The sequence below is a fragment of the Falco punctatus genome (genome assembly GCF_963210335.1).
Source record: "Falco punctatus genome assembly, chromosome: 10".
Taxonomy (NCBI): domain Eukaryota; kingdom Metazoa; phylum Chordata; class Aves; order Falconiformes; family Falconidae; genus Falco; species Falco punctatus.
In genome coordinates this window covers 42,440,534-42,509,920 of record NC_137590.1, presented here as the reverse complement: position 1 = coordinate 42,509,920, position 69,387 = coordinate 42,440,534, and the positions used below count along the sequence as shown (strand labels likewise).

The window sequence follows — 69,387 nt, the reverse complement described above, 5'->3', positions numbered from 1 at the left end:
TTGTATTCATTTAATTGTATTTGTATAGTGAAGAAACAGAAGAAAGAACAATCTAACACAAAGTCCTGCCTTCAGTCACCAGAGTAATATTTGCAGTCAAACTGTGGCTCTTAGATCACAACAGATTTCTTTGGGTTTTGTCAGGAAAAAAATACCTGATTGCAGTGTGTTCCTGTGTATTGTTCAAGGAAGAACGATACCTGAGCCTTTTTTATGTGTTAGGAAACAGAAATCCTCGTGAACAGCTGCTGATAGTCAAAGGTTCTCAGCTGAGAAAGATGACGAGAGGTCATCATCCATGCAGATGCCTGCTGCTGGCAGGCAAAATTTCATACTTTTGGGTTCAATCTAGACAGGTCTAATTGTATAATAAAATAAGTTAAAGGCGTATTTCATGTTCTTAGAACTTTCTTCATGCTAATTTAACTGTTTTGTTAGGGCATGTTTGGACAACTGCAGCAGGAGCTTGCTGATGCACCTAAAAAGCAATCTATGCCAGAAGCTTCACTTGAAGTTACTACACGCTACCACAGTGACCTGGAGAGAGACAAGCTGCGCTTGCAAAAGGAGTTGGAAAGAAAGTTGAAAACTAAGGTACTTAATGTCTGTAACTATATGAATAAATCTGAGTGTAGCTGTTGAAAGTAGGAGCGAATGTTGTCCTTTTGCACCACCTTTTGCAGTGTTCTTACGAAAACTGAAGTATAGAGGGAACCAGAGGAGCTTTGCAGGAAAGCTGTAGGGTGATTTTGTGTGTGTGTGTGCATGTCATCTTATCCCCCAAAGTTGTAACCTCATCCTGTCGCTTCTAGAGTATTCCTTCTTCCCACCAGCTCCAGCTGCTGTTCTTGGTTATGGTTCCTAAGGTGTGTTTTACACTCCACATCAACCTTGGCCATAGGTCTTGGATGGGTGGAGGAGAGCTTAGGCCTGTTTCTGTGTAAGTTACTGCATTCTCCTGCGCTCTTGTCTTTTCCGGCCACCTTACTTTTTCTTCTGCCACTGTTGCCTTCACAGACGCAGAAGCAGAACATGCTGGCTCTGACATCCAAGGACTTGCACAGCACGTGGGAGGAGCACTTGAAGTCAAGATCCCACCTTGAAGAGCGCGTTGCTCAGCTGGACGAGGAGAAGGCTGAACTGTTGCAACAGGTGAGCCCAGAAAATTCTCCGGGCACCGAGGCAATACCCAGGAGAACCACATGCACCTTCTGGTCAGGTTCTTACATATCATTGCTTTCTGTTATCCCTGCCATTCAGGCTGCGAGTACCTTATCGTTTGGGGGTCACGGAGGAAGCAAATAAAAGCTAGATGGGTATCTTTGTGTAAGTTCTGGAGTGGCTCTGTTGGGAAGAGTTCCCAGTGTGGTTTGCTATCAGTTGAGCACATCGAGCAAGGCCACAGTTCCCAGTTCTTCCTTGGATTTTGTGTGGTCATCTTCTGACCCCTTGGTTTCTAGGCAGGTTTATGTTTCCAGTGCGTGTATGGAGGAGCTGCTGTATGTTTTCAGCGTAGCGGGAGCTTAAAAGCCTTGCAGAAAAACATACTGAAGGAATGCTGGGTAAATGAACGAGTGCTTGGGAAACAAGCAGCGCCTGCCAGTTGCCAAGGGGCAGCCTTCCCCTTTTCTCCTTTTCTGTAGAGGGAAAATGGAAGAACAAAGTCAAAACAGCTGCCAGCTCTCCTCTGGTGTGGCTGAGAAAACACCAAGAGGAGGAAAACCATCATGTGGCTAAGTAAATGCCCACACAGAAGAGGTGGAGGTAATGGCCGAGGGGAATAAAATGTTGAAGAACTCCAAAAGATCAGATTCCTCCACAAGCCCCTGCCTGCTGGTTGGTGGAAGATCCCATGAAAGCTTTGGATGGATTGATGTTCTCCCATGAAGTGCATACCTACATAATCCCTACTATGAGCAGAGGCACTGCCAAAAGTGTTCTCCAGCATCTTTTCCACCTGTTATGTCTAGAAGAGGATGGCCTTTGCTTCAGGCGAGGGCATCTGTTTCTGTAGTTACATATTGGTCTGTTTGATGTGAAACCTGAAGTGATGGATGGAATAGCCTCGGGAATTCCGTCCCATGGCATTCTGTGGAACGTGGCTAACGGATAGAGATGTCCAGCAGCTTCTCTGTGGAGAGCGCTAGATGCACAGACTGTACGTAGGTATTTTTCCTGTGCTCTGTGTGCGTGATACATCTTTCTTTTCTCTTTTGAAAGTGCGAGAGTGAAAGAAAGGAAGTGAAGAAGCTGGTAGAGTTGAAACGCCCAGTTGAACTACGTCTGGCCCAAGTAATGAAAAGAAACCTCGATCTGCAGAAAGACTGTAAGAGGTACGGCTTTTTAGCGTGGTGAAGAGGTATCCCTGCGTAGGAGTCATGTTTTATTAAACTTTAGTGTAAAAATAGGTGTACCTAACTGTGAGCAGATGCCAGCCTCGTGTTAGTTCTTGCAAGGTACTTCTGTACACCAGCCCCTGGTTTTCAATAGCTGCCAAAACAACTGCAGATGCAGGTTGCCCTGCAGTTCTCCTGGGAAAAAGGGAGTCTTTCATTCCTCTTTTCAGGTGAAATCTGGACTCTCCAAGTGTATGTGGCACAGGAATACTGTTTTTTCCTGGTAATTCCTGGTGCGTCAAGTACATTAAAGATAAAGCAAGCTGTGTCTGTGCTGTTTACATGAGAGTATGTGAAAAAGTCCAGTTTTGTTTCTTTTTGCTTCATTGTTTTCATGACTAGTTTGCTGTGCAGGTTGAAGAGGCTGCTGAGCAGAGCTACGAAGGAACTAAGGGTGTATGAGGCGAGAGGGGGACTGTCCCAGCTTAATTTGCAGGGAGAAGTGAAGAAAATGGTCAATGAAATTGGCAGATTAAGAACAAAGGTGAGCTTTATTTTGTTTGGGTTATTGTGGTGGTTTTTCTTTTGTAACCTTTGTTCTTTCTTTATACTTCTTTTCATGTTGTTGATTTTGACTACTTTTTTCTTGGCTGTATTTCTGAAATTATTTGGCTGGTTTTTGATGTTCCTTCTATGGTCACAGTAGTAGGCGACTGTAATACTGATGTAGCTCTTAGGGGTAAAGATGGAAGTGTTACGTACACAGCAGTATCTGCGAGGGCGCATCAGGGGTAGGCTGTCCTGCAGAGGAAGGGCAAAGCAAGAGCCACAGCAAGGCTGGCAGGGTCTGTGACCACACAGGCCAGGGATCAGCCCCACAGGCCCTCACCAAGAAGAGCAGAAGAGTTCTGGGGACAGTTCTGGGGACAGTTCTGGGGACAGTAAGCAGAGTCCTCCAAGAGTGCAGATCACCAGGCCGGTCCATAGGGATGGGCAGGTCTGCAGTCCTACTGGGACGTCACGTCCATGGGTGAGGGCCAGGGCTGAGAGCAGTGAAGGCCCAGCACAGGCCTGGCTGCAGCTTGAGGCCGTGGCAGCATCGTCGGGCTCCGACGGATGCATTCCCTCTCGGAAGAGAGGGGAGTAACGCCACCATCACTCGGAACAACTCTGTGCAGTTGGCCTTGCCCAAGGTCACCCCCTGAAGCCTGTCTCAGGCACGAGTTGAGCAGGAGGCAGGTGGGGGTTTGCTTTTCGGAATGGTGTCTTTGCTTCCCAGGGCACGATGCAGTGTGAGGTGATGCGGAAAAAACCCTGTAACTTGTTGCTTACTAGTAGCTGACTCAGTCCGTCTTTCCCTTGTCATGGAGACCCAGAAGTAGAGTTCCCAGAAGTGGTTCTGAGGTTGCTCTGCGTAATAGATTCTAGTTTTTAATTTTGCATCCTTTCTGTCTAATAATAAACAAACAGTTCCTGTTGTGCCCATAACACTATATCCACAGGACCCATCAGCACTCTCTTACCTTCCAAGCCTGAAACTGAATTTCAGCCCAGCCAGCTACCAAAGTCCCTACCAACTAAAACTGGGTAATCACAGGGGGGTTTAATACCATTCTGAAACATTTGACATTGCACAGGAACTGTAGGGTCTCCTGGTCTTGGCTGGGGAGTGACCTGTAAAAAACCCAAGTTTTTGTGGCTGAGCATGCGTGCACTTGGAAAAGGACTGGAGAAGAAATACTTCCTCCTGGAAAGAGCACAGAGATGGATTGTGTTTACTCTGTATTGCCACCTTGTATATAAATTCCTGCCTTTCTTCTAATGTTTGGAAGAAAACAAATACACCCAATTAAAAAGTGCATTTTGCTCTCCATTCCCCCATTAAATGGTCAGACTGATTACAGAAGTGCTCTTGAAATGGCTGCTGCTCATAGCCATTTCCCAAAACTCATACAATTCAGGTTTTGCAACCTGAATTTACTTGGCTGTGTTTTCAACAAAAGTCTTTTTTCTGTCTTTTTAAAATTATTATTATTATTTATTATAGCTTTTCCTTCTAGAGATCACGTCTACAATAACAGATCGCTGCTAATACATTGAGGATCAGCTAAGGAAAGTGACTGTACATCAGCCACTTTGGTCGGGAGAACACTGCCAGAGTGAACAGGCTTGATAAAGCTGTGAAGGCTCATTCCAGAAAGGAAAATGAAGGTTTTAGGAGCTGTACCATTATTAGCAATGAAGAAAAAGAAGGTATTTCAAAGGGCTGAATCTTCTCCCTAAAAAGTGGTACCAGATTCCTGTCCTGTTGTAATCAATATTTTCAGCGCTAATCACAGTGAAGTGTGTCCCTCTCTCTGATTTAGGATTTCTTTCCCATCTCTCTGTTTTTCACAAACTCATTGGCAAGAGACAGTTTCTAAGAGGAAGTAGTGTGCTGGCAAGGTGTTCCATCAGTCAAACCATCTAGGGTATACTGGACTGTGACATCACCCCAAAACCTTATGGTACTTATAATAAGGTTTCACCACGCTGAACTACCTAGCGGCATCACCGCAGCAGTACAAAAGTTGGGAACCATCCTCCTAATCTATACCAAAGGCACGACCTGTCTTTTGATTTCTGGACCACGTTTCCATACCCTCAGTGCGCGTTTGTGTTCTTTTGTGGCAGTGCCAGCTCAGCCACATTTACTGGAAAGTAACTTTCTGACCCTGTCCTGGCAAGGCAGGTAACTAGATGATGCCTACAGCCCCCCCCCAGCCCCCCTCCCGCTATATTAACCCTTGCTGTTCGTTCCTTTGGCATCCATTTGCCCAGGGCTAACGATGGCACACAAGCAGGACTGCTCAACAAACTAGGAGGCGAATTGCTCGCAGAGCTGTTTTGGCCATAACTCCCTGACGAGATGCCCTTGCCCTGAACGACAAGCGCTTTCCCAGTTTGAGCCATTTTCTTTTAAAACCAACTAGACCGAGCCCCCCAGCGTGCTCGCAGCGCGGGCCCCGCCGGGGGCCAGCGGGGAGCTGCTGCTGCCCGGTACGCCGGCACCCCCCCGGGCTTCCCGACAGCGGCCCGAGTGCTCTGCGGGGGGCGCAGCGCCGCCGCCACCCGCCGGGCCTCTCGCTGCCCCCGGCCCCGCTCGGCAGCGCCGCGGCCGGGCACCGCGGGGCAGGAAGTGACGTCACTCGCGCTGGACTCGCGCTGGACACGCGCCGGAGCAGACCCCGCCCCCGCCAGCAGAGCCCGCCGGCCGTTTAACCGCCGCGCTCGCCGCTGAGGGAGGCGCTGTCCGCCGCTGCCGCGCTGAGGAGCAGCCTGTGCGCTCGGCTTCCCGCCCTCTGGTGGTTCGCTCTGTAGACAGCCGTACCGGGCCGCTGCCCGGGGCCCCGATCCCCCTGCCCCGGGGGCCCCCCGATCCCCCGTCCCTGCCCCGGGGGCCCCCCGATCCCCCGTCCCTGCCCCGGGGCCCCCCGATCCCCCGTCCCTGCCCCGGGGCCCCCCGATCCCCCCCATCCCCCGTCCCTGCCCCGGGGGTCCCCCGATCCCCCGTCCCTGCCCCGGGGGTCCCCCGATCCCCCGTCCCTGCCCCGGGGGTCCCCCGATCCCCCGTCCCTGCCCCGGGGCCCCCCGATCCCCCGTCCCTGCCCCGGGGCCCCCCGATCCCCCGTCCCTGCCCCGGGGCCCCCCGATCCCCCCATCCCCCGTCCCTGCCCCGGGGCCCCCCCGATCCCCCGTCCCTGCCCCGGGGCCCCCCCGATCCCCCGTCCCTGCCCCGGGGCCCCCCCGATCCCCCGTCCCTGCCCCGGGGCCCCCCCGATCCCCCGTCCCTGCCCCGGGGCCCCCCGATCCCCCGTCCCTGCCCCGGCCCACCGGCTGCCTCCCGCCGTCGCTTCGCTGAGGCGGGACCGTGCCGCGGGATGAAGAGGTTTTTCAGGTTCTGGAGGAAGAAGAAGGGGCGGCCGGCAGCGTCCGGCAGCTCCGCCAAGCCCTTCCCCACCGGTGCCTACGAGCTCCGGCTGAAGGACCTGGGCAAGCTGCACCGTGCGGCCGCCCGTGGCGACCTGGGTCAGGTGCGGCAGAGACTGAAGAAATACGGCATCGACGAGCGGGACACGGCGGAGCGGTAAGCGGCGGGGGGCAGCAGCGCCGGGCGGTGCTGGGGCGGGGTGTGGGGGGGTTGCGGGCAGCGCCGGCACCCTCAGGTGCAGCTGCAGCCACCGGCAGCTCAAGGGCACTGGGAGCGAACGGCAGCATCGCTGCGGGGAGCCTCAGCCTGGGCGGGGAGCCAGGGCTGTGCTGCCAGGAGCCCTTGGAGTCGGCCGAGCATCCCCCGTCTTGTCCCGGTCTTGCCCCGGCCCCCTCCGTGCCCTCGTTCCCGGGGGTGTTGCCTTGCCTGGGGGCGCAGGAGCTGCAGGGGGCCGGCAGCAGCCTGGCCAGGGCGGGTTGCAGAAGGAGCCTCACGGCCATTCTCCAGGCACACTTGGAAGGCAGAGTGCAATTGCATTACCCCTCTGAGGCCTCAGCATGGGGGGTTAGTAGTTGAGCTGAGCAAGCTGCACTGCCTCAGCTGGGAGTAAAAGAGGGGTAAGCACTGCGTTTAGGAAAGGGTAAATGTGCTGTGTATTGGTGCTGTGTGGACGGTTGCCCGATGTGCCTTTTGTGACTCTGATGTTGCAGCCAAAGCAACATCAGTCTGATTTTAGGTGGCAGTTACTTTGCTGTTTGCTCTGTGGCCTTGGTACAGCTAATTAGTGCCTTGGTTTGGAAGATCTGGGCAGTGCCATGCAGAGGAAGCTGCTGCTTCTGGCAGGTGTTAGGATATGTGCTTTTGAGTCGAGCACAGCAAGTACTTGGCAGTTGTATCTTAAGGAGAAGCCCTGGGCTGCAGCATAGCTCCTCATGATCCACCGTAAGCCTAAGGGAATCAGCTGAAGGTTTTGGGTCTTGTATGTGTTGAGCTGTTAATGCCTTTTCTGAAAAGACTGAGTCAAAACATCCATGACATTCAGAGGAGATGCTGGTTTAATCAGAGTACTTCAGCATCCTGGGCTGTCTTTTCTGAAGACTGGACTTTTGCCAGCCAGCTAGCTTATTGCCCTGAAAACACCTGGAACTGTCTAGATTTGTAGGAAAAGCAATGAAGAATGCAGTCCGTCAGCACGTGGGCTGTGTGCCTGAGTGTTGCCAGCCAGTATTAGTTTATGCAGCTGGAGGGTGGGTGATGCTGGCTAAGGTGGCTCGAGTGCACTTTTGTGCATACTTAAGCTGCCAGAGTCAAGGTGCTCGATGGCATTTATGGAAATAGTTCTGAAAGTCTCTCTCTTTTTCTTCTTACTGCCTTCCCATTCACTGTGGCTGATTCAGTCATCAGTCAGTCACCAGCTCTTAGCAGACCCTGGTATGAAATTGAGCTAGTTTTTGTGTTTCAAGCTCATCTTGTCTAGAAAGCTTTGTTTCCTCTGGAAAGGTTTCCTTCTGTGTGCCAGGCTATTGTCAGTGTTATAACAGGACAAATAAAGTCACAAACGGTAAAAAAAAACAAGCCAGGGCCGGGGGGGGGGGGGGGGGGGGGGAGGGGAGAAAAGGCAGTGTACTATGATGAGCACTGTGGTGGTTTTGCCATGATAATGCCCAGTGCTGAAAAGCTGCTGAAAAGCGCGGCTGAGAGCAATTCAGTGGACAGAGCCTGCCTGCTTGCTGCAGCCACTGCCCTCTGTACCAGCCATGGGGGTTGCAAGGCCACCTGTGCCCTCTTAGTGCTTGTGGGTGTGATGTGTGTTGTGAGTGACCACTGGATACAGCTGCATTTCAGGGCTTCATCGTGTTGGAAGACTTGATATCATTGGAAGTAGAGGTGAAGAATAGGAAATAATGCAAAGTAACGGCAAAAATGTGTGCATTGGTTGTATGACTATCTCAGGTTTGCTCCTCAGGATTTCCAAAAGCAAAATCTTGCACCAGGAACATGGCAAGTATCACACATACAAGTTCCTTCCATAAAGTGGGTCCTGTAGCCCATAAGACCTCCCGAAAGTGTGCTTGATGCAGCATCAGTTAGGAGCAGGCAGCTTTCAGAGGTGGTCTAGCAAAACCTTCAGCCTCACTGACAAAGATGGGCAAAAGTCAGCACAGAGCTGGAAGCACTGCAGGCACAATGCCAGCTAGTCATGGATCCTGGGTCAGAGCTCATCGCTAAGGGAGATTTACCCTGTCAGCTGCCTGTCAGACTGAACTCCAGCGCTTTCATTGCTTGGCTTGTAGCTGCTGGGTTGTCGGCTCAAGGGCCATTCAAAGTGTGTACTGCCAACCTGCTGTTTCCCAGTGGGGTTGTTTCGTGGCTGCTCAGCATCAGCAGTTCTCTTCTACTCTGTAGGTGATCAGCATAGCAGCAGCAGGAGCAGGAACAGAATCTGGGCAGTGTCCCCAGGGTTGGGTGGCAAAAGAAGTTCGGTGTTACTGGAGGCCTCTTGCAGGGACAGGCAACCCTGAACACCGGTGTTCTCTGCCAGCCTGTTCCCTGAAGTGGATCTTCTGTGGAGCACAGCAGGCCTTGCTCCAAGCAGAGCCGTCTCCTGTTGACAGACTGAGAGGCTTGGTTGAGGAGGACAGCAACAAGTCCACAAGTTTTCTGAAGGCTTTTCTGTTTGCAGAGCTGATAGTGACTACTTCACGTCTGTCATGCTTCCTAGTGGTTGGTAGTAGCAGCTTTCAGATGATTGTGGACTCCTTCATAACCAGTCCTGGTTAGCTTTCAGATAATCTCAGCCATTCATTTCTTCAGAGATGAAGGATCCTGCATGTTTACATGGGAATTTCTCAAAAGTGGTGGTAGTTGCTCTTGAGCTACTCCTCTGTCAGTGCTCCAGTCTGTTCCCTGTCTGTAGCAAGACATTACAAGTGCTTTGAAGTTTTATGTATTTCTCTCATCCTCATCTTTGTTGCAGTGGAGGAGGCTTTTCAGCTGCCCTGTAACAAGTATCTGTGTTACAGATTACTGTGTTTCTGCATCACCTGCCACTGCATTTGTGTACCTCTCCCTTTCCATTCCCCCGTAGCCAGGGAGCTGTTGTGCTTCTGCCTCAGCAAGGTTGGTTGAGCTTTCCTAAATACAAGAAGGACCTACCCACAGTGATGTGGTTCAGAGCCAGTGCTGGTGTTCCCCTCAGTTCTTGAGGAACTACTGCATCACCTTCAAGGGAGGAAGGTCCCAGCTGTTTTCTAGCTTGTCTTCTGCTCTGTTGGGACAGGTGTCCTGCAGAGCAGCAGGTGCTTTGCCTTTGCACAGAGTGAAGCTTGTGCTGATTTGTGCCTCTGACTTAGGGGGAAACACATGCAAGGACTTTCTGGGCAATTTCTTTCAATATAAGTAGGCTGGTTAATTGACATCAGACCCAAGGTGTTCTGTGGTTTGAAGGAGTCCTTTTCTTTCTGGCAAGGCTTTAACTTGAAGAAAAGAGTTTCATTTTCTTATGCTGGTCATGTATTATGGAAACACAGTATTCCCTCCCTGGAGAGGACTTCCTCTGTAGTAGGCTTATTATGACTATTGTAGTTATACATATCTGAAGGATCAGGTATTACTTTCCTGTACTCAGGATTACAGTGTTCTGTCTGGTTTGCTGCATGTTATGGGGGGCACTTTGGTGCAAGTGAGTACTTGGTTTTGTTGCAGTAGTAAGCAAGCTAGAGAAAAAGCAGAAATTCTTGAAGTGCAGGGAAACGCTAATACTCTTTATATAAAGCCCATCTACATCTCTGATACTTCTGGCACATGAATAATTACAGAACTTAGAGGGTTGCTTGCCATAGTTCTCAGATTCCCAAACTTTGGTCTTTTTTGCTGCACCACAGGTGTAGTCCTGCTGGAGGCAGTGACCAACACCTGGGCACAGGAATCTGTGCAGATTAAGTTCTAGAGTGAAGGAAATGGCACCTTACTAAGCAGATGCTGCGGAGGGGTTTTGCTGGCCAGTCTCGGGTGTTTGGTGCGCAACTGCTGTTACTGGTAACGGAATGAGAAATCATTTCTTAAGCTTGCTTTGTGCAAAGTGAAACTTGTGGTCATATCAATTTATCAGAGCCTGAAATTATTTCTCTAGTTGTCTGTTTGTGCTAATTTAATATGTTTAATTTTTAGGACACCTCTGCATCTTGCTTCTGCGAATGGCCATGTGAATGTTGTTACATATCTCGTAGAAAACAAGTGTAAACTAAATCTTACTGACAGTGATAACAGATCGCCGCTGATGAAGGTATTTGGAATATGTTATGCTCTTTCAAGTGGGGCTTGCCAACTAAATGAGAGGTGGCTGGTAGGATTCTTTACACAGCTCAGCGTAGAAGCATGCATCTGGTAATCAGCGTGGAATAGGCATATGTTAGCTCAGCTTTGTAGGTGCTCTTATTTTCCAGCATTGGGAAGCTGGGGCAATTGTAACAGAGTGCTGGCAGTTCTTCCTTTTTTGCGTGTTGTTCCCAGGCAGTACAGTGCCAGCAAGAAGAATGTGTAGCTATTCTGCTAGAGCACGGTGCCAACCCACATCTGGCAGATGCTGACGGCAACACTGCCCTTCACCTTGCTGTCCGATCTCCTAATACAGCTGTAGTGGGGCTGTTACTTGAGCATAATGCCAATATTGATGCTCGGAATAAGGTAAATTTTTGTATTTGTTGAAGAAGTTCTTTCAAAAAGTTGTACTAGTATTTCTCTTGTAGGGTTGTTTTTTTTACTTTTATTTTTAAATGTATTTATCTGTCCTTTCAGGAGGGAAACACTCCGCTTATTCTTGCTATCTCTGAACGTCATGAAGATATAGCAGAGTTTCTTCTGCAGAGAGGAGCTGATGTGCATGCTCGAGATCACTGTGAAAGGTGAGTGGTTTGTCAAAACTCTGCATGGGTCTCTTCAGTATTCTTTAGGTTGGATTAATCGGAGGCCTGAGAATGAGCTCTGAAAAAAAAAACAACCCAGGGAGCCACATAGCAGCTATTTCTGTGTGACTTGTGAAAGAACATCTGCACTTGGCTGTTGTCATACCTCGGTGGGTGCTTTCCTCGTAGAGGATTACAAGAAGGCATTGTCTGTGGTGGCCCTTCTGGCAGGAAACATGCTGTTAACTCAGCAGCACTGCCTCGGTTTGAAAAGACATCTCCTGCATAGTGGCATAGTTTGTATGTGAGTGTTGTCTATGTGGAAGCTTTGTCTGAAGATTGAACGTTTGGTTGTTTTGACTCCCTCTTGCATTTTATGGTTGCTGTTAATATTTAATGAAAACTGCGTTTTCTTTTGCTCATTCAGTAATGAGGACAGTAGTTTTTGAGAGCAAATAGGAATAAAAATAATTACAGTGTCTGTGTCAAATGATCTACTTCATAACATATTTTTGGTGTTTCAGAACCCCACTTATGACTGCAGCATCTAGTGGACAGCTTAATTTAATAAAAGTTCTTCTTCGATATGGTGCTGATCTTTTCCATAAAGACACTAATGGATGGACAGCTGAGGATTATGCTGTTATTCATGGATATTCTAGGTAAATTTTTGACTTTATTGTTAGAATAGGTTGTCAGTTGTCAGTGTGGCTTTTGAATGTTTTCGGTAATAGCAGCACGGTTTAATGGTGTGTTGAAAGCTGTCCTGAAGCTGTGCTCAGTGGCGTCTTCTGATACATATCGTTCCCTGTGTCTAGTATTAATCTGGATGTTGAAGAAAATTTCCGCCCTGAATTGTCTGTAGATTTTAAGTTTTGACGCTAAGCTTGCACCTGCCCAATACAAACTCTAAAACATGTCTGTATCCTACAGTTACCCAGAGGTAGAACGTGGCAAACTGAAATGCATGTCAGTCCTCTCCTCAGACCAGCACCATTGTCCTTACTGACTTCCACTACAATGAGCAGGAACTACCAGCCTTTTGTTTCAGAGATCTAACATATCCCTTTTGTTAAAGTCTTAAGCAGTTTCACCCCTCTTATGGATAGCTTTGTACCTGTGCGTATCCCTTCTCTAAGGTGGTTATGTGTGCTTAACAGCTAAGCTGAAAATACTGTGCCGAGCGGGAGCTAATAGCTTCGTAGGTGTGGATATGCACCTCTAGAGTGAACATGACTGTAGTGAATATTGAAGTATGTAGTAGTCGTGCAGTAAGTTCTGTGTGTATTACTCTCAGTGAATGCATACAAGTATACGAATTCATACGGCTATGAATATGTGTAGGGTGGATAAGTGGCTGTTAACTGTTCTATTAAACTGTGTAAGCAAGTATGTGGTTGTTTTTACCAAATATGTTTCTTCTCTTTCCCTATATAGTCTTTGTAAACAACTGGTGGAATACGCATTCTGGGGAGACAGAGACGAAGGTGGTGCACAAGGCGACACAGTACCTGGCATTCCTCACCGGGCCAGAGCTGCTGGCTTGACGTTGGGTGCACCTGCTGTGGACAGAGGAGGTAGGATCTTTAATCACGCAGGAGCTCACGAGGAAAATCACTGTGGCCTTTCCTTTAGGGGGTTTGTGTTGTCAGCGCTCACTGTGTTTGCCGTTGACTTTAGTGGAGGCATCAGGTGGGGTAGCGCAAGAAGCTTTGTGAATATGCTGACTTGTTGCTGGTTGGAGGTGCTTCTTGTCAGGGGTGAAGGCAGCTGCGGTTTGTGTGCTACGGGCCCACTTACCGGGTTGTTGCGTTCTGCCTGCCAGATTGCCCATCTGTATAGGTTTTCATACAGAGAGAGAAGGGGGACAGGGAAGGAACTAGGTGAGAGTGGTTTTGGTTTTGGGGTGTGTACTTGTACCTGTAGATGGCCATTCAGATTGTGAAAATGAATTGCAAAAGCAGTAGGTTCGTCCTGAGTAGTTGTTCATCTTCCTGTAGCTGGGAAGCAACAGATGAGTTAGCAGGGCCGTACATGTCTTGTTGATTTCCACTGAGTTTGTGCGATGGTGTTTTAATATTAATAGTTTCACCTGCACTAAGCTGCCTTTAGTGAGTTGTCTTATTTCTCAGCATCAGTTACGATTGTTGCTGTGTAGGTGCTGTAGAGACATACTTAGGAAAAATCGTCTTGGAAAAGTCACTTTGTTAGAAACAATAATGCAACTTCTGTGTGTACTGTATCTTCATGGACATAGTTTGATTCCAGTAAAAATAAAAACCACTTCTACTTCCAGTAATTTTATGAAATAAACATTAAAAAGTCCATATTAACTTGTGATCCAGAAAAACAATTGAATTGCCTTGTTATCAAAAAATTAGCTCCTTCAGTGAGTTCATTTTAAATTAAAAAAAACAACTCCTTAATTTTTAAGATCCAGTCTATGCTTACGAGCTCATATAGCCCTAGAGGAATCTTAGAAAACTAATCTTTTAATATAGTACAAGACAGTTTGATCTTTACCTCTCAGGCCCTACAGTGGGAAGTTCTATCCTTTCTGGTTTTTTTAAGGGTGTTACATCAGAACTTTGTGGCAAATGGGCAGCAGACAGTGTTCAAACACAGTTTATTACTCCTTTTTTAAATATGTCATGAAATATGAGCAAAACATGGGATATTTTTTCCGAATTCACTTTTCCCAGATAGGGGAGTTTAATTTAGAGCCAATCTTTGTTCCTTTGACTTGGAATAGTTGCTTTGATCTAGTCAGAGATTTGTAAAGTTTCTTGATAGATTGAAGGAAGATGTAGAGGTTTTTATTTTTTTTTTTATTTTGTTTTTGGAAAGCGCATGGTACAGGTAGTTTAATCAAGAAAATGTTGCTTTTACCCAAACAGCACTCTGTGGCTGCCTCCTGTGCACATAGATAATTGCTGTGGTACCACATTGTGATGACTGACAGGCCTGGGTTATGTTAAAGTATGTGGCTTGAAGAATAATACTGTTGTATATTCATTTTGGAATCACACCCTCAGGGAAATATGGCTTCTTGAACCAAGTAATTTGCTCGGTTCCTTGAAAACAGTAATACTACTAGCATAAGTCAACAATGTTACGGGAAATCCTCACTTGAAGAGGCATAGTAAGTGTGAAGAGCATATTTATGTGGGTTAAGGACTTGGGAGGAGAAAGAGTGCGCTGTGGTCTCAGACTGTTTATAGTAGGGCTTGTTTTTCTTGAGTAGTACGAATCTTTTTCTCCTTGTGCTCAGTCTCCTAGAAAATGACCCCGGCCTGTTGAGTGAGAGGGATTAGTAGCATGCAGGGAACACTTGGTGGCATTGATTCTGCAGTCTCTTGCTTGCACACACAAAGCACAGGTCCTGCATCCTGAGTCCCTTTGATAGGCTGCAGTAAAAGCTTTGAAGCCCCTGTTAGAGGAGAAGCTAGACTGATCTTGAGACAACGCAGGAATACCCACTTTGAATTCTTTGTTTTAATCTTGCTCTTCATTCCTGTTTTTCTGGGATCTTCAATGTAGTCCTTATTCCTTTTGCACTTGTTGAACATTCTTCAAAATACTCGCTTCTAGTGAGCAAGTCGGTATATTTAAGAGGTTGGCTCATGCTTATTTGAGTGTTTACTTTTTGTCAGAACATGAACCTTTTCGTTGATTACAGACAGACTTGCAAAAACCTCCAAATGAATGGCTTCCACCTCTAGCATATCGAATGACAGACTTTTCAGATTTGAAGCTGGAATTTCTTTGGCAAAAAGTAATTATGCATTTTTTCTAAAAGCGAAGGTTCAGATTTCTAGTATGTCTTCAGTGGCAGCTTTTTTTAGCTGCCACACTGCATATTGGTGTATTGTTCCTTCAGCGTTTCCCTGAGTCCCTACAGAAACCATTGGTTTTTCATCATAGAGCTCTTGGAAAAGAAACAAGTGCTTCAGTGTGTTTCACATTGCTTCTTCATTTCTCGATTTTTGTAAAAAGTGATACAGGAGATATAAATCAATCTTGAGGTCCTTTTTTTAACTCTTACATGTGTATTTTCGATAGGAGTCCTCTTGCCACATCCATTCCATGTATTTGTGGTAACATCAATATAAGCAGGACTCCCTGTTGCTCTGAGGCAAATGTTATGGCCTTGTCACAAAGACATTTGGGTTGGGTAGCTGCAATAACAGAACCACACCATTCATTGACATAAAAAATAAAATTTTACTAAGTAGGATGGGTAGAGCAGGTGCATGGTGATTTATATTCTAAAGCTTCTGTTCCACAACATAGACACGCGTACACACACAAGCACACATGCATGACACTCACACCAGTCAGTGCACCCGTTCTGGCCCAGTTGTGGCCTGCCCTATAGCCCTGGGGGAACAGGATATTCACTCTGACTGCTTGTCATGCCTGCGTTCTGGCTGGTGGCGTAGCTTCTCTATGTGAACAGTTCAGCATGGTCAAATCAATATATGCAGGGCTTTTACCTTCAGACTGAGGTAGGAGGGGGCTGTGTTTGCTTCAGGCACCATCTGACACAACTGGCTAGCATATCTCCAAAGTTTGTTGGCACCTACAGATTTTTGGGATGCTTAGAGGGATTTTAAGTGTGCCGTATGTATAAAACACTCTACAAATACGAAGGAATTGCATTGGCAGTCAGTGCTGGGCAAGGACCAGTCAAGCTGAGAGAAATTCAAAGTTGACAGTACAGTAAACTGTCAAGAATCTGTTTCAGTGTTTCAAAATATTGGAATATAGGTATTCTACAATGGAGCAAGTAAATTAAGTTACACTGTTTGACACTGTCCCTTAAGAGTAGAGTTCTGTAGGTTGTGATAGGTTTGGCTTCTACTTCTTGTAACTGTAGAGTAGGCTGATGGTCACAGTACATTCTCCCATTGCTATAGCTTTGTTAATGTACTGGTTAGGTTTTCCAAATTTCTGGGAATTCACATTTATTCTGGTGCCCTTGTTTGGTCTGTCCTTGACACGCCTTTCCCTAAATGGATATAGGAATGCCACAATCTCCTAGCCAGACATCAAGAACAGGAAAAACAAAGAAAGGTATTCTATACAGTAGCATTTCAACTATGGAACATGTTGTGTGATGTACAAATACTAACACACCTGTGATGTTTATTATCTTAGAGGTCTCTATTCTGATGGTTTTGGTTTTATAAATCAGGTTTGAGAGCAGGGTTTGGGCACTTTTTGTTTGCGTGTTTTGCACGGGTCCTTTATTACTGAATTGAGTGATTGCTTTGTGTCATTAGTGATAGTAAATAATATTAAAAAAAATATATATGCTCTTCTGTTACTCCACAATGAAAATGGACTTCAATTAAAGTAGAAACAAGTGATCCCTAGATACTACTTTTCTAGATCCCATTTCTACAGTAGGGCATCAAGATCTGTCTGAAAACTAGCTCATAAACTTTCTCTCTTGCTTTTTAAAGGAGAATGGGAACTGGTTTTGATCATTGCTTAAAGTTACTATCCATGGAAAGCAAAAGTTCAGATAACTTACTCAACATGATATGCCCTTTGTTTTCTTTTCCTTCTAATGATTTTGTCTAAGACATTTTGTCTAAGGTTTGGCTGTCATCATACAACTTTATGGAAGGCCACCAATCTTCTATTTATAAGCAACTTCATTTTGTGATGATAGTTAACGAGAACTAATTATCGAGGACTTGAGGAATGCTGAAATAGATACGATGTGGAGGCTCTATTTGTTTTTTTCCTTTCTGTCCTGGGAATTGAAGAGGCCTTTTATTTCATCTTAGTTGTTGGTAATTGAGAGGTTTTCGCACTCTTCAGGCTGGATTCCTAGAGTTCAGGTTTCTTTAGTACATCAGTGGTGTGCTAGAGTGCGCTATTGTTGAGTTTGCAACATGTGCATCTGGGCCACGCTGCCATTCGGAGGGATCTTGACAAGCTGGGTAAATGGACTGTCAGGCCTGTCTTAACAGAATTCAGCAAGGGCAGATGCCAAGTCCTGCACATGGAAAGGAACAACCATTTGCTACAGCACGTGCTGGAGCTGCCTGGCTGGAGAGCTGCTTTGCTGGGAATAGCCAGAGGGTCTTGGCAGAAAGCGAGCTGAGAATGAGCCAGCAGGGTGCCCTGCCGGCTGAGAAGGTTAACGGTGTCCTGGGCTGTATGAAGAGCAGCATAGCCAGGGGACTGAGGAAGGGGATTGTACGCTGCTACCTGGCAGTCCCTGGGTTGTGTCCAGCTCCCTGGGTATAATTTTGAGCCCCCAGTGCAAGAGAGAGTGGTCTTTCATCCGTGAGCGAGTTCAGTGGAGGGCCATCAAACTTTGCCAGGAGCAGGACTACTTGCCTTTTGGGGAGAGACTGGGGGAACTGGGCTTGTTCAGTGTAGAGAAGAGATGACTTTGAAGGGGACCCAGCAGCAGCAGCTTCCAGTACGTGTATGGAGAAGACAGAGACAGGTGCCTCCCAGTGGTGTGTCACATGAAGCAAAGGTGCAAGAGGCATAAATGGAAACAAGAGAATTTCTAACAGAATGTGGGCAGCTTCACCATGGTGAGAACAGTAAAACAGAGAGGTTGTGCAGTCTCCTTGAATGGTTCAAGATCAGACTGGCTAAAGCCCTGTGCAGCCTCATCTGACCTCAGAGCTGAGTCTGCTTTGAGGAGGCGGTTGGCTGAGAGACTTGCCGAGGTCCCTTGTGACCTGATTTATCCTGTGATCCTGTGTGCAAGTTGCTGTCTTAACATGGATGAAAGCTTGGAGCGTAGTATAGAGTGCCCTGGTTACGCCTGTTTTGCCTGTTGAATACCCTTTTTGGTGCAGTGTAGAGAACTGCTGGGGATTCTTCTATGTGAGGATAAGCTTTAGATCTTGGTTATGCTTTTTGATGTTTTTTACCTTTTCAGGATAACCTGTAAGTGGGTAGAGCACCAGCTAGTATAGTATATAAACCAGTAAAATCTCTGTCAACAGTGTGTGCTTGTGTGTGCAGTAGGAGTACTTCAGCAGTTCATTTATTTACTGTCTTGCTAAAGCACCAGTATTTTGTTAACTGTTTATTAACACAGCATATTCATGCTATGCTGGCTTTTTTTAGTTTAGAGGTAGTTCTTAAACTTTTGGGTATAAAAGTTCAAAGGAGATAAAACTCTGGTCTTTTTTGTTTTGTCAATTCAGTGTGACTTGAAAAAGCAGTTGTTTGGAAATGCATGCATTCATTCATGCTGTCTTACGTTAAGTTGACTCCCCAAAGTTTCATTCTGTTATGACATGTAGAGTTGTCCAGGTTAAATGTTTGTATGTGCTGGTTAATTTTTAGCATGCCAAATCTAATTTCAACATGTCAATTCGTGTTTGCACAGCAATAGATGACTTGTCGCAAGGAGACTCAATCAGGTAAGACTTTAAACATACCCAGCACATACCTGAGGAATGACTGGAGAGACACAGTACTCATTTTGCTTTACTTTTTAAGAAGCTTGGAGAAAGAGGGGAGTGATGTCAGTTGGCATACTTCTGAGGAAGAACTCGATTTTACTCCCAAGGTATGGTGTATTTACAGTAAATGTCCTATAGAAATAAGTGATCTGAAGGCAAGTTTTCTGGGGGATTGAAAGAAACTACAGTTCTAGCCAATATTGTTTTCTCCTTAGAAGCACTCTCTGACCTGCCAGCCTTTCTTCTGCTGTGAGTTTTTCCTAAAAGACCTTGTAGCTGTGGCAGATCATGCAGCAGATTTGTGGTTTGAGGCAAAAGAGCAATAGGCGACGAGATAAATCACCACAGTTTTATTTGTTCTTGGTCATTTGAGTCAGATTTTAAGTTTATAAGTTACTAATATAACCTGTTCTGTTCTTCCCCAAACACTGTTAATGTTTCCTGTAAATTTTTAGATAGAATCCTAACCGATAAAGGGCACTTTTTAGCGAAGATGTACTGAAATCCTTCATCACTTAGTTCTCCTTTCCTCCTCATCAGGTTACTCAAGAGTGCTCAGTGGATGAGTAACTCAAATGGGTCATGTTTTTTCTTCTATTGAGATGGCATTCTGTGCTTGCACGTAATCTCACACTGCATGTTTTCCCTCTTCTTTTTTTTTGAATGCTTAGGTAGTATTCTTTTTGTCAGCTACAAGCTCTCAGGCCTGCTTTTTTTGCTAGTGTTCTGAAGAATTATTAACTTCTGCAGTGATGTCTGGAACATCTGTTCTGTTGCTCTGGGATTCTGCAGCAATGAGGAACCAGTGTTCTAGTTCAGCCTACTCTGTAATACTGGAGGTGCAAGCATGTTTAGTTTTAACATGATTTCATTTTCTTGCACTGATTTAAATATAAATTATGCATTTTTTGGCATGTTTTTGAAATTTCAGGATATTCTGGTAAGTGTACTTGCAGGGACTAATTAATGCATTAAACCTAGGGTTCTTAACAGTTACTTCCCTTGTGCACAATTGCAAGTAATCATCCAGAAGCTGCGATCTTAAATATAACTGAATTTTACTGAAGTACTACAAATATTAAACCCAGATTTTTAAAACTGCTATGCATGTAACCATAGTTTTGGAAACAATTTTCAGAAGGGTGCCTGCATGGTATTTTGGGGGTGAAATACTCACTGAATTGCATATGTGAGGAGTGTTTTTGTAGTTAGAAGTATAGGATGGAGCCAGCACCTGACCACTATCAAAAGGACAGCCTGATTACATTTAGTGTTCAAGGTTTGATGTGACCAAAGGATTTGTTGTTGTCGTTAGTGTTCTAAAAGAAAATAATCATTTATTTACAGAAGCTGCAGAAGCCAAATTTGACATTGTTAATGAATGTTTCCCAGCAGTTCAGGAAAAACAGTAAGCTATTTGGAAAAGATTGCATAGTATACTAATATATAAAAGTAGATTTGCTAAGTAGTTTTTTAAACAATTCTTTTCCTATAGTAAATGAGAAAAGTAGCATTTTGAAAACACAGCACTTAGGCATTTCAGAAAAAATAAGTCATGCTGTTAAAATGAAGGTATTAATCCCCTCCTAAGCCTTTGTCCCTGGCCAAGTCCTTCCTCCATCCTGCCCATCCTTGACTTGGTTCCTTTTCCAGACATTCCCAGATTACTCCATTAATCTGGTAACATACCTGTTGCCATTTACATAACTCCTTTTGTTGTTTTGACATAACTGCCATGTCTCCGAAGACGGTGAATAATGAAGTATCTTGCAAGTCAGTACCAAAGCAAACTGTCTGTCAAAATCTAAATAATTTGCAAGATAAACCAGAAAGTTGGAACAAGAAAAGCATGATTCAGGCGAAGTTTCACAGAAATGATGACTCCCTTTTTGCAGAATCTAAGATGACAAACTGGAAAAAAGAGACACCTCGGCTTCTCTCAGATAGTTGTGGTCTTAAGGAGAAAAAGTCAAGCTTCAGTAATGGCTTTGAAAGTGATAATAGTTCTTTGTCAGCAGGAAAAAACCCAAGGCTTGAAAGTCAAAGACCAAACTCTGTCTGTCTTGAACATGTGGATGATGAAGATACAGAAGAAGAGCAATGTGAAGTAGATAATAAAGTCTGTGAAGCACCGAAACAAGAAAGTGAACACTTGTGCTTGAATAGGCATGAAGAAAATGTAAGAGCAGCATTTCACTCAGGCACCAAAGTAAGTTATATAAGGATGATTCAATCACAAAGGTATTTTCTAAGGGGAATAAAGGTAAGAACGAAAAGGTAAACTGGATTTCTGTTGATATTTCACGTATATCCATCTTTTGATCATCCTTTTTTTATAATAGAAAATGCCTTTACTCCTAACCAAAGCAGTTTCTTAGGTATAAGAATAATATTGGGCAGTATTTTCAATATTTTTTTATTGGTTGCAGTGGTTTTGCAGGAAAACAAATAGGCAGTATAGTTTTTCTGAAATAAATTAATTTTTTTCTCAGTTGTATGTACAGTTTTTATCTGTCAAGATTTATTGCCATTTAGTAAAATGCCTGGTGTGATGGCTGAAAATGAGGAACGAAAAAGTTTGAGTAAGATTGAGAGCAGGAAGTTAGTGATTTTCCTGGAGCAAAGTAGAGGAAAAGGAGCATGTTCCAAAACAATGTAACTGAAATGAAAGCTAGAGTTAGGCTGACATGAAGAATTGCTTCTCTGGAGCTTTGCAGAGCCAGGGCTAATGACTTAGGGCTAATGTCATTGCTGTCTCCTCAGAGATTCCCATGGAAAAACTGAAGGCCTTGTAAAACAAAGCTCAACAAAGTTTCCCTGTTGTCTTACACAGGAGAAGCATTTTTAAAGTTGTCAATGGGTGGCTAAGAAGGTGCTTGTTTCTGCTATTTCCAGCTGTTTGGTCAATCTCTTTTAGGAAAAATCACCTGAACAGGAAGAAGAGGAGAAGGAGCAGGAAAAGGAAGACACTGGTGAAGGGCTACAAACTGCAGTTGTTGAGGGTGTGAAAAACTCTATTTGTAATGATAGCCATCAAGTCCACAGTGCTTCCAAAGACAACACTGGTGAGAGAAGTGAGTTAGTGAATACTGATCCCAGTTCTTCCTCTATAAATATTAATGCACAGTAAATGAACTGAAATGGTGATTGACTTCTGAAACAGTAAGTTTTTCCCTTGCCTGTGAACCCTAGTGGGCATTGGCAAGGAGGAAAGTAGCTTTTGTTCCTTTTCGTTCGTTCCTGAAGAACAAATTGTGGCCTTGGATTCCAAATGATGCTACATGGAGCACGTGTCATTCTTGGTTTTGTTGCTGTGTTCTCCCTGAAGCGATCAGAACAAAATGCACAGTTGAAAAAGAGGAGGATTAGAGAGTCTTGGGTGTGACAGTGGTATTCCCCTTTCTGGCCCGTACTGTCAGACTGAAAAGTTGTGATTGCTCTTGCCTGAAGCCTGGGAAAGATTTGAGTCGATCTGAGAGAAAGCTGTTCTGTTCCAGTGCCTCACCTTGTCCAGTTTTAAAACGTAGAAAGTCTCTCCAGTGCCACGCTTGAGTGTGCTTGAAAGCATTGCCATGTCAGTCAGGGCTGAGCACTCTGGTACTCACCTCAGGTCTTGGAGCAGGAGGAGAAGGCACACTTTCCACTGTCTGTCTCCAGAGAGTAGAGTGGTGTGGTAGATGTTACCAGAGCGTGTGTAGCTGCTGATCAAATGCTACAGAGCGGGCCTGGCAGAACCTGCTGTATTCCAGGTGTTGTGCCTATACATGCTCTTCTGTCGGTGCATTTTACCATAAGCCTGCATTTGGCACAGTGTGAGTAGTCCTAGCTGAGGCTGGAACCAGCAGTTCCCCTCTGCTAGGACGGGTGCCCTCACTGGTCTCTAGCTCCTTTCCCATTTTTTGTGTGCATGTCTCCACAAGAGCGAATCCTGAATCAGTTTTACCTAACGGACTAGCTTAAAAGAGAGAAATGAAGATAGTTTAATCTGGCCAGGAACCTACTGAGACTGAGCCTTGCGTGTGCCTAGTAGAGAAGAGATTCGGATGTTAGCCCCCTGAGATAGAGACAAGTTGTGTGTTTGGGGTGAGATTTTGGGCTGTGAGCCTCTCCTCCTTTCAATGGCAATGCTTAGGTGTCTACCTTCTGGGAAGGTGCAGGGTAAAAACTGCTAGTCAAGGAAGGTCTTTTCTGGTAGTGCTACAAAAGGAGCATTGTTTCTTGGTGATTTTAGCGTGAAGATGTGTCGGGTGGTGTTTCTATGGTACTTCTTGTACAGTGGATGGTGGTAGTCAGTGGCAATTTCTGGAGCTGTGGACTGGAGAACAGGTGACCTAAACTCTGTATGCCACAGGGCTGCAGCGTGCTGGAGCCTTTTCCTGAGTGTGACCCAAACACGTCTTCAGTGCTGCTTGTAGCTGTGTCAGCTGTTGTGCATAGCCATCTTCTGCTGGAGAGGTGGCAATCCAAAGGAAGTACCATGATGTTGTGTGCTGGGTGTGAAGAAACCCTTGAATTCAACACTCACTCCTTAGTTTGTCCTCAGCAACAGAGCCGCTGTGCATCTTTTGGGTGCAGGGGTGCTGGGGAAAAGCAGAGTGAAATAGAAGGGCTCAGTGTCTCACCTCTTACTGCCTTTGTAGGTGCCCTGACTGCGGTGGGAGCAGAGGAAGAGGAAGATGCTGAATCTCCCTGGGATTCTGAGGTATTTCCCGTGAAGGACACCGGGGTTCCCAGTGGGGCGGGGGTGGGGAGCGAGATCCAGAAGCACTCGGAGCTTGGGCCCTGCCGCGGCTGAGGCTTATTTCCCCTTCTCCTGGTTCTGCTGTATGTTTGTAACTGGGGGCCCTTGAAATACTTGTGCTGTGTGCTAGCTGTTCAGCGAGGCTTGGGATGAAGGTAGGTCGAGCTAATGATTTGGGTCTCATGGCAGCTGGCCCTTGGAGTTGGGTTTCTGGTACAGTATTGCGGCAGTGAAGTTTCTTGCTGCTTAAAATAGTCTGAGCTCCTCAGCGGGGCTGGCGGGATTGTTGCTTTTTCACCACACAACTCTATTCCGCTGACGTGTTCAGTGGTTGCCCTTAGGGTCTGCAGCCTAGATGATGAGCTGCTTTGGGAAAGAGCCTTTCTACCGTTTTGGCCCTTTTTGAAAGTAATGTTCAACAGAGATACCACACGTGCTGGCTGTGTTTGCCCTTTTAGTTCTTCCTGTCTGTGGGAATGGGTTAGAAGAAAGCGGGCAGAGTCTGTAGCTTACGCCCTCTGACTTCTCTTGTGAGGAAGAAGGAACTCTTCCCCACCCGCTTCTTAAAAATACAAGGCTAAAACGCTGCTGGGTTGTTTTGGGTTTTTTTTTTTTTGTAGCCTTGGTTTCTGTAAGCTTTGTCTTGCTCGTCTTTGTTCAACCCTTGCAACTGGGAGTAGCAATGTGTTCGCTCCCCACTGCAGGACGTGTGCCTGGGGAACGTCAGCACAAATTTGAGTATCGGGTACCAGTTCAGTCCGAAAGTTGGGTCCCCCCCAGACCTGCAGTTACGGGTTGGCAACCCACAGCTCGAGTTACCGTGTTAATTCTCCCTTGCGGCTGTGCAGTTTGCCAGCGTGACAGACTAGTTTAGATGAGTTGTGAGGTTTTTGCCTAAGATCTGAAAACACACAAGTCTGCTGTGATTTTCCAATATACTGTGTCTTGACGTGCCCTTTCCAAGGGGCTGATCAAAGGCTTTTGTGATTCCATGCTGTGCAAGTTGGCTTAGCAGGAACATTTTGCGTAGAAATGAGTTGAGAATTTGTACCGATGCTCACGCCCGTGTTTTATGCTCTACAGACGGATTCTGAAAGTCCGGAAGAAGGATCACCTGGTGTGTTGCTTCCAGCTGCAGACAGACACGGAGCGCGCTCACGGATTGTTTCAGGGGAGCGCCACACCGGTAACTTCCTGGTGGACTAAATGTTTGTCTGTAAACACGTACAGGCTGAAGTGAGCTTTTATCGATGTCTGCCTTAGGAATGCACTTACGGTGTGGGTGCGCGCTATAGCAATGAAGTGCTTAGTATTTGTTAATTAACACCAGCTGTCACGGCGCTTGCTGGCAAGTTGTAAAGGAAGTTACCTTGTTTGCGTTACGTGTGCCCTTTGGATGTGTTTGTATCTCTTTGGGTTCGGGTTCTTGTGGCATAGTGCTGAAAGTGTATGTGGTTTAGGGCTGACCTGTCTGAACACCTGGACATTCTTGGATGATAACGTAGCAGAAGAAAGCTATGATCTGGCCAAGCACTTTTCCCCCCGTCTTAATTTTTGATACCTTACTGTTACGCTTTGCCTAGGAGCTAAAACGTGACTGAAAGTTCAGGGTTTGTTGTGAAGGGCTTCTGCCTGTAGTTTGCGACGCTGTCTCTTGAGCATCTGGAGTGTAGAATGGCAGGGAAGTTTTGCTGTTGGCGTAGAACTCTCATCTGAAGGATTTCTCCTTTACTAAACGGTCAGTCCTGCTTGTAGTGTAAGTACAATAGAATAGCTGAAGAAGCGAATCCAGTTTTAGTTTAGTAAGCTGGAAGCAAAACTTTAAAAGCTCCTGGGAGCTTGTAAATCCCCTTGCTGAGTAGTTGTCGTGCTTTGTATGATTCTACTGAGAGAAGTTTAAAATCGGTGTAAAAAGGAGGTAAAAGGTGATTACGCTAATCTTTCTAAGGTTTTTCTATACTGCTAGACCACCAAGTTTACTGAAATCAAATGCTGTTTGCTTTTTAACCGTTTTTGTAAACATGAAAATAATGCTGTGGAGCCATTCTTAGTAACATTTCATGCACTTCTTTCATGAGAGGACTCAAACTGTAAGATGACTAAAGCAGAGGACTTGAGAAATATAGGTGGGCCAGTAGATTGTGTGGGTTTGTAAATGATTTCCATGTTGGACAAAAATTTTTTAAAAATTACATATTTGGAACTGTGCTATAAATGCAGATTACAACCAATTGTAATGGGTTGGTTTTTTTCCTTTCCACACAAGCTGGACCCGAACAACCTGATAAGAACTAGTTTGCTTCTACCTCATTGAATGATGTGTATGAGGTGTCTGTGTCTGCACCCACGTTTCCTCTGTCCCATCGATGGAAAGGAAAACACTCCTCAACATTAAACACTTGTAGGATAATCGCAGTCGTAGTGCTGCTGGACTGTTTTACGGTAGTTCGTTACAGCAGACCAGCTTTGGCTTTTGAAATGATCTTTGTAGAAGGCAGGGTTCAGCTCCTCAAAAGAAGTATTTTGATCTTGTTGTGCTAACAAGCATGTCCTTACTGCTTCCTATGGCTTGTCCTGGTTCTGTGAGTATTGTTTCTTAAATCCAAGGCGCACGATGGGAAGCGTGCATTGTCCATTTCTTGTATACTGATACAAATGCTGGATGTTGAAGTAGATTGAATGTTAAGTATCGCAGTCTCGATGGAATAAAGCTTGCGAGTAATACTTAGTTGTAGAAACTGCTGATGTTGAATGGAGTGAAAGGTGCCTTCAATTAAATGAAATAACACTTTCCAAAACATTTTTTACCTCCAGGCATTTTGGAGAACCCCGACAATTCCCAGGTAAGTATTTGTTCGTGTCAGACTGACTACTTGTCCTGCTCGTTAAATATTATGTAGTTACTTCAAGTCTGAATTTTTTTTTTTTTTTTTTTTTTTTTTTTTTTTTGTCATTGGATTGTCTTTCATAGCTGAAGACCCCTGAATCTGTTTTGGAAATGAATGAAACCTCTCCTAAAAAAATGCAGCAGAAATCAGGTAATGTTCACGGCATGTAGTTCTGGGTTTAGCTTTGTAATCTTTCTAGATGGGAGTATTTAATAAAGCATCTGATTGATTTGTTTTGCGGATCTGTTGGAGGAATTTGGTTTAGGACACGCAGAAGATATTGAAGGTGTTCATAACAATCTCTTTGTAGTGTTCTTTTATGAACAGACCCATTGTACTTGCAATTTTCTTTCTAATACGAAATGAATGGCTCTAGCAAGGCATCCCGGGAGCAGAAGGTGTACTGAAATAATCCTCGGTGTATGTGTTTGCTCCCTCCTCTAGTCTGCTGTTCAGCACTGTCCATACCCTTCCGTGATGTACGCTTCCTACACCGTACTTGCTGTCATCTCCCCTTTTCAGGCAGTCCTGAAGTCTGCTTTTCTTTCCGTGGCTCACACCCCCCCCCCCCCCTCCTGATTGTCTTGGTCCTTTGAGCATGTGCTGTGGCTGATTCCAGGCTAGGGATCTGTAGGCTAGGCTGTCCAGGAGCTGCCCGTGAGCCACAAAGGGTAATTCTTGGGCTCGTGCCGTAGCTGTAGTTTTCAGGAAATATTACTTGCCTGGCTTTATCTCTACCTGCCTGGCAGTTGTTTTGAAACATGTACAAACACGTTCCTCTGAGGCTTCCCTCTCTTGTTTCATGGAAAATGACCAGCAGGCTCAGAGGCAGGGGAGGGAGGTGAGGAAGAGAGACAAGATGGGAGGAAATTAGTGTCAGCGTGTTGTCAGGAATTCTTTTTTCTTTGGAAACAAGGCTAAAGTTGAGGCGGCTAGCTGGTCGGCTATGTATTGGAGAGAGGATATGTAACCTTAATGGGGTTTTTTTGTTTCTTTGTTCTGAGGTTTATTGATTTGTATAGTTGATAATTTGTGTTGTATTTTGTATTAATCACACTTGTTAATCGGATGAGAAACAATTTGCCATTCAGGTTTTAGAGTTTCTACAACTGTCTATTGACAATATAAACCAGAGAGAGGTGAACAGATATGCAGAAAAGTAAGCGGACTTGGAACTATTTGTGTTCTATACTTAGAAGTTACAAGTTCTTTGGCATCTTTGCTTTAGGCGAAGAAAAAAACCAGTATTGTTGTTCTTTTGACAATAATAGAGATGAAACTTCTCTCTAGGAGATGTATCTTCCTCCTTCTCCTCTCGCTCTTCTCCCTCTCCTGTATTTGCAATGGGTAAGCAACAGGTCCTCTCTTGCCCTTTATTTTGCAGTGACAGTGTTCTGGTAAGACACACAAATACTTGTTAGAGGTTGTTCGGTTAAAACTTGAGTTTTGGTTATGTCTGTATTCCACGGTAACGTGAAGTGTAGCCCCACAACGGACCAGTATGTTACGATATTACAAACACAGAAAGGTTGCCTTTTCGTGGCTCATTTCATGTCGGCTGTTTTTCCTGTGTGGCTTTATTCACCTGCGTCATGCTGGTTTTTAGCCATATGTTACCTTGAAGGTCGGGTGCTAAGAAGTAGGTGTAGATGTAAAAATTTCTTTCTTTCAAACAGTTTATGTTTGGATTTGGGTTTAAGGAATTTAGGTTGCTTCAGCAAAGCATCATGATTCCTGCAGCGCAAATATTTCTGACTCTAAAAGGGTTGAAATGCCATCCTTGACAACTTGATTTCATAAATCTGGAGAACAGGTACAGTATCTTTCACAATTAAATGTTCAGTGAGAGCTGGAATTTCCCATCCTATTTACTTTGTTACTGTTGCATAGTAATACATCCTTAAAATCTATTTTTGAGGCAAAGTAGTGGTGTTCTCGTGTTTTCTGCATAGAAGAGTAGCTGCTGTCCACTGCAATCTGCCAAAAGTCATTATGTAAGACAATTTATGAGGAGGGAAGTCTCAGAATAGAGTGGAGAGGTGAGGACTAATTGGAAAGAACTAAGATGACCAGAAGTCATTTTTCAATGCTAGCTAGAGAGCAGACCAGAGTAAAAGGTGGGGGATTTGCATCTTTTTGTATGCGCTGCACTGCAGGCATCCGTTAATAAAAATGCATGGTAGCAATAAATGACAGGCAAAAATACTGGAATCTGGTTTACCCTGTGAATTTTTTATATACGTTTTTTTGAATGGTGGGCTCTTCAGAAGCCTTGGAGTAGGGTTCTGCCAGTGTTTTAACTAAGACTTTCTCCCTGTGCTAAAAGTGAAGAACTCTTGACAGTGAGGAGTCCTCCTCTTTCACAGTGTTGACAGAAGCCAATAGAAGCCAGTGTTGGCAGAAAATAGACTCGTGAATTACTGCTCCAAGGAAAGAAGAAATTTTACTTGCAACAGCTAATGGGAGAAGTCCTTATCTTTTTAGTTTATGTTTTTGAGTTATTTTTCCAGTGGTTGGAAAAATAATTAACTGACTAGAGTTACCGACACGATGAGAACTGGAATTTTGCAGATAGAAGAACACTGTAGCCTTTCATCTTTCCTGCTTCTTCCTTGTTCTGTACCCATCATACAGAAATGTCAAGATTGATTAAACCCTGTGGAAAAGGATTCTTAGGGGCTCCAATGTTGTTAAAATCTTACCTAAAAAGGGAGACTTCAGGCTCAAATAGCTGCTGCTGAACACCTTCCTGTTGACCGTGACGGGCAAGGCTGAAGAGGAGTTAAGGGTTGCTTTTCATTCTAGCAGCATGGCGCCTAATTTTGAAGTGACTGCACTCTGAAACAGAATCCAGAAGACGAAGACACCTACGTACTCTGAACAGAGAATGTGACTTGCATCCTTAGAAGGCCCGTACAAAACAAAACCCTGGGTGCTCGCAGGTCTGCTTTTATCCAGCTTTCAGGCAGATACAGTTGACCAGAAAAGCTGGTCATTCAGCCTGTGCTGTGCACAGGGGAGGTGTCACAGCTCTCCTGCATCCACATCTAAGTCTTATCTTCTAAGCAAAATTGTGGTGTCCATGTTACATGATGGGAGTGATGGCGCGTATCAAATTGCATGGTAGGAAGCTGCCTGCATTTTTCTGTTTGTGACCTGAGTGAACATTGGTGAAGTGACAGAAGAAGTCTGGTAAGCGTACCTTCATGGAAGGAGAGTAGGAGCAGCCCCGTCTGTCTGACCGACTGACCACCCGCTGCTGTACGTGGGTGGAGAGGCTTCTAGGAGTAGCACGTAGACAATGAAAGTTTGTAAAAGGAGTCGCCTACAGGAGAAAATGCCAAAAGCGAGGCTGGCCCTGTGATTCATCAATAGTAGACCCTTTTGTATTTTTATGATGTTCCGGATTTTCTTCCTGTCTTGCTCGCTTTTCTTGTGCGAAGAATGTTGCGTCCCTCTCTAGCAGCAAAGCTTTGTGCATAGCCATCTCCTGCTGGAGAGGAGGCAAGAGAGGTGGCGATCCAAAGGAAGTACCGTGGTCTGTTGTGTGCTGGGTGTGAAGAAACCCTTGAATTCAACACTCACTGCTTAGTTTGTCCTCAGCAACAGAACCGCTGTGCATCTTTTGGGCGCAGGGGTGATGGGGAAAAGCAGAGTGAAATAGAAGGGCTCAGTGTCTCACCTCTTACTGCCTTTGTAGGTGCCCTGACTGCGGTGGGAGCAGAGGAAGAGGAAGGTGCTGAATCTCCCTGGGATTCTGAGGTATTTCCCGTGAAGGACACCGGGGTTCCCAGTGGGGCGGGGGTGGGGAGCGAGATCCAGAAGCACTCGGAGCTTGGGCCCTGCCGCGGCTGAGGCTTATTTCCCCTTCTCCTGGTTCTGCTGTATGTTTGTAACTGGGGGCCCTTGAAATACTTGTGCTGTGTGCTAGCTGTTCAGCGAGGCTTGGGGTGAAGGTAGGTCGAGCTAATGATTTGGGTCTCATGGCAGCTGGCCCTTGGAGTTGGGTTTCTGGTACAGTATTGCGGCAGTGAAGTTTCTTGCTGCTTAAAATAGTCTGAGCTTCTCAGCGGGGCTGGCGGGATTGTTGCTTTTTCACCACACAACTCTATTCCGCTGACGTGTTCAGTGGTTGCCCTTAGGGTCTGCAGCCTAGATGATGAGCTGCTTTGGGAAAGAGCCTTTCTACCGTTTTGGCCCTTTTTGAGAGTAGCGTTCAACAGAAATACCACACGTGCTGGCTGTGTTTGCCCTTTTAGTTCTTCCTGTCTGTGGGAATGGGTTAGAAGAAAGCGGGCAGAGTCTGTAGCTTACGCCCTCTGACTTCTCTTGTGAGGAAGAAGGAACTCTTCCCCACCCGCTTCTTAAAAATACAAGGCTAAAACGCTGCTGGGTTGTTTTGGGTTTTTTTTTTTTTGTAGCCTTGGTTTCTGTAAGCTTTGTCTTGCTCGTCTTTGTTCAACCCTTGCAACTGGGAGTAGCAATGTGTTCGCTCCCCACTGCAGGACGTGTGCCTGGGGAACGTCAGCACAAATTTGAGTATCGGGTACCAGTTCAGTCCGAAAGTTGGGTCCCCCCCAGACCTGCAGTTACGGGTTGGCAACCCACAGCTCGAGTTACCGTGTTAATTCTCCCTTGCGGCTGTGCAGTTTGCCAGCGTGACAGACTAGTTTAGATGAGTTGTGAGGTTTTTGCCTAAGATCTGAAAACACACAAGTCTGCTGTGATTTTCCAATATACTGTGTCTTGACGTGCCCTTTCCAAGGGGCTGATCAAAGGCTTTTGTGATTCCATGCTGTGCAAGTTGGCTTAGCAGGAACATTTTGCGTAGAAATGAGTTGAGAATTTGTACCGATGCTCACGCCCGTGTTTTATGCTCTACAGACGGATTCTGAAAGTCCGGAAGAAGGATCACCTGGTGTGTTGCTTCCAGCTGCAGACAGACACGGAGCGCGCTCACGGATTGTTTCAGGGGAGCGCCACACCGGTAACTTCCTGGTGGACTAAATGTTTGTCTGTAAACACGTACAGGCTGAAGTGAGCTTTTATCGATGTCTGCCTTAGGAATGCACTTACGGTGTGGGTGCGCGCTATAGCAATGAAGTGCTTAGTATTTGTTAATTAACACCAGCTGTCACGGCGCTTGCCGGCAAGTTGTAAAGGAAGTTACCTTGTTTGCGTTACGTGTGCCCTTTGGATGTGTTTGTATCTCTTTGGGTTCGGGTTCTTGTGGCATAGTGCTGAAAGTGTATGTGGTTTAGGGCTGACCTGTCTGAACACCTGGACATTCTTGGATGATAACGTAGCAGAAGAAAGCTATGATCTGGCCAAGCACTTTTCCCCCCGTCTTAATTTTTGATACCTTACTGTTACGCTTTGCCTAGGAGCTAAAACGTGACTGAAAGTTCAGGGTTTGTTGTGAAGGGCTTCTGCCTGTAGTTTGCGACGCTGTCTCTTGAGCATCTGGAGTGTAGAATGGCAGGGAAGTTTTGCTGTTGGCGTAGAACTCTCATCTGAAGGATTTCTCCTTTACTAAACGGTCAGTCCTGCTTGTAGTGTAAGTACAATAGAATAGCTGAAGAAGCGAATCCAGTTTTAGTTTAGTAAGCTGGAAGCAAAACTTTAAAAGCTCCTGGGAGCTTGTAAATCCCCTTGCTGAGTAGTTGTCGTGCTTTGTATGATTCTACTGAGAGAAGTTTAAAATCGGTGTAAAAAGGAGGTAAAAGGTGATTACGCTAATCTTTCTAAGGTTTTTCTATACTGCTAGACCACCAAGTTTACTGAAATCAAATGCTGTTTGCTTTTTAACCGTTTTTGTAAACATGAAAATAATGCTGTGGAGCCATTCTTAGTAACATTTCATGCACTTCTTTCATGAGAGGACTCAAACTGTAAGATGACTAAAGCAGAGGACTTGAGAAATATAGGTGGGCCAGTAGATTGTGTGGGTTTGTAAATGATTTCCATGTTGGACAAAAATTTTTTAAAAATTACATATTTGGAACTGTGCTATAAATGCAGATTACAACCAATTGTAATGGGTTGGTTTTTTTCCTTTCCACACAAGCTGGACCCGAACAACCTGATAAGAACTAGTTTGCTTCTACCTCATTGAATGATGTGTATGAGGTGTCTGTGTCTGCACCCACGTTTCCTCTGTCCCATCGATGGAAAGGAAAACACTCCTCAACATTAAACACTTGTAGGATAATCGCAGTCGTAGTGCTGCTGGACTGTTTTACGGTAGTTCGTTACAGCAGACCAGCTTTGGCTTTTGAAATGATCTTTGTAGAAGGCAGGGTTCAGCTCCTCAAAAGAAGTATTTTGATCTTGTTGTGCTAACAAGCATGTCCTTACTGCTTCCTATGGCTTGTCCTGGTTCTGTGAGTATTGTTTCTTAAATCCAAGGCGCACGATGGGAAGCGTGCATTGTCCATTTCTTGTATACTGATACAAATGCTGGATGTTGAAGTAGATTGAATGTTAAGTATCGCAGTCTCGATGGAATAAAGCTTGCGAGTAATACTTAGTTGTAGAAACTGCTGATGTTGAATGGAGTGAAAGGTGCCTTCAATTAAATGAAATAACACTTTCCAAAACATTTTTTACCTCCAGGCATTTTGGAGAACCCCGACAATTCCCAGGTAAGTATTTGTTCGTGTCAGACTGACTACTTGTCCTGCTCGTTAAATATTATGTAGTTACTTCAAGTCTGAATTTTTTTTTTTTTTTTTTTTTTTTTTTTTTTTTGTCATTGGATTGTCTTTCATAGCTGAAGACCCCTGAATCTGTTTTGGAAATGAATGAAACCTCTCCTAAAAAAATGCAGCAGAAATCAGGTAATGTTCACGGCATGTAGTTCTGGGTTTAGCTTTGTAATCTTTCTAGATGGGAGTATTTAATAAAGCATCTGATTGATTTGTTTTGCGGATCTGTTGGAGGAATTTGGTTTAGGACACGCAGAAGATATTGAAGGTGTTCATAACAATCTCTTTGTAGTGTTCTTTTATGAACAGACCCATTGTACTTGCAATTTTCTTTCTAATACGAAATGAATGGCTCTAGCAAGGCATCCCGGGAGCAGAAGGTGTACTGAAATAATCCTCGGTGTATGTGTTTGCTCCCTCCTCTAGTCTGCTGTTCAGCACTGTCCATACCCTTCCGTGATGTACGCTTCCTACACCGTACTTGCTGTCATCTCCCCTTTTCAGGCAGTCCTGAAGTCTGCTTTTCTTTCCGTGGCTCACACCCCCCCCCCCCCCTCCTGATTGTCTTGGTCCTTTGAGCATGTGCTGTGGCTGATTCCAGGCTAGGGATCTGTAGGCTAGGCTGTCCAGGAGCTGCCCGTGAGCCACAAAGGGTAATTCTTGGGCTCGTGCCGTAGCTGTAGTTTTCAGGAAATATTACTTGCCTGGCTTTATCTCTACCTGCCTGGCAGTTGTTTTGAAACATGTACAAACACGTTCCTCTGAGGCTTCCCTCTCTTGTTTCATGGAAAATGACCAGCAGGCTCAGAGGCAGGGGAGGGAGGTGAGGAAGAGAGACAAGATGGGAGGAAATTAGTGTCAGCGTGTTGTCAGGAATTCTTTTTTCTTTGGAAACAAGGCTAAAGTTGAGGCGGCTAGCTGGTCGGCTATGTATTGGAGAGAGGATATGTAACCTTAATGGGGTTTTTTTGTTTCTTTGTTCTGAGGTTTATTGATTTGTATAGTTGATAATTTGTGTTGTATTTTGTATTAATCACACTTGTTAATCGGATGAGAAACAATTTGCCATTCAGGTTTTAGAGTTTCTACAACTGTCTATTGACAATATAAACCAGAGAGAGGTGAACAGATATGCAGAAAAGTAAGCGGACTTGGAACTATTTGTGTTCTATACTTAGAAGTTACAAGTTCTTTGGCATCTTTGCTTTAGGCGAAGAAAAAAACCAGTATTGTTGTTCTTTTGACAATAATAGAGATGAAACTTCTCTCTAGGAGATGTATCTTCCTCCTTCTCCTCTCGCTCTTCTCCCTCTCCTGTATTTGCAATGGGTAAGCAACAGGTCCTCTCTTGCCCTTTATTTTGCAGTGACAGTGTTCTGGTAAGACACACAAATACTTGTTAGAGGTTGTTCGGTTAAAACTTGAGTTTTGGTTATGTCTGTATTCCACGGTAACGTGAAGTGTAGCCCCACAACGGACCAGTATGTTACGATATTACAAACACAGAAAGGTTGCCTTTTCGTGGCTCATTTCATGTCGGCTGTTTTTCCTGTGTGGCTTTATTCACCTGCGTCATGCTGGTTTTTAGCCATATGTTACCTTGAAGGTCGGGTGCTAAGAAGTAGGTGTAGATGTAAAAATTTCTTTCTTTCAAACAGTTTATGTTTGGATTTGGGTTTAAGGAATTTAGGTTGCTTCAGCAAAGCATCATGATTCCTGCAGCGCAAATATTTCTGACTCTAAAAGGGTTGAAATGCCATCCTTGACAACTTGATTTCATAAATCTGGAGAACAGGTACAGTATCTTTCACAATTAAATGTTCAGTGAGAGCTGGAATTTCCCATCCTATTTACTTTGTTACTGTTGCATAGTAATACATCCTTAAAATCTATTTTTGAGGCAAAGTAGTGGTGTTCTCGTGTTTTCTGCATAGAAGAGTAGCTGCTGTCCACTGCAATCTGCCAAAAGTCATTATGTAAGACAATTTATGAGGAGGGAAGTCTCAGAATAGAGTGGAGAGGTGAGGACTAATTGGAAAGAACTAAGATGACCAGAAGTCATTTTTCAATGCTAGCTAGAGAGCAGACCAGAGTAAAAGGTGGGGGATTTGCATCTTTTTGTATGCGCTGCACTGCAGGCATCCGTTAATAAAAATGCATGGTAGCAATAAATGACAGGCAAAAATACTGGAATCTGGTTTACCCTGTGAATTTTTTATATACGTTTTTTTGAATGGTGGGCTCTTCAGAAGCCTTGGAGTAGGGTTCTGCCAGTGTTTTAACTAAGACTTTCTCCCTGTGCTAAAAGTGAAGAACTCTTGACAGTGAGGAGTCCTCCTCTTTCACAGTGTTGACAGAAGCCAATAGAAGCCAGTGTTGGCAGAAAATAGACTCGTGAATTACTGCTCCAAGGAAAGAAGAAATTTTACTTGCAACAGCTAATGGGAGAAGTCCTTATCTTTTTAGTTTATGTTTTTGAGTTATTTTTCCAGTGGTTGGAAAAATAATTAACTGACTAGAGTTACCGACACGATGAGAACTGGAATTTTGCAGATAGAAGAACACTGTAGCCTTTCATCTTTCCTGCTTCTTCCTTGTTCTGTACCCATCATACAGAAATGTCAAGATTGATTAAACCCTGTGGAAAAGGATTCTTAGGGGCTCCAATGTTGTTAAAATCTTACCTAAAAAGGGAGACTTCAGGCTCAAATAGCTGCTGCTGAACACCTTCCTGTTGACCGTGACGGGCAAGGCTGAAGAGGAGTTAAGGGTTGCTTTTCATTCTAGCAGCATGGCGCCTAATTTTGAAGTGACTGCACTCTGAAACAGAATCCAGAAGACGAAGACACCTACGTACTCTGAACAGAGAATGTGACTTGCATCCTTAGAAGGCCCGTACAAAACAAAACCCTGGGTGCTCGCAGGTCTGCTTTTATCCAGCTTTCAGGCAGATACAGTTGACCAGAAAAGCTGGTCATTCAGCCTGTGCTGTGCACAGGGGAGGTGTCACAGCTCTCCTGCATCCACATCTAAGTCTTATCTTCTAAGCAAAATTGTGGTGTCCATGTTACATGATGGGAGTGATGGCGCGTATCAAATTGCATGGTAGGAAGCTGCCTGCATTTTTCTGTTTGTGACCTGAGTGAACATTGGTGAAGTGACAGAAGAAGTCTGGTAAGCGTACCTTCATGGAAGGAGAGTAGGAGCAGCCCCGTCTGTCTGACCGACTGACCACCCGCTGCTGTACGTGGGTGGAGAGGCTTCTAGGAGTAGCACGTAGACAATGAAAGTTTGTAAAAGGAGTCGCCTACAGGAGAAAATGCCAAAAGCGAGGCTGGCCCTGTGATTCATCAATAGTAGACCCTTTTGTATTTTTATGATGTTCCGGATTTTCTTCCTGTCTTGCTCGCTTTTCTTGTGCGAAGAATGTTGCGTCCCTCTCTAGCAGCAAAGCTTTGTGCATAGCCATCTCCTGCTGGAGAGGAGGCAAGAGAGGTGGCGATCCAAAGGAAGTACCGTGGTCTGTTGTGTGCTGGGTGTGAAGAAACCCTTGAATTCAACACTCACTGCTTAGTTTGTCCTCAGCAACAGAACCGCTGTGCATCTTTTGGGCGCAGGGGTGATGGGGAAAAGCAGAGTGAAATAGAAGGGCTCAGTGTCTCACCTCTTACTGCCTTTGTAGGTGCCCTGACTGCGGTGGGAGCAGAGGAAGAGGAAGGTGCTGAATCTCCCTGGGATTCTGAGGTATTTCCCGTGAAGGACACCGGGGTTCCCAGTGGGGCGGGGGTGGGGAGCGAGATCCAGAAGCACTCGGAGCTTGGGCCCTGCCGCGGCTGAGGCTTATTTCCCCTTCTCCTGGTTCTGCTGTATGTTTGTAACTGGGGGCCCTTGAAATACTTGTGCTGTGTGCTAGCTGTTCAGCGAGGCTTGGGGTGAAGGTAGGTCGAGCTAATGATTTGGGTCTCATGGCAGCTGGCCCTTGGAGTTGGGTTTCTGGTACAGTATTGCGGCAGTGAAGTTTCTTGCTGCTTAAAATAGTCTGAGCTTCTCAGCGGGGCTGGCGGGATTGTTGCTTTTTCACCACACAACTCTATTCCGCTGACGTGTTCAGTGGTTGCCCTTAGGGTCTGCAGCCTAGATGATGAGCTGCTTTGGGAAAGAGCCTTTCTACCGTTTTGGCCCTTTTTGAGAGTAGCGTTCAACAGAAATACCACACGTGCTGGCTGTGTTTGCCCTTTTAGTTCTTCCTGTCTGTGGGAATGGGTTAGAAGAAAGCGGGCAGAGTCTGTAGCTTACGCCCTCTGACTTCTCTTGTGAGGAAGAAGGAACTCTTCCCCACCCGCTTCTTAAAAATACAAGGCTAAAACGCTGCTGGGTTGTTTTGGGTTTTTTTTTTTTTGTAGCCTTGGTTTCTGTAAGCTTTGTCTTGCTCGTCTTTGTTCAACCCTTGCAACTGGGAGTAGCAATGTGTTCGCTCCCCACTGCAGGACGTGTGCCTGGGGAACGTCAGCACAAATTTGAGTATCGGGTACCAGTTCAGTCCGAAAGTTGGGTCCCCCCCAGACCTGCAGTTACGGGTTGGCAACCCACAGCTCGAGTTACCGTGTTAATTCTCCCTTGCGGCTGTGCAGTTTGCCAGCGTGACAGACTAGTTTAGATGAGTTGTGAGGTTTTTGCCTAAGATCTGAAAACACACAAGTCTGCTGTGATTTTCCAATATACTGTGTCTTGACGTGCCCTTTCCAAGGGGCTGATCAAAGGCTTTTGTGATTCCATGCTGTGCAAGTTGGCTTAGCAGGAACATTTTGCGTAGAAATGAGTTGAGAATTTGTACCGATGCTCACGCCCGTGTTTTATGCTCTACAGACGGATTCTGAAAGTCCGGAAGAAGGATCACCTGGTGTGTTGCTTCCAGCTGCAGACAGACACGGAGCGCGCTCACGGATTGTTTCAGGGGAGCGCCACACCGGTAACTTCCTGGTGGACTAAATGTTTGTCTGTAAACACGTACAGGCTGAAGTGAGCTTTTATCGATGTCTGCCTTAGGAATGCACTTACGGTGTGGGTGCGCGCTATAGCAATGAAGTGCTTAGTATTTGTTAATTAACACCAGCTGTCACGGCGCTTGCCGGCAAGTTGTAAAGGAAGTTACCTTGTTTGCGTTACGTGTGCCCTTTGGATGTGTTTGTATCTCTTTGGGTTCGGGTTCTTGTGGCATAGTGCTGAAAGTGTATGTGGTTTAGGGCTGACCTGTCTGAACACCTGGACATTCTTGGATGATAACGTAGCAGAAGAAAGCTATGATCTGGCCAAGCACTTTTCCCCCCGTCTTAATTTTTGATACCTTACTGTTACGCTTTGCCTAGGAGCTAAAACGTGACTGAAAGTTCAGGGTTTGTTGTGAAGGGCTTCTGCCTGTAGTTTGCGACGCTGTCTCTTGAGCATCTGGAGTGTAGAATGGCAGGGAAGTTTTGCTGTTGGCGTAGAACTCTCATCTGAAGGATTTCTCCTTTACTAAATGGTCAGTCCTGCACGTAGTATTTTTTTTTATTTTGTGTTAAGTTTTTTGTCACAAGTAGGATGATTCAGGATGCACTCTAGGTGTAAATAAGTAATATGAAGTCTTGATGGTTATAAAAATGTGTGGTTTTTCACTGCAGGTGAGAACTCGGGATCTACCTTTCATATGTCATCATCAGCTGAAAAAGAAGACATGAAAGATGGCATTGAATATTATGGTGTGCGGGTATGTAAACCCAAATATTTTGGATTGCAGTCTGATTCAGTAGGCTGTATTATACACTAAGGTAAAGAAAACTTACCAGTCAATGAATAATGCAGAAGGGACGTCCTGTAGGTGAAGGCTGTGTTTACCGTCCGAAATAAAGTTGGATACAGTCTTCTTATGGTGGGGTTAAATCCTTGTCACTATGTCGGATGCTTGTTGTTTTCAGTTGGTTTGCTTAAATTTTGAGCGGTGTTTCTCCTCTTGTGCACTGCTGAGAAACAGTGCCACCAAATGTGGGTTTTATTGCCTGTGCAAAATGCACGTTCAAGTGAAGAGGGAGATTTGTCTATAATATGCTGATCTGTTTGATGAAACACGCCGGTCTTCCTCTTTGTAAGACAAAGATCAAAGAGAACACCTTGAAATATCGCGACCTTTCTGATGCTTCCCCAGCCTCTGCAAAATACGCTCTTGTTTGGCCACGTGAAGTGTTTGAAAAGGGTTTTCTCAGAGGGTATCCTAGAGGGGAATAAGGCAGGCGTCCTGCTTGTGGCGGGTGTGCGGGGCAGGGCTGCACAGCGGGGTCTGGCGTCCTCTGGAACGAACACCCGAAGGGACAGCGTAGCAAATGATTTCCACCCCACAGCCGGGCGTCACGAGAGAGGGACGTGCCTAATTCCAACAGGCAAAGCGCAGGACTTAAGCCTGTTGCAAGGTGGTAGTAGTTGGCCAGTGAGCTTGGGAAGGGGGAGGGTGAGACAGGTGGTGTCTGGCTGAGGTGCTCCTTCCCTCTTGTGAGCGGAGGGGTCTTTGCCGCGGGAGAACAGGGCCTGGCTGACGAGAGGAGCGCGAGGAGCATGACGGTCTCAGCCCGCTGGGACACCAAGGCTGCAGGCCCTCTTCAGGAGGCACCACGAGGGGAAGGGGCGTGTGGGCAGGACTGTGACACGGGGCAGAAGCCGTCGGTGCTGTTGAGAAACAGAGCGTGGGGACAGGGACTTGAGGGGGCTGGGTAGGGTTAAGGCGTGGTGCGGTTTTCCTGCGAGCTTGGGTTCCTGATTCCTGGGATGAGGGCAGGAGCAGGCAGGTTCCCCTAATAAATCCTTTCCTTTGCACCTTGGAGTGGAATTCATTATTTCTGAAGCTTGGGTGAAGAAATAATCCTCCCTTAGCCAGTTCTCCGTGTGGTGAACAGTAAGAAGCTTGTCATGTTCATTCCCGTTGGGTTAGCTTAGGTGGCCGGGGACTGTACAATGCCAGACGGTAGAGCGCGATGGAGGGAGGAGGGTAGGTGAGGAAAATGTTGGCAGTTTTAATGAAAAATGGTATTAAAGCAATAAACCGTGAAAAATAAACATGCTCTGTGACAAATGCCGGCAGTTACAGCAAGCAAGCAGGCTAAAAGGTAAAAGCAACCCTAATGCCTAGGCAAACCTAACCCAAGAAACTGCTGTCTCTGAGTCCTTCTCTTGTTAAGAAGATGGTGTGCAGTGAACCTTTCATTTAGTGTCCCTTGATTTTTTTTAATGAAAATGGCTTTCAAAATGCCTTATTTCTATTATAGGATGAGTTTGCAACAGAAATTGCATAGATTAACTGTAGTAATTTTTCTTGATAATCTTTCTGTCTGTACCTGTTTACTTAAGGATAAATATATTTTAGAAACTACCAACTTGATAGAAAAAAACAGCACATGAAAACCACACTGGTAAGGCAGAAGTTTTACATCAGAAATTTCACAGCAGAAAATGAGGAATTGCACAGTGCTGACAAGCAGTTAAGTCCAAGACCTTGGAAAGAAAGAGATGCAAGAATGTGGGTTGAAAATGAGAAAAGGGAATTGAAAACAAATTGTAAAAATGTTACAGCAGAGCTAAAGCAGCTGCTTGGTGAAATTAATGAAACTGGGAGAACTACTTCCCTTGTGGAAGAAATGTCAGAAGATGGCTTCAGTGCTGAATTGAAGAGTTCTCATGTTGTTTCATCTCATGCAACGGAATCAAGTAACAGCTTAGAAAGTAAAGTGAATTTGGAGATATTAAACTTATGCTAGGTGGAAAAGTACCCAAAATGGAAACTGTATTCCGAGTCTTGGTGTCCTTTCTGATCAAGATAACTGAAATGCAAACATGGAAGATACCTGGAGTACAGATGAAGAAGATTGCACAAACAATATCGATGATACAAAGATGCCTCTAGCAGAAGGAGGGAGAGAGAAAGAGAGAGAAAAAAATGCCTTCTATGGAAATGGAAGAGAATGAAACTGAAAGTAGTTGAAATGCAGTGGGAAGTCCTGAATACTCCCTGAGATACAGCTTTAAAACAAGTCTTTTGGATGACATTTCTAATATTATTCCTAAAATAAGACCAGTTTCTACATGTGATGAAAATGCACTTTCTGTAACAGAGGAAACTTGGAAAAGACTCTGGATTTAGTGATGATTTTCCCAGGGACTGCTTTATTAACAACAAAATAGGAGAAACAGAAATGGAAAGACTTTTTGCAAATGCTCAGCAATCATACGTCATGCTGAAAAGGAATCTTGATGAAGAACTAAAACAAGATACGGGAAGATTTAAGGGTAGGGTAGGAATGCTGCAAATAGTATTCCTGGCTTTGGAGAAAGAGAAGGTACAGCTGCTAAAAGAGGTGGTTCACCTGCTACTCTTTATTCTTTAATCTCGCTCTGGATCAACGGTCCTGTTCACTTTAGCTATTCATCATTAAAGGAGGATGCTTCCTACAAATTGGGGTTTGTTCTAATTAAATTGGTGACTGGTGAATAAAGAGAGCAGTAGAGAGTTGTCTTTTTTCCCCATTTTTGGAAAACGGAATGCATTATTGTTCCAGTTTAACAATAGGTGGCACTTGGTTCCAGTGCAAGTAGTTATCTCTTCATTGCCATAAAAAGAAATCCAGGTTCTGATTCTGAATCAAAGAATGAAAATAGCTTCTGAACAGGGTCCTGACTAATAATTCATGTGCTGTGATATCTGCGTGGTGTGTCTTCATTGCCTTTCACTAAAATTCCTCTTTCCTGTGAAACCAGTTGTGTTTGTGGGTTTGGGATCTTTTTTTCTTTCCTCCCCTTGTTCGCAGTTCCACTTGATTTTTTTCTGGTGGTGTTACAACGAACATTGTGCAGTCCTCCTAACGCTTTGTCCATCAGTACTGTTTTCACTTTTTTCTTGTTCATGTTTTAAGAGACACTATTGTTTTCTTTCTAAGGGCTGTATTTTTGTTATGTCTTGCATCATGAGTGAATTCAAAGTACTTTCAATGGCATAATACACTTTGTAGTGTAGTTTTGTGAAAATGCTTCTCTATGAATTAAAAAAAAGATCATTTTATATTATTTCAGGGGTAAACTCTGAATTAATCAATCTTGGATGTGGTGTTTCTGTCTTCTAGAAATACGTGAAGCTTAACTTTGTTTTTATAGGTTAAGAAGGAAAAAAGCAAACAAAGATGTTCAAAAGTGCAGGCCGTGGCAAAACAGGAATGTGTGGATAAATTAAATAACATCACTAATCGGCAAATGAAACAAAAGATTACTGTAAGGAAGAATGACTGTTTGAAAATGGAGAATGAAAACACGATAGAAGAAAAAGACAAAAAGAGTTTTTCATCTGGGGAGAGCTCAAAATTGATTAAAATGCCAATGAAAGGGTAAGCTAAGGAAATAATCTCTAGCTCTTATTTGTAGTACTATGTAAGTGTCTTAGGTTTTCTGATACTGTGGTAGTTGAAGTAGTTTCCTCAGTGGTGAAAGCCATAGTGAGTAGTCCACTGCTTCTCAAAAAATGAAGAAAAATTCTTTTTAGACAAAATGAAGCGCACGATGGAGGTTCAAATTTATTGCCTGCTCTAAAAAAAGAAAAGGGGAAAACAAAAGAAAACGCCCACCTAAATTCCTGTGATTTCCATGTCAACACTGAGGTAAAATGCATCTTCAAAACCAGAACTGAAGACTGGAAAAAGCAGTTATTTTTGTAGGAAATGGCCACCTAGAAAAGAAAAGTAGGAACTTGGGGTTTGCTACTACTCCCTTTTCTAGGTGATTTTAGTGATCTCCGTGCAGTTGGTGTTTTCCTTTTCATTAAGTTAATATGCCCTTTGTCGGGAGAGGGGAAAAGATGATATTACCAAACCAATCTCAAAAGTCTAAAGAAGGCACACGTATTTTTATGCAGACCTAAGCAGGAGCTTTTTCTGTCTGTCCTTCAAAGGAATCTCTGCTCTAGATGCTTTCTGTAACGTGGCTGTTGGATATAGTCCAGCTTAACCTGGATCCAGCTCAGATTCCACGTGTCCCCCTCACTCTAGGGGAAGGGTTTTAAATACTTGGGCATATTCCACGATCTTTACAGTCAAGTCTGTGATTTTATCATAGCTATTTTTTGTCTCGGTTGTTTCTGGACATCATCTTAAGTATGTCTGTTTCACAGAAATATTTTTTTATAAACCTACTCACTTGGTGTTTTGTTTTTTTTCTTTCTTTCTGTGTAATGCAGTAAAATTGCCCTGAATGCCAAAGGTGCAAAGGAAAGTAAAAGACAGCCTTCAAAGCAGAAGGCTCATCAGCAGATGAGCTCTTCCAGTGGCAATCATGGTCAAGTACCGGATGATAGCACTTCCAGTGAAACATCTGAGGATGAAGGAAGGTATGCATATAAGGAATGTTGAAAATAAAACTCACTTAATGATAAAAATTGGCCTGAGAGCTAGAGGCAAGTTTGGGGTTTTGTTGTGTGTTTAAGGTTTTTTGTAAACCTGATGCATATGAAGATTCTTGTTCTTTCGTGTGACCACCTGATGTTCTTTCTTGTTCTTTCTTGTTCTTTCCTGTGACTACCTGATGCGCTTTGTGTTGACAAACACTTCACTTCTGTTTAGAGTGCTTTTGAACATGCTGGCCAAGTCAACAATAAGGTCACGTGCACGAATTCTGATTAATTACATGAGTGTGTGTGCACAGGCATAGAAGTATTTCATGTGTTTAAAAAGGGTGAGGTATCTCAGTTTTTTCACTGCAGGTATCTCAGGATTTTTTGCCCTGCTCCCCGCTCCACCTTTTCTCTTGCAGCTGTGTACCCTCCTGACTTCTTGCCCACCCTGAACTTACTTGTGTGGGTTGTGGCAAAGTGAGAAAGAGAAGTTGTTGACACTGTTCAGCCCTAGCTAAAAATCTGGTGTGTTATCAACACTGTTTTGGTCAGAAATCTAACACACAGCCCTGTGTGGGCTGCTGTGAAGAAAATAAACTGCGTCCCAGCCAGACCCAGGACACCAGAGAATCCAAAATTACAGTTCATTGACCTGTAGGAGAAGGATTCTCGGTACTGAAGAGAGCTAAACCCCTGGTATTAAACAGGGAATGCACGTAAGCGTATAGCTACATGTCTGTAGCTGTAAGATTTCTGTCACTTTGCGTGAAGTTTAGGGAACAGTTATTTCAACTATTTGCTTAATATCTTGCGGAAAAATTAGCCTTCCAGTAGACATTAATAGCACACAATAATTGTTTCAGTCTTGAACTATATCTAGCAAAGTTACTATACCAGATTTTAGTTTAATTCAGTTCTGCAATTAAGTTTTCAAAGCAACTGTAGGTATTATTCATAATGCAAAGTAAGCATTTCAGTACTGAAATATATTTCTTGTTTTCTAGACCTGCAGCAACAACCAGGAGTGAAAGGAACGAGGTACTGTAAAACTAGTTTCTTGATAAACAGTCTCTATCAGCTTTTAATCACTTAGGTGGGAGCAGTGTTTATGTAGTGATCAACCAGATGTACAAATTGCTGCTGGTATGCAGCTTTATTGTATTTGAGACAAATCTGTGGGCTGTGAAGGAGAGAATGAATCATTCCTGCATTTGTAATGGTCTGTAATACTAGACAGTGGAATTACAGAAAGTACTGTATTTTTTGTAGGTCAGCATACCAGTGGAAGTAACTGATGACCCTGGTTTAACTCACTCATCTGACCCACCTTCAGAGGATGTCCGGTTACAAGCTTCAACCTACAAGGAGACTATGCTGCTGTTGGAAGAGCTTAGTGTGGTTCATATGGGTATGTTTTCAAGTCTCTGTCTTCAGCTGTTACAAGTTCCCCTTAAAACATGATTTCTTTGTATGCACTCCAAAGTATGTTAATTTCATATTTTGATATAGTATCTCTTTGTGACTAGAGATCCCCCTCAAAAGCTGTGAAACTGTCACTTAACCTGAGATGTTGCCTGCATTGCCAGCCGACGTGCCTTACGTTATCATTGGTTCTCTGTCTAGTCAGAGCTGGAGAAGCAGTTTCTTGCAAAGTACAGTTCAGCTCCTTCTAATGCGGTCATCAAAAGTCAGCAAGAGCTTTTTCTTCTTTATATCCCCTTGATGTGGTTTAAGCCCAGCCACACCTAAACACCTAAGCACCGCACAGCCACTCACTTGTTCCACCCCAGTGGGGTGGGGGAGAGCATCGGAAAGGGAAAAGTGAGAAAACTCATGGGTCGGCATGAAAACAGTTTAATAGCAAAAGCCACGCACGCAAGCAAAGCAAAGCAAGGAATTCATCCAGCACGTCCCATGGGCAGGCGGGTGTTCAGCCATCTCCAGGACAGCAGGGCTCCGTCACGCATAACAAATACTTGGGAAGACAAAGTGCCATCACTCTGGATGTCCCTCCCTTCCTTCGTCCTCCCCCAGCTTTATATGCTGAGCATGATGCCGTGTGGCATGGCACGTCCCTTGGGTCAGCTGGGGTCAGCTGTCCCAGCTGTGTCCCGGCCCGGCTCCTTGCGTACCCCCAGCCTGCTGGCTGGTGGGGTGGGGTGAGGAGCAGAAAAGGCCTTGGCTCTGTGTGAGCGCTGCTGGGCCATAAGGAACACATCCCCGTGCTACCAACCCTGTTTGCGGCACAGCTGTAAAACATGGCCCTGTACCAGCGACTGTGAAGAAAATTAACACTATCCCAGCCACAACCAGCACACCCCTCAACAGCTAATGAGAAAGAGTACAGCAAAATAATGGCTTTGCTTAAAAATAATAAGTACATATATATAACAAATTTCAACTGTCATAAGATGCTTGCATATATGCACAAGGCATTATATAAACATAAGCATCACTTACTAGGGCTCTTAAACTATGCTAAAATTTCATTAGGCAAGTGTTAACCTTGGCTGAAGGCCAAACTCCCCGCCCAGTGCTGCCACTGCCCCTCATTGACGAAACGGGGTGAAAAAGCCTGTGGGTCAGTGTGAAGGCAGGGCTGTCACTTCCCAGTGACTGTCACTGGCAAAACAGACTCCACCGATTAAAATACATTTGGATAGTGAGAAACAAAGACCCCAAACCTGAGAAGGACACGTCGGCACCCCCCCTGCTCAAGCTCTGCTGCGCTCCTTCCCTGCCACCTCCCCAGGCAGCATGGGGAGGCTGCGGTCTGCAGTCGGGACGTAGCAGTTTCTCTCTGCTGCTCCTTCCTCGTCCCTTTTCCCTGCTCCAGTGTGAGTCCTTCCCCAGGCTGCAGTCCTTTGGGGAAAATCTCCTCCAGCCTGGGCCCTCCATGGGTCGCAGGTCCTTCGGGAAGGATCCGCCTGCTCTGGCACGGGGTCCTGCGCAGCACTGCGCTGTGGGTATCTGCTCCAGCATGGTTCTCTCAGGGGCTGCAGGGGAATCTCTGCTCTGGCACCTGGAGCAGCACCTCTCCCTCCTCCTTCGCTGACCTGGGTGTTCGTTTGCGGGGCTGGTTTTCACATGCTTTTCCCCTTCTCTGCCCGTGTGGTGGTTTCGCCCTTTCCTACGTTTGTTTTTCCTGAGGAGCTGCCAGCACGGCTGAGAGGCTCAGCTGTGCCCTGCGGTGGGTCCATCGAAACCGTCCATGTCCAGCACGGGACGACCCCTGGCTCCTTCTCACAGGGACCTTCCCGCTACCGAGACCTGCCACCTGCACCTAATGCAGCAAAGCATTGAACAGCTTGTACATTGGGCAGTATTTGTGCAGCTTTGTGTCTTTTCTGTCTCAAACCAGGTTCTGCTACTTTGCTGAAAATGCAAAACATACTTCTTGAATATGAACAGAGAATAGAACGTCAGAAAAATCAGTATAAAGCGCTCTCAAGAGAAGTAAGGAAATTGGAAGATGAAAGGGAGGAGTCACAGTTCAGAGCGGAGAAGACTCAAGATTTGAAATCCGTATTGGCTCACCAAGCAGCAGAATGGAAAAGTGATACCCAAAGCCTTAAGTATGTAAATTGTGGTCTGATAATGTATTATCTTGTCAGTGGTTTTGTTCCGAAAGACACTGATGGTGCAGGCAACAGGATGAGAAGTTTCCAGTCTTTTGGGTTTGGGTTTTTTGAATCCCGTGGGCCAGTTATGCTATGAAGTAGATAATGGGAGAGGGGAAAAACGTCCGGATACCAGCTCCATGTACAGTCTTCTGGATGTTGTTCTAACTTTGTTTTCTAGCAAGAAAAGAGCAAGAGAGTGTGTATGGGGAAATCAGATTTATAAGAGAGATTTGAGAGATGGTTGGGTGGTGTTTTTTTTTTTTTCATTTTGTCCTTGCGGCTTCAGTTGGCCTATAATACTAGGGTTTCTGGTAACTCCACCCAGTGCAAGTCAAACCAGAGCTTAGAGCATTTGTTTGCTTACCTGTTTGTTTGTTGGAAAGGTCAAGTTTGGGATTGCCCCTTTCCCCACACTCCTGAGCTAGACCCGGAGGTGTGAGGTTTCTCATCGCTGTTGACATCACGTCAGACAGGCGTGGCCAGCAGGCACCGTAGGCAGTTCAGCAAGGACAACTGCAGAGCCCTGGCCTGGGAGGGGAGATCTCCTTGTGGTGATCCCCGGTGGGACGGCGTGGCTGGGGAGCGGCCCAGGCAGAGAGCGAGCTCAGCAGGAGCCACCGTGAGCTGGCAGCTGGGGCGGCCCGCAGCGGCCTGGGCTGTATGGAGGGCAGCAGTGCCAGGGCCCTGGGGGCAGTGAGTGCCCACCCCTCCGCAGGGCTTGCTGAGCTGTGTCTCGAGCCCGGGGCCCGGTGTTTGGCCGCCCAGCCCAGGAGATCTTGCCCAGTCCGTGTGAGGTCGGCAGGGAGATGCCGGGCTGGCCCGGGGGCAGGAGCACCAGCCCTGTGAGGGGAGGCTGCGGGAGCTGGGCCTGGGGGAGTTGGGCCTCCCAGCGCGGGGGAGGGGGGTACGAGGAAGAGAGGCCGGTCCCAGCTTGGCCTGGGTTTGACTTCAGCAGGTGTTCAAAATCCTCAAACATCTGTCAAGTATAAAGAAGTAGTATTTTCATTCTAAGTGAATTCTCCAAGCAGCGTTAAATTTATACTTTCAAAAGTTACACTTTTTGCGAAATTACACTAGAAATTACATGTAAAGCTTTCTCCTTGCAATATACGCCATTCAAATACAAATGTTTCTGTCAGTCTTTCAAGTAATTTTAGTGGTGGTTGATTCTTGTTTTGCGGAATTTCTAAAGCAGGCTTTCAATTGGCAGTTCTTCCCTTAGGTTGACACTTGATTTTTTTTAATTTTTTTTTTTTGTCCACTATTGTGAGTATATGGGAAAAAATAGTCAAAATAATGATCAAACGCAAAGCTGCTTTCTTGTTTGGGTACCGTGGGCACACCATGGACCGTTTTTTACCATGTCAGTGCTCATTGCTGATTGTTTCAGTTGGTAAAGAAGCTGACCTTCCATAAGGCTTTCCTTGTAAGTCAGCTTCAAAATGAAATTGCTGTAGTTTCTCCCAGAGGTAGATCCAACTGAGGTTTAAAACTGTTTTTAATCGTATTCAGCTTAAACCCCATGCATTTCTGAATCTGGTTTTGAACACTGACATCCTTCTTGAGTAAACAGAAGCTGCTTGTTCTGCCTGTGGGCAGCAGTTGTTTTAGACTTACAGAAGGCTGCTGAAAAATTGTCGGGTCTGCCATAGGTAAGTGGCGTGCTGATTCACCAGTATTACTTCTGGTCACTGAATCCGTAATATGTAGGCAATGCTAAGTATACTAAGAAAATGTATACTAACCATAGTAAGTTTACGATGCTTTGATCTGATGAGACAACAAACTCCTTTTTCAACAAAATGGCTGTAATATGAAGATGGGTTTTTTTAATTTTATTTTTCTAGTGTGCACACTGGTGTGTGTTTCCCTATACAAACTTACAAATAACGGATAAATCACCCAAAGTTTTTTTTCTCTATCTTGTACAACTGATACCATGCACAACGGAATGAAGTTAGAATTCTTTAAAAAGTTGAAAAGTACAGTAAAAATATGAACTCTGAAAACATTTAACATTTTTTATGGTTTGAGTTGTCTCTGCAAGTTCATCATGTTGGAATATCTACTTTTATATCAGTGCTTTTGTTTCTCAAATCCTCCGTTAAATCCCAGATGTTCTTTGAAACAACAAGAAGAAAAGAGGCTCAGAGTAGAAGTGCTGTGTGAGAAAATGAGAGAAGACCTCCGAAGGAAAGAAGATCAATATTGTAAAGAGATGGAGGAGAAACAGAAACTTGAGTTACACTCTAGGAATTTAGAAATGGAGTTAAGAACACTGAGAAAGCTCTTGAAACAGGTATATTAAATAATGAATTAAAGTCTTTGTCTTATTTTCTGCTTCTTTTCAATTGTATTCCAGTATGCCTAGAGAAGGAGGCGCTTTGTTCACGGAAGAGGCGTTGGATAACAATTGTCAGGTTTTGAGAACAGTAGGGTACAGTTGGTTCACAATTGGGCTGGTTTTTTTTTTTTTTTTGCTTTGCAGTTTATTATTCCTTTTTTCCTTTTTCAAAATTGAGGTTTCATTTGTATTTCAGGCAAAGCCTTACGTTTTTTTGAATTACTACAAAACATCCTGTATTTCGCCTTCTTAAATTTTCATAAGAAAATTTAAATTTATTTATTTATAGGTGGATTATCATAACGGTGGGGAATCAAAAATGTTTTCAAGTATGCAAGGGAGAATGGGAAGATGTATTGCTAGCTCTGTTTTTTCTTCAGATGCAAGCAGTTTTATTGTATTACTGTAGGTTGAAGAGGAACGTGATGAAACACAGAGACAGCTCTCTCAGGAAAAGAGGGCCAGAGCCCTTCAAGAAGGAATTTTGAACAACCACCTTGGGAGACAAATGGAACTAGAAGAAGGGACAAGAAGATCTATAGGAAAAAAATCAGAGGTAAGCAGATTTTTTTTTCTAATAATAAATTAAATTTCACCATGTTTGTTTTAAAGTCATAATAAATCTTACATAACTTTTTCTGTTTCTTGATGGTTTATTTACTGTTTACCAGTGTAACTTATCTGGGTAAATACCTTTCTTGTTTTCTCTTATGTCTAAAAGTTCTGGAAAGCAGCATCACTCCTGTATGTACCTGAATTACTTGTGCAAGTAGGAAACTAATAGAAGACACTGTTTACACCGTTTCTTAACCTATCTGTTATTTGTCATTTCACAGACATTTCGTCATCACTTTTTAGGCTTTCTAGCAGTGAAACACCTAGCTACCTATGGCAAGGTTGACCAGGAAGAAAGTTGTTTGACAGTGTTTGTGTTTCCATTGCTTTTTTTTTTTTTTTTTAAATTAGTTATTCCCTTATTGAACTTACTTCAAGTATGCCTTTCTTTTCCACCTCCACATAACTAAAATTTTATGATCGAATATCAGCAATGAATTCAACTCTCTGTAAGAGTTAGAGTAACTGGAGGAGAAAAAGCAATCATAAACACTGTATTAAAAAAGATCTTGAAAAGAGTTTACTGAATTTCCTAAAGAATGTGCAGTGCCTGGAAGATCTTGAAAAGAGTTTACTGAATTTCCTAAAGAATGTGCAGTGCCTGGAAGCCTTTTTTTTCTTGGCTGTGCTGCCCAATAAATGTAGAGTGAATGTGTTTAAGTGGAAAAAAGTTATACATAAAATAAAGAGGAAATATACAGGACTATTGCATTCCGGGGGTGATTGAGTTTTATAGCTAACTTCCAGTAACACAAAAGGATAAGTGTTCAGAAGACATTTGAGAAGGAAAATACCCTTTCTGGCCTTGTGTTTACCAGATCTGTAGCACACCTAATTCAACCTTAAAGGCAGTATTATAAAGGCATGCACATACAAGAAAGCGCTGTCATTTTAAAAGCTTTGGTTGCTGGTTTAAGGGGGGAAAAAAACGTAACTGTATATTTGGGATGTTCATTTAGGTTTTAAGGATATGTTGCACTTCCGTTGTGTACGTACGTTGTACATGTGCATGGGTTCACAGAGTAGCTTATTGCCTGAAACTTCATCTTTGAAGTCATGCTTTAGTACTAGAAATGTTAAAATGCAGTTTATTGCTGCAGGTTTTTTGTAGATTCATTTCCCAATTGGCTCTTTATTCATGTTCCCTGTCCTTCAGGAATCCAGCACTGACAGAGAACAGGATCTGTTGTACAAGAATCAGTTACTACAAGATGAGATTGCTATGCTAAGGCTAGAACTCACTCAAGTAAGACTTAGGCACCAGGAGGAAGAAGGAAAATATTTAAAGGAAAATGAGACCTTGAAAGAAAAAAATGAAGCTCTCAAAAAGGAACTTAAACTGAACAAGGAAGCGTTAAGACAAATGTTTTTTCAGTTCAACACGGAGCTGGACTTACTAAAGACAGAATCTGCAGTGCTGACTTCCAAACTTGAGCAGACAAACAAAAGCAAAGACAGACTAGAGACAGAAATTGAATCATTTCGTTCCTCCCTGAACGCTGCAGTTCAAGAACTTGAACTTCATTTGTCATCAAAAAGCAATGCTGAACGAAGATTTCACAGAGAACGTGATGAATGCCTTTGCTTGCAAGTCGAGCTCCATCGTGACCTCTCTGGCGTGCAAGAAACCAACAAGAGCTTGTCTCTGCAGCTGTGTAAAGCTAAAAGCAAAGCTAATAGGCTAGAAAATGAGCTTCACCAGTTGAAGCAAATGCTCAGAGAAAAAGCTTTGCTTTTAGAAATGGCAAAAAAGAATTAAGTCAAGGCCAGTGTCGGGCAAAGGAATGTGATCATGCTTGACAACTTGAGAAAGATCCAGTAAGCAAACCTGTAATAAAACAGGAGTCCTTGCAGGAGCGATTGGCCCAGCTCCAGAGTGAAAACCTTTTTACTCCATCAGCAATGGGAAGAGATGCAGAACAAGAGGATCATGAAAGAAAAAATAGTGGATTATGTGCAGCACTGTTTTAATGACATTTTCAGCAAACTTAGAGCTGATACAGAAAAGCAAGTTTATCTAATAGAAGAGCGAAACAAGGATTTAAATGCCAAGTGCACTGATTTAAGGGAACAAGTCTTTAAATATGAGACTGACGTAGTAGAAAGACAGGTAAAGTATATGCGTAGAAAGAACAATTTAAAGTTTGTCCATTCTTGAAATTAGTTTGTTCCTACAATGTATCCGGTGTAAGTTATATGCATGGGACCAAAGAATACTGATTTGTTCTGGTTTGTTATGTTTCTCTCGGAATTGCGGAAAGTTTTGGCAACGGGGATATTAGTCCTCAGATCTAAGCAGAGAACAGAAAAAAGGTATCCAAGTCTAAGCTTTGATCAAGAAAGGTGATTCTTCTCTAGAACTTTTTTTCATCTATTTTCCTTAGTCCATGTTATGCCCTATAGAATAGTCTTAAGTATTTGATGGTGTTGATGTAAGTATTGCACTGATGACATGAATGAGAGTGGTATAAAAGGAGGAACCATCCAATACACGAGGGCTGAGAAATGAAGGTACAGAGAAGTGAAGTGGTTGGGGATAGATTTATATGAAGCTTCTATAGAGGGGAAAAAATAGGTTCTCTGTAAGCTGCTATCAAGATTGAAGAGTATTAGTAATGTCCAGCTGTTGATTTCTGTATGTGTTTTGAGGGTTCTGAGGGGCCTACCTGTTCCTCAAAGTTCATGTCAGACGGTGACCTTAAGCTTTCCCTTTTATGACGTGTAGCCACACTCCAGCAGTACTGTCAATCATTGTAAACTGTGACTTGCTTTGTATTCTTACTACCAAAATAATGGGTTCCTTTTGAAGATCATGTGAGAGAGTGTGTGTATATGTATATAGCTATATATATATATGAGCTATGCAGATTTTTGTAAACCTAATCTATCAGTACTTCTAAAACGAGCTGAGTAAGAAGACTACAAGAGGATGTGATTCAACATACCCTTAAAGTGTATCTCAAAGGAGCTTTCAGATATTTGTATTCATTTAATTGTATTTGTATAGTGAAGAAACAGAAGAAAGAACAATCTAACACAAAGTCCTGCCTTCAGTCACCAGAGTAATATTTGCAGTCAAACTGTGGCTCTTAGATCACAACAGATTTCTTTGGGTTTTGTCAGGAAAAAAATACCTGATTGCAGTGTGTTCCTGTGTATTGTTCAAGGAAGAACGATACCTGAGCCTTTTTTATGTGTTAGGAAACAGAAATCCTCGTGAACAGCTGCTGATAGTCAAAGGTTCTCAGCTGAGAAAGATGACGAGAGGTCATCATCCATGCAGATGCCTGCTGCTGGCAGGCAAAATTTCATACTTTTGGGTTCAATCTAGACAGGTCTAATTGTATAATAAAATAAGTTAAAGGCGTATTTCATGTTCTTAGAACTTTCTTCATGCTAATTTAACTGTTTTGTTAGGGCATGTTTGGACAACTGCAGCAGGAGCTTGCTGATGCACCTAAAAAGCAATCTATGCCAGAAGCTTCACTTGAAGTTACTACACGCTACCACAGTGACCTGGAGAGAGACAAGCTGCGCTTGCAAAAGGAGTTGGAAAGAAAGTTGAAAACTAAGGTACTTAATGTCTGTAACTATATGAATAAATCTGAGTGTAGCTGTTGAAAGTAGGAGCGAATGTTGTCCTTTTGCACCACCTTTTGCAGTGTTCTTACGAAAACTGAAGTATAGAGGGAACCAGAGGAGCTTTGCAGGAAAGCTGTAGGGTGATTTTGTGTGTGTGTGTGCATGTCATCTTATCCCCCAAAGTTGTAACCTCATCCTGTCGCTTCTAGAGTATTCCTTCTTCCCACCAGCTCCAGCTGCTGTTCTTGGTTATGGTTCCTAAGGTGTGTTTTACACTCCACATCAACCTTGGCCATAGGTCTTGGATGGGTGGAGGAGAGCTTAGGCCTGTTTCTGTGTAAGTTACTGCATTCTCCTGCGCTCTTGTCTTTTCCGGCCACCTTACTTTTTCTTCTGCCACTGTTGCCTTCACAGACGCAGAAGCAGAACATGCTGGCTCTGACATCCAAGGACTTGCACAGCACGTGGGAGGAGCACTTGAAGTCAAGATCCCACCTTGAAGAGCGCGTTGCTCAGCTGGACGAGGAGAAGGCTGAACTGTTGCAACAGGTGAGCCCAGAAAATTCTCCGGGCACCGAGGCAATACCCAGGAGAACCACATGCACCTTCTGGTCAGGTTCTTACATATCATTGCTTTCTGTTATCCCTGCCATTCAGGCTGCGAGTACCTTATCGTTTGGGGGTCACGGAGGAAGCAAATAAAAGCTAGATGGGTATCTTTGTGTAAGTTCTGGAGTGGCTCTGTTGGGAAGAGTTCCCAGTGTGGTTTGCTATCAGTTGAGCACATCGAGCAAGGCCACAGTTCCCAGTTCTTCCTTGGATTTTGTGTGGTCATCTTCTGACCCCTTGGTTTCTAGGCAGGTTTATGTTTCCAGTGCGTGTATGGAGGAGCTGCTGTATGTTTTCAGCGTAGCGGGAGCTTAAAAGCCTTGCAGAAAAACATACTGAAGGAATGCTGGGTAAATGAACGAGTGCTTGGGAAACAAGCAGCGCCTGCCAGTTGCCAAGGGGCAGCCTTCCCCTTTTCTCCTTTTCTGTAGAGGGAAAATGGAAGAACAAAGTCAAAACAGCTGCCAGCTCTCCTCTGGTGTGGCTGAGAAAACACCAAGAGGAGGAAAACCATCATGTGGCTAAGTAAATGCCCACACAGAAGAGGTGGAGGTAATGGCCGAGGGGAATAAAATGTTGAAGAACTCCAAAAGATCAGATTCCTCCACAAGCCCCTGCCTGCTGGTTGGTGGAAGATCCCATGAAAGCTTTGGATGGATTGATGTTCTCCCATGAAGTGCATACCTACATAATCCCTACTATGAGCAGAGGCACTGCCAAAAGTGTTCTCCAGCATCTTTTCCACCTGTTATGTCTAGAAGAGGATGGCCTTTGCTTCAGGCGAGGGCATCTGTTTCTGTAGTTACATATTGGTCTGTTTGATGTGAAACCTGAAGTGATGGATGGAATAGCCTCGGGAATTCCGTCCCATGGCATTCTGTGGAACGTGGCTAACGGATAGAGATGTCCAGCAGCTTCTCTGTGGAGAGCGCTAGATGCACAGACTGTACGTAGGTATTTTTCCTGTGCTCTGTGTGCGTGATACATCTTTCTTTTCTCTTTTGAAAGTGCGAGAGTGAAAGAAAGGAAGTGAAGAAGCTGGTAGAGTTGAAACGCCCAGTTGAACTACGTCTGGCCCAAGTAATGAAAAGAAACCTCGATCTGCAGAAAGACTGTAAGAGGTACGGCTTTTTAGCGTGGTGAAGAGGTATCCCTGCGTAGGAGTCATGTTTTATTAAACTTTAGTGTAAAAATAGGTGTACCTAACTGTGAGCAGATGCCAGCCTCGTGTTAGTTCTTGCAAGGTACTTCTGTACACCAGCCCCTGGTTTTCAATAGCTGCCAAAACAACTGCAGATGCAGGTTGCCCTGCAGTTCTCCTGGGAAAAAGGGAGTCTTTCATTCCTCTTTTCAGGTGAAATCTGGACTCTCCAAGTGTATGTGGCACAGGAATACTGTTTTTTCCTGGTAATTCCTGGTGCGTCAAGTACATTAAAGATAAAGCAAGCTGTGTCTGTGCTGTTTACATGAGAGTATGTGAAAAAGTCCAGTTTTGTTTCTTTTTGCTTCATTGTTTTCATGACTAGTTTGCTGTGCAGGTTGAAGAGGCTGCTGAGCAGAGCTACGAAGGAACTAAGGGTGTATGAGGCGAGAGGGGGACTGTCCCAGCTTAATTTGCAGGGAGAAGTGAAGAAAATGGTCAATGAAATTGGCAGATTAAGAACAAAGGTGAGCTTTATTTTGTTTGGGTTATTGTGGTGGTTTTTCTTTTGTAACCTTTGTTCTTTCTTTATACTTCTTTTCATGTTGTTGATTTTGACTACTTTTTTCTTGGCTGTATTTCTGAAATTATTTGGCTGGTTTTTGATGTTCCTTCTATGGTCACAGTAGTAGGCGACTGTAATACTGATGTAGCTCTTAGGGGTAAAGATGGAAGTGTTACGTACACAGCAGTATCTGCGAGGGCGCATCAGGGGTAGGCTGTCCTGCAGAGGAAGGGCAAAGCAAGAGCCACAGCAAGGCTGGCAGGGTCTGTGACCACACAGGCCAGGGATCAGCCCCACAGGCCCTCACCAAGAAGAGCAGAAGAGTTCTGGGGACAGTTCTGGGGACAGTAAGCAGAGTCCTCCAAGAGTGCAGATCACCAGGCCGGTCCATAGGGATGGGCAGGTCTGCAGTCCTACTGGGACGTCACGTCCATGGGTGAGGGCCAGGGCTGAGAGCAGTGAAGGCCCAGCACAGGCCTGGCTGCAGCTTGAGGCCGTGGCAGCATCGTCGGGCTCCGACGGATGCATTCCCTCTCGGAAGAGAGGGGAGTAACGCCACCATCACTCGGAACAACTCTGTGCAGTTGGCCTTGCCCAAGGTCACCCCCTGAAGCCTGTCTCGGGCACGAGTTGAGCAGGAGGCAGGTGGGGGTTTGCTTTTCGGAATGGTGTCTTTGCTTCCCAGGGCACGATGCAGTGTGAGGTGATGCGGAAAAAACCCTGTAACTTGTTGCTTACTAGTAGCTGACTCAGTCCGTCTTTCCCTTGTCATGGAGACCCACAAATGCTTTTGAGGTTGCTCTGGCTGTTCGGTAGCATGGAACCTTTTAGCTGCTTCTCCGCTCATTACTGAGATAGCTGTGTTTCAAAGTTATGCTCCTTTTTAGAAGATATTATTGTAGAACGAGTCAACTGCCTTGACAGTGGCTCACTTGTAGTTCACAGGTTAGCAGCATATTTGTGTTCCTGTTGGAAGAGCTATTTTGAATGACAGGGAATGGAATTACGTTTGGGCAATTTTAAATAAGTGTAAAGTTTCTACGTATTTTAGAGACTTTCAAGTGTTGACTCTGGTGGTTTCCCCCTCTTTTTTAAAAATAAAAGATGATGGGATATCATGTTTTATGGTTAATAGGTATAGACGATGGATGTTTCTGGAGGGGGAAAGAAGGGGATAGAAGCTGTAGTTGACCATTGGGACCTATGGGAACTCTGATATTTCCTGGAAATCTTTTGAAAACAAACTGTAGCTTTGACCTAAAGAGACTGTCTTCTGCCACCAGTGCTGTAAAAGCGGTGTTCTGAACCACTATTTCCAGATCTGTTAGCGTAATGGAAGGAAAGGGTATCCGTTTCTTGCCTTGTCAGTTCTGTGACGAAGCTTTGACCGTGTGACAGCATGTGAGAGTTCCTCTGAAGCATGATACATGGGTTTTTTTCTGATGAAACCAGAATGTGGCTGTGATGTAACTGGGTATGGGTGTGTTTGATTTCCTATGATCGTATGAACATCTCGCAGAAGAATAGCCCTAGTGCTTTTCAGCCTAGCCCTGCGGGTGTAATGCCGCTGGTTTGGTACCTCTTGGTCTGTGACCCACTGCAGAACTGAGGAAGGATGGGAACCTGAGGAATGCTGTCAGAAATGATGTGAAAGCTGTTCTTGTTTTAAAAGAAGAGCCTGGTTTCACTTTTGTTTTAACACTGAATCAGCAGATGATAAATAGTCTTGATGGCCAACTCCTTTACCAATTTTCACAGATTTGACTAATTTTAGATCCCTCTGAGTTCCCTGTTTTTTTCCCCTTTCCTGTCTACAGGTTGATGAACTTTCCCAGCAGCTGGAGATAGAGTCTAAAAAAGGCATGCAGCTAGAAGCACAAAATCATGATTTGCGAGAGGAGTTGTCCACCATGCGTGGGAGCCATGAAAAACTGGAAAAGAGCAAAAGCCAGCTGAAAGAAGAGGTGGCTAATCTCAAACACCATATGGAGACTAACATGGTGGATCGCAGCCAAATAGAACAATACAAAAGAGAGGTGGAAGAGTGAGCTGAACAAGAAATAAGACAAAAACTGCAAGAAGTCAATCTGATTTTGCAGGTAAGTTAATTTCTTATGTGTGTCTGTTATAGACTTCTGTTTTGGTTGTCATTTTATAGGGGCGGGGGGTGGTGCCTGATTCCATGTGTTACGCTGTACTTCTGTTTTTCCTGAAGGGCAGTGGGAGAAGGGAATATGGTTGGGCAAGATGCTTTCATGTGCGTGCAGTGTGCCTGCAGGCCCTGAATCAAAAACTTGCCAAGGTAGGTTTTCATTTTGCAGTTCTTGGAGGGGTATCACTGTCCACTGGTCTGTTCTCATTGTTTATCCTTGAATGGGTATTGCAACTTAGAGTTGTCACAGCCAGGCATACACATCTTCCTTAGTCATTGCACAAGGGGCAACGCTCAGAAAAGAAGTCACCAAAGCTGCAGGGTGGGGGCTGGGGGTGCGGCATCTCCATGATTTCTTTGAGGAATGCTATGCCCTGTCCTACAGAGATAGTGTTCCTTCATCAGTAGCTTTGATGAGTAATAGTGCTAAGATGGGGGTTCTTTCTGAATGAAAAGAATCATTTAGTGTGGTAGTTCCAGGGTTCTGCCCTGGTCGCTGATGGCAGTGAGGAGGCACAGTTGCCTCGCTGAATAGAGCTGGGCCCTTGAAATTGGGTGCACGCAATTGACTGGCGAGGAGAGTTCTCTTTTTCTTTGCGGTGGTTGAAAGTGTGTATCTACTTCAGATGCAGGCAGCCTCCCAGGACAGATTAGAACAAATCAGAGCCAGTCGTCATGCTTTGCTGACAAACCAGCTAGAACACAGAATTGGAGACCTCGAACGTGAATTGGACAGGATAAAAAATACCCAACGAGACAGTATTTTTCAAAAAGAATCTGTACAGGCAGAAGCGGAAAAGTACAAAGACCTGTACCTGGAGGAAGTTAAAAATGGAAGATGCCTAGGAAATAAACTAGAAGGGTAAGTCCATGCATTTTTGGGGTGATAATAAGATACTACTTCTTCCTCAAGCAGTTTTCTTCGTTAAATACCTTTTCTACATCTGGTCAGCATTATGCATAAGATAGCATATTTGTGATGAAAGTACCTTAAGGCTCCCCCCTGTTCATTGGAACTATCTTCATTTCTCTTCAGTGTTCCAGCAGTAACACCACCGATCATGGGCATTAATAGGATATTTTTGAAGTTGAGTTTGTTTTAACAGGCAGCCTTTTTGCCAGTCTCTAATCTCCTCTTCTTACTCTAAGTATGGCAGAAAAGATAATGTCATGTCCTTTACTGCTTGAATAAGGATAGGCCCTTCAGAGAACAGCATTTGGTGCTGTGAAGAAGAACAACAAAAATCTTTTGGCTTCCATTTTAGCCGCATGTCATAGGTTTCAGCTTTCTTTGGGAAAGGAAGGGTAGCCCAGAGTTCTTATGCAGGTGATGTACCTTTCAGGAAGAGCTATGTAAACACACGGTGTGCACAGACTGCTTTGAGGCCTTAATGCTGAGAAGTCCAAGGTATTGGTTAACTTGCTGCTTCTTGCAGGTAGTGTGGCTACCTAGAAATAGGCTCTTCAAAAAAACTCAGATCAAATTATGGACGTTTTTTTTGGACTCTCTTAATCCCTTCCACTTTGAGAAGTCAAATAATAGTCAAAGACCTGGAGGGTAACTTTGCGGAGGTGTTATTACCAAAGATAATTCTTTGTATGCTTCTGAATGTTTCAGAGCTAATGAGAGACGAGCAGAAGCCAATGCTAAGCTCCTTCAGGAGTGCCATAGAAGCAAACCTTTAATTGCAAGCAGCGCTGTCAGTGGTCCAGTTCTGTATTCAACTGAACTGGGACATACTAGCAACGATCTGGCACTGAATAGAAGTCTAAATCTAGGAGGAAGCTTCCTAACCCCAACCGTGAATACGTTAGCCACATAGGCTTCAACTCTGTTTCTTGATGGTAAGGTAAGCGTTTTTAAATACTGTTCTCAACTAGTGTTGAAGAGTATCTGTAAGCAAGGTTGTGCTTTTCAGTCTAAAGTCAGAATCCATTTCTAGTTCCAAACCATATGCTCTAATATGCTAAACCAAATTGCTCATCAAACCAGTATACAACTAGGTGGTAGAAATGAAGACTTCTGGTCATTAGGGTTATAAAATTTCCAGAAGCGCTCAAAGACCAAAAAATACTGAGTTCTAAATGATGAACTGCATAACAGGTTTTTTTTGCAAGTTCTCTTTTGCAAGAGAAACTGTGATGAAGAATACTGTGGCATAGGAAGCTGCCAAAGAAGCTCTTCAGTAAAATTTAGTGCCGATGCCCCATCCCTGGCAGTGCTCAAGGCCAGGCTGGGTGGGGCTTGGAGCAACCCGGTCTAGTGGAAGGTGTCCCTGCCCATGGCAGGGGGGGTGGAACTGGATGATCTTTAAGGTCCCTTCCAACCCAAGCCATTCTGTGGATGACCTTTTTTAAAACAGCTAACTTTATGATGAGTGCAAAATCCCATCAGACATCTTTGTTTGAGACACCTTTTCCTCCTTCACTGATGTTCATGCTAGCAGTTTCTTCACCAGAACTTGTTTTAGTACAATACCAACAAAGGGATGCTTCAAAACTAGGATGGTATGAACAGGACACGTAACTTCTCACTTGAGTGTGGGACGTATGCTGTGCATAGGAGGCATTTGATTTTTGTGGGTCCTGCTATGTGGTGTTATATGTAACTGCTCCTCAGGAAGTCTACAGAGCTTTCTGATTTTGTACAAAAGCTGCAACCTCTGCAATACCTCTGGTCAAAATGTGCCCTGTAATTAGCAGTCAGCATGATAGCACATCCCTCACAGAATGGTAAACGTGATATCATGAGACTTGGAAACAGATGTCAGTCGTTGTAATCCGTTTCCCACCTAGCATAGGACTGAGGCATGGGCAAGCTTGCCTGTTCAGTCAGTGTCTGTCCCTCGCGTATTCTGTTGTTGAATGGATGTGAGAAGCATTCGCTCACTTTTAAGCCTTACCCTGGTTCACTGGTCCCACCTACACTGGGAAGAATCCATTTAAAATAACGTGTCTACATACTGCACCTGGTTTAAGAAAAAGAAAAAACCAAACCAAACAACAAAACAAAAATAGACAAAGCGGTGTGTAGGTAATGCGTAGCAGCGGCAGTTAAGAGATGAACTTTTCTGTATCATTGTGAATGTGTTTTTTGTGTCAGAGGGGCGGACAAAACACTACCTAAAGAACGTGGGAGGCAATTAGTACTGTACCACCTGCAGGGATTATTCTGCACGCAAGCAGCAGAAAGGAGGCGAAATTCAGGGATCCACTGCAAAACTGAAGGAGAAAGCCAGGACAAGGGAACAAGAGGGACAGGGAGCAGGGAGCACGTGAGGGCAGGGGAAAATGAGAGAGAGATGGGAGCGAGATGTTACAAGAAGAAAAAGGCAAAGGAGGAAACCATCCCACTTCTAGGAAAAAAGCTGTCCTAGTTTAAAAGAAAAGGATTTAACAGTTATGGTTTCTTTTTTTGAAGAAGAAACAGGAAAAAAAGAATAACCTCCCTGTTACTAAATCCAGCTGCACATCTCTTTATGATATTTCTTCCTGTAATCACCAGTTAGGGAACAACTGAGACTAATTGTAGTGGCACTGCCTGTAGCCTCAAGTCACCTGACGTTCAGTGTATTCAGGGAAGTCTTAAAACCTGATCTTCTCTGGAGTCCTTCAGAAGAAAGGAACTGAGTTCTCAGAGGTGCAGTAGTTGCTAGAGGACTAGGTGAGTATTTCACTTAGAACTGCGGGCTGAATTGTTCTCAGTCGGGTGCAGTATGTCATGTGCATAACATGCATCTGAGAAAAGAGGATTGAATTGGAACGTAAGACTTTGAAGTCAGGAAGTAACAAAAGGGAAAAACTGCATGTATCCCTCTGCATACAATAATGGGTGGCAAATCTCAATCAGTTTCCAAATGCAAAATCACCAGATGCACAGTCTGTGATGTCATTTCCGCAGGAGTCCCGTGCCATTCAGGAGGCAAGTTGGAGCATGAGGGAAGAAATCAGAGATTATAGTTTTAGTCTGTTTTGAAATGCTTTGCTGGTTGTGCTGCCTGGTATTCTGTCTGTTCACCAGACTGTTTCAAAACAGAAGAATTTCTCTGACTCTAAGCCTTTTCTTCACTTCACTGTTTACTTCAGTTATGCCTCAGCTTTGTTTTCCCACTAACCTGGTTCCCTTCTACAGAATTTGCCTTGCCTTTAAATTCAGGATGCTGCCTTGGCTGGAGATGACAAATGCTTCTGCCACTGAAGCTCTAAATGACAGGGAGTTAAGAAGCTGAAATTGCAGCGTGCCTCAGGCAGTCCTTTGAGGCTTCTTTTTTTAGTCAAAGCTCTCTGCAGATTTGGTGTTCCTTGTAGTAGCTTCCTCAAGGTGAGAAAGGCTATTGGAAGTAGGGAACATGCCAGCCATTCTGAAGAGGAAGATGTTTGTGTAAATTTCGTTTGTGCAGAAGCTTTGAAATAGCTTCAGGGGCAAAGAGGTGAAAATAGTTCACACTGCTATTATTCAAAATGATGGTAATCGTTGGTCCTGCAGCTGTTGGAAAAAACCCTGGTAAATGATGCTGACAAGAGGAAGGAGTGCTCCACTAGCAAGTGGACACAGTTTCTTCTTTAGACTTAACTAAGGAATTTGGTGTTTAAAGGCTTGAAAGATTGCACCGTTTTCCTAAACATTAAGCATGACTATCAGTGATTACACATAGAGCCGTACATGTTGAAGATGGTCATATCACAAGTTCAGCAAAAAAATGAGCGTGTTATTCTTAAAAAAGCATAAAGAAATGTGTTCCATCACAGTATAGCCCCTTCCCCTTTATCAAATATATACGCTACAGAAATGAATAACCTTGAAGTGCAAAAGGATCTTTAAAAATACAAAAAAAGTTCATATTGGCACAAGCTTATTAACCAGTAGAATCCCAATCACATGCAATGTCTTCGGGTTTTTTTGGTGGTTTTTATTTGTATTAGAGCTTCAGTAATGTGGAATAAATTACAAGTACTTGACAAATTCTGTGCATGTAATTAGACAGTGACTGTAGCAACTAGCAATTCAGTATTTCAGACCTGCTCCCTTAGTCCATAGACTAAGGCAAGGAATGTCTCCTGCAAGTGCTGCAAGGAGGTTTTGGGACTGGAGTCCTGTTGTTAGGTTTAACAAATGTCAAGCTTAAATCCTCAGAGCTGTGCAAAGGCTGGTGAAAATGAACATGGGTGTCTTGACAGACAAGAACAGTGAACTCTGCAACCAGGGTGAATCAGTGGATAAATGAAACCAGTTTAATGTGGGAAGGGAAATGTCTGCTTCCTACTTCATCTTCCAATTTCTGTTCCATTTCTGATTTGGCTTTCTGCACTCTTGTAGCAGTCTTTGTTGTTAGCTTTTTTACTTGCTTCATTTACATGTAGGCCACGTTCTTGTTTCTCACTGAAGACCTGTGAACTTCAGGCTGTTTTTCTTTCTTCTTCAGCTCCTTCATCAAAAATCTGTCCGTCTCTCTTCTCTGCAGCCAGATACATGGCAAGGTTTGCAGCCAGCATTGTTTAATGTTGGGATGGTATTTTATACTGGAAATGTTGTTTATGCTGTTAGGTTTTGATTAAAACTTACTGATGTATTCACATTTTCCTAACACTGCACATATTTTGAACTTTAGTTTGTCCAAGTGAAAGAATGACTGCTGCAGGGGACTTCTCTGCTTTATGTATTTGTAATGCAATGGCTTCTGTGGTAGTTAACCATCTGTGAGATGTAATGCAATGGCTTCTGTGGTAGTTAACCATCTGTGAGATGATAGTCTATGGATTTAATCTGTTATAATGGAACTTTGAGCTCTAGGAGTAGGCTGGTTTACCCTCCTTGCCACTTCTGATATACAAAAAGTTCTTGGTGGTCGCAGCAGTTGTGTCTAGGAACTCAACTTCAGAACAGTACTGGTACTCCAGACTCGGAGCATCATCTCACGGAGTCTTACAGGATCCAGCTTACTCTGTGCTAAAGCAGCCTGTGTGGATAAGTAGTAAGTCAACACCACTTTCTGAAAAAGAACTGTTGAGAAGGTGCCTGCTGCAAATGAACACCTGGTGTGTTACCGCCTGAAGAGATGTGCAGTGAGGTGAGAAGTACCTGCTCAGGAGGTTTGGGACACTCAGCTGTGATGCCTTTCCCAGGGGTTTGGGGGGAAGGAGAAAAGTGGAGGCAAGTTAAGGTCCTCGGAGGTGTATTTTGCCTGGCTCTTCATTCATTCCCTTTTCAGAAATCAGTGTGTTGGCTTTATTTCCACCTATTTCTCTTCCCTCAGACATGGATGAGAATCACAAAGACATTGATGGAATGGATAAGAGGAAAACAAGACCTTTTTCTTCTCTTGATTGATTTGTACATGTTGCAGAGGGTCCTGTGGACCTTCTAGTCATTGTGAAGACTCAGGAAACCAGGGAAAGTGGTTTCTTCTAACACCTCAACTGCTACTTATTTGCTTGGGATTGGTCCTGGGTTTGGGCCGTATTTTGGTCTAGGCATTAGTTTTCCTGCTTTTTTCTGTTACCTGTGTCTCGTCTCAGGAGTTAGGGGGTCCTTTCTCCCTGGAATTTTGCTTCTGCTTGTACCTGCTGGAAAACAATTAGAGATTTGGGGGGTCCTTTTCCATTGTTCATGCAGCTCTGTTGGCACAGAGTATTTCAATGAAGTATCACAGAGTGGTGCTTCTCCTGCAGGATCTGGTGAATGTGGTCCCAGCTATCCCTGTGTTCCTGGAGAGAGAGCCCTTCCCTCCGCTTTGCTGGTTTACAGCCCCGCTCCTTTGACCCTTGCAGTTACTGCCTGTTACTGCTCCTCTTGTGAGGGTAAGCGGAGTGGTTTCCTTCCTGAGGCTCTTGCTCTCTGTGTCCTGTTGAGTACCCTGTGCAGTGTTTCCGTTCTTCTTGTTGTTGTTATGCTGCTAGGTGGGTCTGCTCATTTCATAAAATAAATGCTCCTTCCCCCAGGAATTCAGTACTAAAATCAAGAGAGTTGCAGAATGAGTGAGGGGAAGGGGCCTCTAGAGATGGTCTAGTCCAGCATCACCCCTGCTCAAAGCAGGGTCAGCCGTAGCAGGTTTTGTCACTGTTCTGTCAGCCAGGTGTTATACATCTCCAAGGATGGACACTCCACAACCTTTTCTGGCAACTTGTTCCAGTGTCTGTCCATGCTTACAATTTTTTTAAAAATAATAATTGTAAAAATCCTTGTGTTAAAATTTCCTCTATCTGGATTTGTGCCTATTCCTCTTGTTCTTTTGCGTGGCACTGCTGAGAAGAGTCTGGCTCCATCTTCTGTACTCCCCCCACCAGGTATTTATACACATAGATAAGGTCCCTCTGAGTTTTCCTGTTCTCCAGTAAAGAAACAGTTGCAGCTCTCAGCCTCTCCATATAGCTCACGAGGTCCAAGCCCTGCAGCATCTTCATGGCCATCGTAGCCCTGGAAGCTGTATGATATCTGTTTGGAAATTCACTTCTGCGTGTCACAAATTTAATGGAAAAAATGTAGGAGTAGCAGGTATCATCAAATGTAAACAGCAGCATATAGCGCTTGGACTGTGACTCTTAAATTAAGAGATGTGATTCCTTCTTGTGAAGGCTTCTGAAGGCAGAATCATAAGTGAGAATAACTTAATTGGTAACAATACCCACTTTCTAGGGGAGAAGAGGCGTAAGTGCTCCTTTGTAGTGATCCAGGCTGATTCCAGCTACATAATAAACCCCACAGCACTCGCTGCGTAGAAGCTGTAGCTGTGGTTATCTTTTCTTAGTACACAGTTTGCAAGAAAAAATTGTGTGTGCTTTTATGTTTTTATAAATGCGTGTCGTGGTATTTGCAATAACAATAAAGAAGTTTTGGCATCATCTGTAGGAGCTCTTTCAATTTCCCATCTTAAGGTGGAGAAAAGAAGAATATTGGCACACGCTTTTTTCTATACAAATGGTGTATGTCAATCCTGCAGCAGCTGCTGGTGCAGCTCTTCTCTCTGTGAAGTTGCAGAAGCCAGCCTCAACTGGCTGATTTGTCCCTGTGGGTGGCATTTGTACCTATCTCGGCATGTAGCTGACATTCTGTTCGTGTGTTTGATGATAAACTTCAGCCATACCTTCACTGCAATAACTGCGCTAGGCTTTCTTGCTTTCTTCCTGTGTATTTTGTTAAATGCCCAGTAATAATCCAGCTGGTGACTTACAAATTGTTTTGTTAACGTTGCTGAGCAATGAGGCAGCTGCAGCCCGACGGACCAAAAGTTTCTCTTCAGTAGAAATCAAACCCCAAACCAAGATGTGTCTACTTGGAATTATATTTTTAGGTTTTCTCTCATTATGTGTGGATTTTAAGAATGTTTTAGAAGTTTAATATTAGAAAAACGTAACTGTTAAAATATTAACTGTATTTTCTGTATAATTCTAGGTACGGCAGGAACTAGATGAAAAAATCGCTAAAGAACTTAAACAAGGTAATGTGTCACTATGTTAGGGGCATTTTTAAGGAAAAAGAGGAGTGTTCCTACTCTTGAACATAATGGCTTGAAAGCTGTGAAGTTCCTGTGCTAAGCACAGGGAGGTTTTTCTGCTAGCTTTCCAGTTTAGACTTGAATGTGAAAACTTCCAGCTTACCAAAAGATTGTGTAGAATGTTATGCAGTTGCCTGAAAAAGACAAGTGCAGAGAAAACTAACCCACTTCCTCTACAGGGGTGCACTTGGCTTAAGCTGAAGTCACGTTTTTCTAGAGTGAATCCTTGAGCACAAACGTCAAACGTAAAAGAAGCCCCGAGAGAAGATGTTTATAGACTTCAGCCATCACTGCTTCTTCCATGTGCATCAGTTGCATTCCGCACTAAATCATACCGTGCACATTCTCTGCTGTTGGACCTTGGTTTTTTGCTATTTCTTATTCATTGCTTGTATTTGTAGCTTATGTTGCAGTCTTTTTTGAATAAGCAAGAAAAATATAATCAGTGATGAAAGATACCCTTTCTTTAGGAAAAAATGATTTAGTAGCACTTAGGCAAACATAAGATGAGTTGAATGCTTTTAACACATAGCATGAAACATGCTCTATAATATGAGGCCAGGTGTCCAAAGAGGAATTCCACCTGTTTCAGGGTAGTCGTTCCTCCAGAGTCACTGCTTTGCTTTGCAGTGACTGGTGCTATTTCAAAGCAGGTGGCCCCTGCGAGAATTTCCTTCTGTTCCTGCATGCTTTTGGTAATACAGAGAGTGTTCAGCTGTAGCTTCACAGCTCGTTCCGTGTGTCCGAATGGACACAAAGCCGTTGCATTTCATCCGTGTGCATTTTGAACCTGACTGTGCATCTGCTAGGTGTCATAGAGTGCGTTTGGTTTCAGGACCTTGTCTGAAAAATGTGGCTGGAGAAGAACAGTAAAGGTGGGCTTGCTGTCATTGAGTATGTGTTTTTGTGGAGGAAAGAGGGTTTTGCCAGGGTGAGTTACAAAGACGCCCCTCAAAGAAAGTGCCAGGCTAGGAGACTTGTCCTGGCCTGACTGCACTGCAAAGGTGTTTGCGTTTTCACCGGCGGATTCTTTTTAAGTTTGTCACAGAGAAGGCAGAAGCTGGTTTTTAGGAGTAGAGTTCCAATAAATCACTGCTTTGAACATTCAAGGAAAACAGATACTGGAGGTTCGAGAGATCTGCAGGGGGGCTCAGTTTAGCACTGGTGTAAGCAGGAGTCATTTGTGGATTCCCTGAAGACGTTCGCTGTGTAGCCTATAGAATTTCTTTCACTGGCTTTAGAAATACTGTTGACTGGTAAGCAAATGTGGAAAAAGATTGTTTTTTCCTTTGTGCCTAGCCCTTTGATTGTTACGATCCCTTGGAAGTTTTTAAATCTCTTTCTGGATTATAGTCTCTCCAGTTATCCATGATGTTTTCATAGTGACTGATTTGGCCCTGTCTAGTGTAAAAGCAACACCGGAATCTTGTTTCTCTTCTCCCTAGCCACTGCTGAACTTGAAGCTGGATCTGCTGGAGCTTGTCCCATGGTATTTTCTGATGGATCTTCAAAAAGTATCCACGTTGACCAGGATCCCCTTTGCAGGGCAGTACAGGAGTACCGCGATGTTTTAACCAAAAATTACCTGATTTGAACAAAATGCTAGGAAAAAAGCTCCGGAAAGGATTTTGTTTACATAGCGCGTCTATAGTTTCTCATCCCACAGTTCAGATGTGCATATGTGTTTATTGCAGTCCAAATGTGAATTCTATTAAATGGATGTCAAGCACATTGCACTTGCCTGTTGGTTTATTGATGCATAGGTGTTTTATTTTGCACTCACCCTAAGAAGCACACCTATTTTTTTCTGACTAGCAGAATGACTCACCTTGATTCTTGAGCGTGACAGAATTGTCAGAATGTTTCTTATTAAGGTAGATGCATTATTTTTTCTCCACTGATGTTCTGTGTTTTAACGAAAGCATTCCCTTTGTTCTGCTTAATCCTTTCACCCTATGTGTTTTTAATGTTTCCAGTGTTACTTTAATGCTTAGGACATTGTTTGATGTGATTTGAGCCTGCTGCTTCAGTCCAGATGCCGTGATTGTTTCTGCCGATAAAGTGAAATCTTTACCAGTGGTCATGCTGGAGGACAGGGCACTTTACGTTGCTGTCACCTTATGCGCCTTAGGTTTACCATTACTGTGAGTGTGTAGCAGTGCCAAGAGAGTTATGTGGTGGGTTTGGTATGTTTGTTTTGGATCACAGAACCACAGAGCGGGTGAGGTTGGAAGGGACCTCTGGAGGTCATCCGTTCTAGCTCCCCTGCTCAGGGAAGACCACCCAGAGCTGGTTGCCCAGGACCATGCTGGCTTTTGAGCATCTCCCAGGATGGAGCCTCCATGGGCAGCCTGTGCCAGTGCCCAGTCACCCTGATCGGAAAGAAGCATTTCCTGATGTTCAGCCCCGACCCTCTGTGTTTCAGTTTGTGCCCATGGCCCCTCACGGTATTCATCTTGGGGTTCGTATTAAAGGTCGCTGCAGCTGTAGACATTCCCAGTTACTACATCAGCAGCTGTGCTGTACCTGAAACACTTCATGTGCGGGAAAAATGAATGTTAAAATATTAACTTCCAGTCTCCTCAGTACTTTCCAAACCTTGTATGATAGGACAGCCAATCTTTTTGTTGCTGCTAGCAGCTGATGATGTGGTGGCTGTAGCCCAGATGGTAGCCAGTGTTCTGGGACATTTGTGTCAATAAAAGAAGCAGGTTTACTTATTTCAGGGAGTTACCTGTTACTGAAGATCTACATTGTCATTTCCTGTCCACAGAAGTCAGTAGTGATCAGAAGATGATAGAACAAAGTCCCAGTTCTGGGAAAGGAAGAATGGTTGTTCCAAGATCAATTAAGACTGGAAAAATTTGGGGGTTT

At 44.2% G+C, this 69,387-nt stretch overlaps 3 protein-coding genes, 1 long non-coding RNA gene and 1 pseudogene across 11 annotated transcripts; all 5 read left to right on the top strand.

Moving 5' to 3' along the window:
- The first annotated feature begins 204 nt into the window (after positions 1-204).
- Positions 205-5,538, top strand: LOC308070834 (ankyrin repeat domain-containing protein 26-like). Of its 4 annotated transcripts, XR_013930873.1 has the most exons (5): positions 205-594; positions 1,018-1,152; positions 2,221-2,359; positions 2,739-2,880; positions 4,397-5,538. XR_013930873.1 is itself a non-coding variant. In XM_080405443.1 (3 exons), the coding sequence occupies exons 1-3, from the start codon at positions 442-444 to the stop codon at positions 2,353-2,355; spliced, it is 423 nt and encodes a 140-aa protein (XP_080261569.1). In that variant the 5' UTR covers positions 205-441; the 3' UTR covers positions 2,356-2,661. The 4 variants fall into 4 exon arrangements, 1 of the variants encoding a protein (XP_080261569.1); XR_013930871.1 differs by lacking the exon at positions 2,221-2,359 and having other exon boundaries at positions 2,751-2,880; XR_013930872.1 differs by lacking the exon at positions 2,221-2,359.
- Positions 5,539-20,351: 14,813 nt separating this feature from the next.
- Positions 20,352-59,844, top strand: LOC308071031 (ankyrin repeat domain-containing protein 26-like; annotated as a pseudogene). Its single transcript has 9 exons — positions 20,352-20,867; positions 21,576-21,782; positions 51,111-52,082; positions 53,969-54,103; positions 55,172-55,284; positions 55,702-55,831; positions 57,687-57,968; positions 58,648-58,883; positions 59,640-59,844. The product of its transcript is annotated as an ankyrin repeat domain-containing protein 26-like (transcript).
- LOC308070833 (uncharacterized protein) lies at positions 32,625-45,453 on the top strand. Of its 4 annotated transcripts, none has more exons than XM_080405439.1 (4): positions 32,625-37,963; positions 38,655-38,779; positions 42,166-42,392; positions 43,238-45,453. In XM_080405439.1, the coding sequence occupies exons 1-4, from the start codon at positions 37,831-37,833 to the stop codon at positions 43,407-43,409; spliced, it is 657 nt and encodes a 218-aa protein (XP_080261565.1). In that variant the 5' UTR covers positions 32,625-37,830; the 3' UTR covers positions 43,410-45,453. The 4 variants fall into 4 exon arrangements, with proteins under 4 accessions (XP_080261565.1, XP_080261566.1, XP_080261567.1 ...); XM_080405440.1 differs by having other exon boundaries at positions 32,628-37,963; positions 38,655-38,740; XM_080405441.1 differs by having other exon boundaries at positions 32,629-33,126.
- LOC308070831 (uncharacterized protein) lies at positions 38,791-41,428 on the top strand. Its single transcript, XM_080405437.1, is given in 9 exon segments — positions 38,791-40,404; positions 40,406-40,456; positions 40,458-40,743; positions 40,746-40,796; positions 40,799-40,839; positions 40,843-40,928; positions 40,930-40,996; positions 41,000-41,124; positions 41,126-41,428. Coding segments are annotated over 9 exon segments (1,140 nt in total). The 5' UTR covers positions 38,791-40,248; the 3' UTR covers positions 41,403-41,428.
- LOC308070839 lies at positions 48,771-50,307 on the top strand. Its single transcript, XR_013930880.1, has 2 exons — positions 48,771-49,312; positions 49,767-50,307. It is a non-coding gene; the product is annotated as an uncharacterized lncRNA (long non-coding RNA).
- Positions 59,845-69,387: the final 9,543 nt, after the last annotated feature.

Bases quoted from the DNA above. Each gene is read 5' to 3' on its own strand.
- LOC308070834 (XM_080405443.1), top strand. From the start codon at position 442: ATGTTTGGACAACTGCAGCAGGAGCTTGCTGATGCACCTAAAAAGCAA. The intron at 595-1,017 runs GTACTTAATGTC...TTGCCTTCACAG, and splicing joins AAAGAAAGTTGAAAACTAAG to ACGCAGAAGCAGAACATGCT. The intron at 1,153-2,220 runs GTGAGCCCAGAA...CTCTTTTGAAAG, and splicing joins AGGCTGAACTGTTGCAACAG to TGCGAGAGTGAAAGAAAGGA.
- LOC308070833 (XM_080405439.1), top strand. From the start codon at position 37,831: ATGCTCACGCCCGTGTTTTATGCTCTACAGACGGATTCTGAAAGTCCG. The intron at 38,780-42,165 runs GTAGGCTGTATT...TTGTTTTTATAG, and splicing joins TTGGATTGCAGTCTGATTCA to GTTAAGAAGGAAAAAAGCAA. The intron at 42,393-43,237 runs GTAAGCTAAGGA...TGTGTAATGCAG, and splicing joins ATTAAAATGCCAATGAAAGG to TAAAATTGCCCTGAATGCCA.